This window comes from Mya arenaria, chromosome 3 (assembly GCF_026914265.1).
Source record: "Mya arenaria isolate MELC-2E11 chromosome 3, ASM2691426v1".
Classification (NCBI taxonomy): Eukaryota; Metazoa; Mollusca; class Bivalvia; order Myida; family Myidae; genus Mya; species Mya arenaria.
Window position 1 is genome coordinate 27,579,883 of NC_069124.1, and position 72,089 is coordinate 27,651,971.

General features: G+C 34.7%; 3 protein-coding genes across 5 annotated transcripts; 2 read left to right on the top strand and 1 right to left on the bottom strand.

Annotated features, from left to right (window-relative positions):
- The first annotated feature begins 341 nt into the window (after positions 1–341).
- Positions 342–2,569, top strand: LOC128229354 (actin-5-like). The gene is made up of 2 exons (XM_052941227.1): positions 342–407; positions 848–2,569. Exon 2 carries the CDS (start codon positions 863–865, stop codon positions 2,000–2,002), a length of 1,140 nt encoding a protein of 379 aa, XP_052797187.1. The 5' UTR covers positions 342–407; positions 848–862; the 3' UTR covers positions 2,003–2,569.
- A 1,908-nt stretch (positions 2,570–4,477) lies between these two features.
- On the top strand, positions 4,478–8,576 carry LOC128227971 (E3 ubiquitin-protein ligase TRIM71-like). 3 transcript variants are annotated; one of them, XM_052938963.1, is made up of 4 exons: positions 4,478–4,503; positions 4,735–5,242; positions 6,230–6,416; positions 6,704–8,576. In XM_052938963.1, exons 2-4 carry the CDS (start codon positions 5,009–5,011, stop codon positions 8,233–8,235), a joined length of 1,953 nt encoding a protein of 650 aa, XP_052794923.1. In that variant the 5' UTR covers positions 4,478–4,503; positions 4,735–5,008; the 3' UTR covers positions 8,236–8,576. The 3 variants fall into 3 exon arrangements, with proteins under 3 accessions (XP_052794923.1, XP_052794924.1, XP_052794925.1); XM_052938964.1 differs by having other exon boundaries at positions 4,479–4,503; positions 4,807–5,242; XM_052938965.1 differs by lacking the exons at positions 4,478–4,503; positions 4,735–5,242 and adding an exon at positions 5,820–5,870.
- Positions 8,577–12,383: 3,807 nt separating this feature from the next.
- Positions 12,384–29,651, bottom strand: LOC128227599 (ubiquitin-conjugating enzyme E2-22 kDa-like). Its single transcript, XM_052938289.1, has 6 exons — positions 29,517–29,651; positions 23,885–24,037; positions 23,121–23,203; positions 22,318–22,481; positions 18,854–18,918; positions 12,384–17,385 (listed from the first exon to the last, which is right to left on the bottom strand). Exons 1-6 carry the CDS (start codon positions 29,577–29,579, stop codon positions 17,311–17,313), a joined length of 603 nt encoding a protein of 200 aa, XP_052794249.1. The 5' UTR covers positions 29,580–29,651; the 3' UTR covers positions 12,384–17,310.
- Positions 29,652–72,089: the final 42,438 nt, after the last annotated feature.

Genomic DNA, 72,089 nt, shown 5'->3' on the forward strand with positions numbered 1-72,089 from the left:
ACGCATCGATATTCGATATGACTATAAATACTTCATGTATCGCACTATTAATTTACTATCGTTAGCTTTCTTTTTCCACTAGTATACTTTAAATCGACCCAGTTGAGATAAAAATAGCAATGATTTAGGCCGATTTTTAGCTTAAGCAACTCCATTAAAGGTGAGTAACTGCGCTAAAGGTATCACAAGTAAAAATAGCGCCATGACAAGGGTCCGTTTACCTTTTAAGGCACAATTTCGTGGAAATGGGCGTGATTTGTCATTTGTTTAGCTTATTGGTTGCGCAAACTTTTAGTATATATACCCGTTTACTGCAATGTTAAATCATTTAAATCATTCAACAGCAAGTGTATAGCATCAATACAAAATTCAATTTTGGATACGTTTATATCTGCGCTTGATAAACGGTAAGTAGCCTCATTTATTTACTTATTATTTTAGAATTAAGTTTAAACAATTTGCAAGCAATAATCATTATTTTAAATCTGAATTTTATTTAAGAATTAATTTTAAATTATTTGAATGCAATTATCATTAGTTGTATAATTTATGTGTTTTATGCATTTTAAATTTAACAACCTTGAAGGTTGTCATGCTTCTTTAAACACTTGATATGTAATTTGTCTATTTGTCTTAAGCCTTTTTCGAACTATTTCAAATTAATATAATTACCATTGGTTATCTACATTAAAATATCTTTTTTATTGTTTAGAAATGTTTGTAATGTAAGCGTTTGCTTGCACCTATTTGACGTCACATTGGCTATTTCACATTTTTGGTCTGAACTTATTTTCGAACGTTGCGAGTGTTGGGGTTATAATTTAAATGCAATGTTTTATTTTTGCAGAAATATAAAATCAAAATGAGTCAAATCAATGACGAGGAAATTGCCAGCGTTGTCATTGACAACGGCTCCGGAATGTGCAAGGCGGGGTTCGCAGGCGATGACGCTCCCCGGGCGGTGTTTCCGGCTCTCACCGGGCGCCCAAGGTTCGACATCGTGATGGCGGGAATGGGCGGGAAAGACACGTACATCGGAGACGAGGCACAAAGCAAACGCGGAATTCTGTCGCTTCGTTACCCAGTTGAGCACGGCATTGTCACCAACTGGGACGATATGGAGAAGATCTGGCATCACACATTCTACAACGAGCTCCGGGTGGCACCCGAGGACCAACCCGTGCTGCTGACAGAGGCGCCTCTTAACCCCAAGGCCAATAGGGAACGTATGACTCAGATCATGTTTGAGACATTCAACACGCCGGCATTCTACGTCGCTATTCAAGCTGTCTTGTCACTGTATGCGTCTGGGCGGACGACGGGGGTTGTATTTGACGCTGGTGACGGTGTATCACATGTGGTTCCGATCTACGAGGGATACGCGCTGCCCCATGCTATTGAGCGCATGAATCTTGCCGGAAGGGACCTCACACACTATCTTAAGAAAATCCTGACTGAGAGGGCATACAACTTTTCATCTTCGTCTGAAACGGAAATAGTGAGGGACATAAAGGAGAAACTGTGTTTCGCGGCCCTGGACTTTGAAAGTGAAATGGACTCAGCAGCGAAATCTTCAGTCGTTGAAAAGAGCTACGAGCTCCCTGACGGTCAGGTGATCACCATTGGTAACGAGCGTTTCCGGTGCGTGGAGGCTCTGTTCCAGCCATCCTTCCTGGGCATGGAGAACGGTGGCGTCCATGAGCTGCTGCACAACTCAGTCCAAAAGAGCGACATCGACATCCGGCGGGACCTTTGGAACAACGTGGTCCTCTCCGGTGGCTCAACGATGTTTCCCGGCATCGCCGACCGGATGAAGAAGGAGCTTGATGCGCTGGTTCCCGCCAACATGAAAGTGAAGGTCATCGCGCCGCCCGAGCGGAAGTACTCGGTGTGGATCGGCGGCTCCATCCTGTCCTCACTCACCTCCTTCAGCCAGATGTGGATCTCCAAGCAGGAATACGAAGAGTGCGGACCAGGCATCGTCCATAGGAAGTGCTTCTAAACTCAAACAGTACATATGGAACAAACGCTGTGTACTGTGAAAAGATAATTGATTTGTATATATTCTTTTACATAAGGTTTTACTTCTTACATCGTGCAATATTTGCCTGTATATAGACTATTAGTTTATTTGAGCATGCATTTATAATTATGCTTTAAATTGACTGTTAGTTTATACTAATGTATTTATGCTCGACTGTGACGAAAGCTATTAGCTTATAGAACCACGCTCAAGTACATTTTATGGGTGGAAACCAGAACTGTCGTCCATTTCGAGAGGTCATGAGAATGTACGTTTGGTGGGGTTCGAACCCAAAACCTCTTGGGTGAGAGGCGGACACCAATACCACTAGACATCTCTGACCGTCAAACTCATGGTTGATTGTCGTCCTCATTATTGTGTACATAATAACTATCAAACGCATTCACTTTGCATATTTATCAGACATTTATCAGATTTAAAATCATCAGTTATAATCATTTTTGCCTCAGAGTATATCATCTTTGTTTGATTTATTTTATAAAAATGCATTACTTTGTGATATTTCATTCATGAATTACTGGATAATAAAATGTAAATACAAGCAGAATTGTAGTTGTTCACTGTATAATAAGGTATTTTAACAACGAGTAGAAATGGTGAATCAAATTCGTTGAATAATATTTTTGTTCGTCCAAAAATATACAGTCACTAAAAAGATTGAAAACATCGAATGAAGGATATAAACTGACTGCTGATTTCTTTTGACAAGTGTCCGTTTCAACAAAAATCTAGGTCTGTTTTAGCCGTTAAATGAAATTATCTTACTTTCATAGACTGATTTTGCTACCAAGTTGAGTGATTTGGGTAATATTAAACGGTAGCACTAAGTTGAGGAAATGAAAACATCAATCAATTTGTTGCCATGATCTGTGACGTTTATACTTATTTCAATTTTAGAGATAACGACTAAAATCATTTATTGGAAGGGACCTAGTATCCGACAATCGTGATTCTTCCTAGAAAAAAAAGATACATTAAATCGTCAAGACAAATTGAAAGAAACATATCAAAATTGCATACACATTGCCCATTTTCACGTGCTGCATGTATATGCATATCAGAGGCAATGAGAAAGTACCTCTGATGGGGTGATCATATCCGTTATGAATATTTATTAATGCAAGAGGCTGAAAATATATATGATTCAATGCGATGCAGCACCGGTTGCCTTTCATATACTAGCAGGCGCGTAGCTGCCTATACACGAGTACGCGGCTGAATTCACATGACTCTGACAAAAAAATCAGTAAAAGTTGCGGTATGCGTACTTAAAAACATGGTCCTAAAACTGTCCATTTTCCAGTAAAAAAGCACCTCAGAATGCCCAGAATGCACCAGATTGCACCATGGTTTTCATTTTGTTCTGAGGAGGAATGTCACCGAACCGCCCTAGCACAATAAAGAATCCACGTGATTAGAGAGCTAGCTACGCCCCTGACTAGCATTAATGTAAATATCGTATAAGTCTGTGAACATGAAACATTTTATATACAGAAAACAAATGGTCAAAGGTTAACCATTTTATCTTTATTTAAATTAAGAATTTCGAAAAAATGGCACAAGTGTTCACAACATGGAGCGCCCATGGTGTTGTCACGAACGTTCAAGGTCAGGGCCAGATATAGGTGACAACGGTTATATGTATTGTTATGCCTCATCCTTACATTTTTCCCACTCGAAGGATTTCAAAATAAATGTTGCCAGCCTGAATAGTTTAACAATAAGTATATGTAACTCTATTTCTGCAAGTATAGAGGCTGACCCCCTACACCCCATTTGTACGCGGTATTCAGGTGTTTTAAGTAGTATCTGTGAAATAAAATAATGATGTGCAGTAACTAATTTTTTAGCATTATTTTTATTCGGTACACAGTTACTTTAAGTCTTACAGTATTTAAATAACAAATAAGGATTTCTCGGTATGCAGGGGGACCCATTTGTACGCGGTATTCAGGTGTTTTAAGTAGTATCTGTGAAATAAAATAATGATGTGCAGTAACTAATTTTTTAGCATTATTTTTATTCGGTACACAGTTACTTAAGGTCTTACAGTATTTAAATAACAAATAAGGATTTCTCAGTTTGCAAGGGTGTGGGGGGGGGGGGGGGGAGTCTTCACGCTCGATAACATGCGAGACAGTATTTATTTTAAATACGCTTTTCTTCCATCCTAATAAACTTCGGGGAGCATAATTTATATCGTTTCATATGATCGCTTTTTTCACTCATTAAAGACCCCAAATCGTTTGAACATGCTTCGTTGAAATTCAAACGTCTTAAATAAATTAGTAAATCTACAATCAGTGTTTCCTTTCATGCCCGGATTGTTATCGAAAACAAAAGAAAGTTACACGGCCAATAATTACATTATAAAGTACCGAAATTAGTACTTCAATAACTGATTTTACGAAAATGTCTCAAAAGACTCGAATAATACAGGACACCATTGTCTTTAAAGGGTATGTAAAATTTCAAGCATATAATGATAATAATATCAGTGTTTTTTTCATTTTGAAATATTTATTTTTAAAATAAAATAATAATTTCGAAATAAATTACAATTCGTTTTAAATCAAATGGATTTCAAATTTATTGTTTTTATATTTGCTCATTAAATTGTACACGTGATTATAATTTGGAGATGAATACAGTTAAACGTTGAGCATTTATGCATTTCCTTACTTGTTTAGAAGAGAATCACCTAGTAAGAAAACTGAAAAGGCGTACCTAGTTAAAGTACGCGTGGTTTCTCCCTCCAGCAGACGAGCGGAACGCGCGCGCCAAAGATCGCCCCGCACTCAGGGCGCACGGAACCCGAAAGACACAGCAAATAATAAGTACAGACAGAACATCCATAACGAAGCCAGTAATAAAGTGCCAGTTAGTTTAAGAGATAACGGAACCGGAAACACCAAGAGCGGCGCACCTGACAGTTCCAAAGACGCCAAAGACTCAAAATCTGATATGTCAAAGGCGTCGTCGACAACAAAGAACGGCGGGAAGCTTGCTGTAGCGAAGAAGGAACTAAAATGCGGGCTGTGTACCGACAAGTTTCACGAGCCAAAACTTCTCTCGTGCCTTCACTCATTTTGTCAGAACTGTCTAAGGCGATATGTAGAAAAGGGAAAATATAAGAAAAGCTTCCCGTGTCCCCTCTGTTCCAGGAGCATTGATATACCGAAGAACGGCGGTGTCCGGGTAAGCTTAAAAATAGTGATATATCGTTCATTCCATTCAAATGAATTTCTTTTTGAAAACAAAGATAATAAGTTGCACGGTTTATATATTATAAATAGTACTACCTGGAAATGGTAAGGCAAACTTATGTGAGTTGTATGCAAACATGTACCTGTTAATAAGCAAACGTTTACATATGTGACACGTGTGCCCATTCCGTACCTGGTAGACCGTTGTCTAGTCGGGGTAGTTGGAAAAAGGAAAAAAAAACTTCGTTTTAGGAACACACCAAACTATTATAGGGCGTCGGCCCCAGTGAGAGTATATGATTGTAAGGATACCCTGACTAGAGCTTTGCTGCTTCTCTTACGTTCGACAGTTAAACCTAGCTTAACACCTGTCCCGAAAAAACAGTTTTTTAGTGATTAGGCGGGTGATCAAACCTGAGACCCCTGCGATGAACCCTCATTTTGCTATCCTCATTTTCTACAGGTAAACATAGTACTTGGTGGCCAGTAAGAGTTCGGATGAAGCGCCCCCTTAAGACATCGGTGACTGACACAGGCGCTGTGGACAGATGTCTTGAATGTCAATAGGCTTTAAAACTAAATAAATGTATTAATTATCTTCATCCCCTTCGCTCCTACAGGTAAATATGTACTTCAACGAGAATAACACCCACGCACAAAGGCACTCCCTTGCGACATTTATGACACGTGCGCCGGGATGAATCGACGTCGATAAATAAAACAAAAATGTACCCAGTTTCTACAGGTACCCCGTATCGAGTAAAGAACATGGCTTAAAGCGCCCCATTGTAACGCGTGATAAGTTTAAAACTTAAGTACTTTTTCATTCCCAATTTCTGCAAGCGAACATGTACCTGGTAGCTAGCAAAAGCACGGACATGGCGACCCCCTTGCGAAATCTGCGACACTATCGCCCTTGACGTGGACCGGTGTCTGAAATGACTCAAGTTATTCAATAGTTTTTGTTTTATTTCTCCAGTCCCTCCCGGCAAACATGTACCTAGTTGCTAGCGAGAGCACGGACAAGGCGCCTCCATGCGACATTTGTGACACGGGCGCCCGTGCCGCGGACCGCTGTCTAGACTGTGAAGAAAACATGTGTACCAACTGTCTCTCTTACCATAACAAGATGAAGGCTACAAGAGTGCACAGGACCGCGCCTATAGGTACACTTACTATTTAACTAAATTACTATCTTCTTAACTTCTTAACTGACTGACTGACTGACTTTTCAGTAACGTGTGGGTTTTTTTAATTACTTAGTCTAATAATTGAAAATTGTTCGAAATTTTACCATATAGGCAAGTTTGAAGATGCTCAGCTAGAATTTAAGTTCTAAATTATCTTTATTTTTTTTTTTTAAATATGCTGTTAAGTCATTTGCAAATGTTGCAACATTATATGTTGTTTTTCACTCTTAAATCACGAGTACCAACTTTTTTGTTTATTCCAGGCGACAACACAAAGTCCAAGGCGAAGATCCAGCAGAAGCAGTATTGTGACCAGCACGAGCAGGAGGAGCTGCGATTCTACTGCGTTCCCTGTGCCAAGATTGTGTGCCGCGACTGCAAAACCATCAACCACACCGTCCATCAGACGCTTGAACTCAATGACGTGGCGGAGGGCCGGAAACGCGATATAGGAAAATCCCTCCGCCATACTAAAGAGTTTCTGCCAAAAATCCAAGGGCATATTAAAACACTGACTGCGATGGCCAAAAGTTTGGAAAAGAACACACAGGAAACGACCAAAGAGATTAAAGGTCAAGCTAAAAAGCTTCATGAAGAGATAGATCGTATGGCGGCGGAAATGATTTCGGAGATAAAACAGAAGAATAAAGAAATGGAGAACACCCTACAGAGGAACATCCGGTCAGCGGAGGTCGTCTACGCCTCCATGGAGTCCATCATACTGGCAGCTGAATCATTTATGAATGTTGGTAGCGACCATGACGTCATTGAGAATTCAGTGAATATTAAGAATAGAGTGGAAAACCTGCCGAAAGAGGTTCCCGGCGAATCAGTTGATTTTGTAGAATTCAAATTCAGACCGGGTCCCATTCCATCCACGGATCTTTGGATCTGTTTCGGAAATTGGACCTCCGACGTTGCTGCCAGTGTGGCTATCTCGATTCCCCGCCAGATAGGACCGGCCATGGCTCTAATGGTTCGGGAGCTGAGCTCTTTTGCCGTCCTTGGAGGCAAGGCTATAATATCCATCGCCCCCTCCAAAGACGGGAATGCGTGGTTGTGTAACAGCTTGTCGGAACATATATTCCTTTACACAAAGAGTGGCCAATGCAGAACGCACGTCAAGGCTGGTTTTGAAGTCGGTGACATCTACGTCGCCTCCGATGATACCCTTATGATGTCATTTCCGTCGCAGAGGAAAATACGTCGAATGACCGGAAACGGACAAATCACTGATTTTGCCAACCTGCCAATGTATCCTGCAGGCCTTACACAGATGGAAAGCGGGGATATCCTAGTATGCGCTATGGAGAAGCTTGGTGAATCCGTTCGTGGCCCGGATTCGAAAGGTGCCGTTTTGAGGGTGAACAACTTCGGCCGCGTTGAGAAATTTGACAAGGAACGTAGAACAAATTTGTTCACGCGCCCTATACGAGTCACCGTCAACGCAAACAAGGATATTATCGTCTCCGAATGGGCGAAAGGAAACGACCACGTGGTTGCGCTCACAGCCGACGGTAAAATGAAATGGCAGTACCACGGACCGACGACGGTGGAACTAGCGCACACGTTTGTCCCCAACGCCCTGGCCACTGACAAATATTGTCAGATTCTAATCGCCGATTCCCACAACCGCGCCGTGCACCTGGTCGACAAGGATGGCCACTTCATCAAGCTTCTACTGACGGAGAAGGACGGACTCGGGGAGCCGTGGTCGGTGGCTGTGGACAGCGAGGGCTTCCTTTGGGTCGGTGACACCGAGGGAAACGTCCGTGTCTACAAATACATGTCGTAAACTGCATACACTCTGAGTTCTATTTTAAATATACATGTACTACGTATGGAATTGAAAATAGTTTATTTATTGTACATAACTTATGAAATGCCTTGTTTAAATTGTCTGACATTTGGTTTTTGCAACATGTACAACTATAATTATCGTAGATAAAAACATTTCCGTTAAACACATTTTCGTTCTGTCTTTCGGTTTTAAGTACTTTTTTCTATTCTACGCTTCACAATTTAAAGAATGCGCACCTACAAATGTTTTACCCGTTTATTATTAAAAAATCGGCATTTTAACCATCATACACCATATTTACATATAGTTAAAAGAGCAGTGGTGTAGCTATAAATAGGCCTTGTAGGCCTGGGCCTACAACCTTTTTTTGAAAATGACAAAATTTAAATAGCCAAAATAATGCAATAAAAACTAATAGCTACTCGAACACTTTGAACAACTCAAAAGTTTGTTGTTTATTTAAACCAAGTGCAGGGTATTGCTTGATTTTATTGTTATAATTGCAAATATTATTAAGTGAGTGTAATGCACATATAAAAGTCCCCAAACTCACATAGAACCATCGGGCCTACAATTTTTTTAGGACTAGCTACGCCCCTGAAAGAATGTGCCTTTTTGACACTTTTGATCTTTTTTCATTCGAGTTCCGAACGTATTCAACGCTTAAGTAGCTGCGAAACAGTTTTCTCCATGTTTGACTACTGGGCGTGTTCCCGTACATTTCATTGAATCATTTCCTCAACTGATTTCTTGGCCATATCTTAATCCATAAAACCATCGAAACTAAGTTTAGGAACTAGCCAAGCAGGCACGGAAAATAATAAACATCTGGTTTGGATGAACGCGCTGCATAGCGTTTCAATCAATAAGAGACACAAAACGCCCCGAAATGCATTATGCCATCGTTTAGTTAATGAACGACATGTAAAACAAAATAACAGCGTTTTTTTTTTTTAAATTGCATACCCTCAGGCTGTCAGTTGTTTTAATGTGTGACACTTACACAGGTTAACACAAATCATCTCGTCACTTGGCCACTTGGATAACTTCTGTTCCCCTTTTTATCAAGTTGTAGAAAAGAGTTGGGGGGGGGGGGGGGGTAAGTTTAATTTTAGAACATGTTGGAAGTAGCCAACAGTCTTTCCGAAGTGTTATCATCGTATCGATCAACTAGTCACCAGATTTGTCTTTACAAATCGTTTGCACTCGTCTGCAAGTCTGTGTATATGTGTACAATTCATGTTTTATCCAACGAACAAAGTGTCATTGTGACTGGCAACTATTGATCAGCAACAATATTTGCGAAATGAACGTATGAAATGAGGTTCTACTTCCGTCCGCTCGATAATTTGCATCCCATGGTCTACATTCGAATTGTTTCTTCACACTCTCCACAGCAGTACATGCAGTATGTGCAGCACACTCTAATTCACAACTATCAGCACACGTTTCTTCACACTCTCCACAGCAGTACATGCAGTATGTGCAGCAGACTTTAATTCACAACTATCAGCACACGTTTCTTCACACTCTCCACAGCAGTACATGCAGTATGTGCAGCAGACTTTAATTCACAACTATCAGCACACGTTTCTTCACACTCTCCACAGCAGTACATGCAGTATGTGCAGCAGACTTTAATTCACAACTATCGGCACACGTTTCTTCACACTCTCCACAGCAGTACATGCAGTATGTGCAGCACACTTTAATTCACAACTATCGGCACACGTTTCTTCACACTCTCCACAGCAGTACATGCAGTATGTGCAGCACACTCTAATTCACAACTATCGGCACACGTTTCTTCACACTCTCCACAGCAGTACATGCAGTATGTGCAGCAGACTTTAATTCACAACTATCAGCACACGTTTCTTCACACTCTCCACAGCAGTACATGCAGTATGTGCAGCAGACTTTAATTCACAACTATCGGCACACGTTTCTTCACACTCTCCACAGCAGTACATGCAGTATGTGCAGCACACTCTAATTCACAACTATCGGCACACGTTTCTTCACACTCTCCACAGCAGTACATGCAGTATGTGCAGCAGACTTTAATTCACAACTATCGGCACACGTTTCTTCACACTCTCCACAGCAGTACATGCAGTATGTGCAGCACACTCTAATTCACAACTATCGGCACACGTTTCTTCACACTCTCCACAGCAGTACATGCAGTATGTGCAGCAGACTTTAATTCACAACTATCGGCACACGTTTCTTCACACTCTCCACAGCAGTACATGCAGTATGTGCAGCACACTCTAATTCACAACTATCGGCACACGTTTCTTCACACTCTCCACAGCAGTACATGCAGTATGTGCAGCACACTCTAATTCACAACTATCGGCACACGTTTCTTCACACTCTCCACAGCAGTACATGCAGTATGTGCAGCACACTCTAATTCACAACTATCAGCACACGTTTCTTCACACTCTCCACAGCAGTACATGCAGTATGTGCAGCAGACTTTAATTCACAACTATCAGCACACGTTTCTTCACACTCTCCACAGCAGTACATGCAGTATGTGCAGCACACTCTAATTCACAACTATCGGCACACGTTTCTTCACACTCTCCACAGCAGTACATGCAGTATGTGCAGCACACTTTAATTCACAACTATCGGCACACGTTTCTTCACACTCTCCACAGCAGTACATGCAGTATGTGCAGCACACTCTAATTCACAACTATCGGCACACGTTTCTTCACACTCTCCACAGCAGTACATGCAGTATGTGCAGCAGACTTTAATTCACAACTATCAGCACACGTTTCTTCACACTCTCCACAGCAGTACATGCAGTATGTGCAGCACACTCTAATTCACAACTATCAGCACACGTTTCTTCACACTCTCCACAGCAGTACATGCAGTATGTGCAGCAGACTTTAATTCACAACTATCAGCACACGTTTCTTCACACTTTTAGTAGTAACAATGTCGCCACACGGTAGCTCGCCAAGTCCCGAGATACCGTTAGTACACTCATCCGCGTCGGCGGAACCCTTAGCTTGTTCAACATAAAGTAATCGTTACGATTGGTGGTTTTACAACTTCACAGACTAGTCTACTTCACAGACATGAGGTCTGTCTGACGTCTTAGTCATCTATCTTACTTTATTAACAACCTCATTGGCTAACACATTGTCAACGCAAAATCTGACACAGTGAGTGTGTATCGGATGAGTGGCAAAAACACCCGCGAAAATTGAAATTCTTAATGATAGAGCCTAGTACTTAACGATTGCCTATCTGCAATCTCATTGGCTGTAAATGTAGGCTGTATTCTTATTTCAGTTATGTTTCTCCATATATCAACAGCAAATCACTTTAAACTCAGACATCAAATATAATGTATGTTGTTCGTGGAGTATATTTACGTATATGAACACATATTAATAGGACCTTGAACGAATTGCTATTAAACACACTGGTAATGAAATTAGTGAGATGTGACCATTAAATGGAGCGTCGACACGTCAGGACAAGGATGGCAATTTTTTACGGACTATCCAATGGTCAACAAAATGGTAGGCACATAGAACAAGGTCGTGTGAAATAAGACGATTGCCCCACACATTTATTTCAAAATGCTTGGACAAACATGCTTTACAGCAGACACATTCGTTATGACCAGATATTGTCAGGCCAATGGTGACATACCCATAAACATTGTTTTCTAGCCTCAATATCATTTAGTGTTCAAGAACAATAGGATCCCCGGACAGACTTACATGTAATCATTTAGACGAGTGCGACGACCATATATGCAATTAGCACATAAAAACGCCTCTTTTCCATTTAGTCATTCATTGGTTTAATAAGGCCGGTTATTTAGAAGCTCACGCATGTGCGCTGGCTAATAGGGAGGCATTCCGCGCCAAACACTAAGTAAGATTTACAATTTATAAATCATTAAACAATTTAATCGGCGCCGGATGCACTTTTTATATTGACTTGTTTGGAAGATCAAAAACAAACACGAACAATTACTTTAATTTGCTTAAATTAATGCCATTACATTATCGGTATATACCTGTAGGTTGTTATGTGCTTGGTGCAAATCCGAAAGCCAACAAAGCTCATCAATGTTAAAAGAAAGGAAAGACAAACAATGTCATATATTTCAATTTAATAGCATACAGATTAATCAAAATGGTCATGTATCACACAATAGGAAGGTTCATGTGCGAAACGTTCTTATTGTACAAGTAATAAGAATGTTCCATCACTAAAAATACATGACATTGTGTGAAACCAAGAAAAGGATGGACTCATGCATTTACATTTGTGAAAACCATTTTCTTTGAAATAATTTCAGCATATATTACCTTAAAAAACCCATAGTCATCACCATCAAAATTAGCAGGGTTTAGCTACAAATTCACTGCTATAGTATGCTAATTGACATTAACAATATGTATCAGGTACTATTCAGATTGTTCTGGAATTATTCTGACCCTTGATGGTTACTGGATCTTTCATGTTATGCTATGTCAGTAAAATTAAATCATCAAAATGATTTGTGCTTTGTGAATACATGAAATATGACATCTGAAAAAATGGAGCAATTTTTTTAGGCTTATGCTTATACAAAAACATGCAAAAAATATCCACACTGAAACAAGAGCGCTGCAGAGAGAATGCAAACAAGAGTCTGTTTTTTGTTTGTTTGTTTTTCCTCCATAAGATGATTTACTGGTCAATTACTAATGCCCTTGTCATACCCTGGCTAGGAATGAGCATTTTGTCACTAAAAAATTGTGAATACAATTTCATGTGAATATTTTTAACAACTATTATTTTAAGTCAAGTTACAGATTTTCCATTACTTTTTTTCAATTTTTCAAGGGGCATTATGAACTCGATAATTAATTCAGTCAGAGTAGTAGTTAGCCTTTATACAATTGTGCATATTGTTACAAATCACAAGTATTAAATGTTTCATAAGATTATCATTAACAGTTATTAAGTTATGGTATAGTTCAAGTTTCTGTATGCCATTTCAAACTATCAAGGGTCATTACTTGATATTACTTGATATTTATTAAAGAAAGATTTATGGGCCTTGCTCCACATATACATAATGTCTCTAGTAGCATATGTACAAACTTCCATGTGAACTGAACATAACAGTTTTTGGTTATAATAGCCAAGGTTTAAGTTTTCTGCACTAGACAGGTGATGACTCAGATACCAATTCCATGACAATAACTAGACCTTTTTTCTCCCAAAACAACCTAGACAAGCTAAAAATGATGCCATGATTCTTAGAAAAGTGGGGATGACTCATGAATGTAGGCAACTGAAAACGGTGACAAAACTGGCCATGTGTAAAACAAGGATAGGAGGAAATTAACACCAAAATTCTTTTTACCAGGGAAGATGACTGACCGAAAATCCAAGTCCTGAAAATTTAATTTTAGTATGAAGGATATGGTGTCCAAAACCAGGGTTTAGGGGCTTCAACTCCTGTTAAAATTTGTTTTTAAGGTCATTAATATAATTATTTGTTTTAAGTTTCTTCTTATTATTCTTAATGGAACTGCTCAGCAAGAAAAAATCTTTACAACTGTACCGTAGTGTGAGATTGAAACTTTTTTCCACTTTCAAAGTGAAGGACTGATAATCTTTATAACATTGTACATAAACCTTGAGATCCTCTTTTTTACATCGAAATATTGGCTGGGTTACAGAATTTTCCTATTTATATCAAGAAAAAAATAGAAATCTGACGCCTTAACCTATCAACCTCAAGGATTTGTACAAAATCTTATGTATGTTTTAACCTTTATCATATACATTGGAAACATCACATGATAATATCCATTGACCAATCACGATACAATAATTAGCTGAATTGTGTTACAAACGGTATTCAAAATTGTGGTGATCAAAGAAAAAATTTGAAGGAAATTCAACATTTGTTGAAGGGTTCCAGCTGTCAGTATCTTAGTTTTGGCAATACAAATGATTTGCCACACTTTATTGATTTTAGAGTGTGTAAAAAGTGCATTTTACAAACCATGAGCTAGTCCCTTCGAAGTGTTTAAAGACCTTTACAGGAAATCATTTATTGAAAATCATAATAAACAATAGTTTGGATAATAAAATCAAATTTAAGCAAGCACAATGTATTTAGGCTACACTGAATGATGACATGTGATGTTTAATCAATCAAATTCATGATAAAAATATATCGATACCTCTGCAATTTCTTAATACTAACGTGCATCAAAATCAATCATGAGTGCATTCAATTCAATATTTACAAACTTGATACATGTGTTACTCAGACAGCAGATGATCTGAAAGTACTCAAACTAGGACAAAGCTTTAAAATCATAGATTCCAGAGAATTTCTAAAATGTGTATTGGAATCCTTATTTGCACATTATGTTTTACTGATAGCAATAAAAAAATTGAAAGCAAACTTATTATATATTTAAAAAGAATAAATGAATGCATTTTCACAATGCAAATTTCAAGAACATTTAAAACTGCAAAAAAATACATCATTCTAATTATGTTTGTATGATAATTGTAAAAAGGAATCTTGAATTGTGTAAACTTTAATTTAAAACAAAAAACACAGCCTATGTGTTCAAACAGGCTCAAGTTTAGAGCAGAATCTTTGCGATAAATGTCCTTACAATATTTTTTTGGAAACACAGCTTATGCCAAAACCAGTGTTAAGGCAAGAAATTTACAACCTTAAGCCTTTCTATCTTTATTGAAATGGGGCCCAGGTGACAAATAAAAACTAGGGTTAATAATTATTTACTTCCATAAAAATGTTTACATGTACATAAATATCTATTGGTTCAATCTTTGCATACAACAATCTCTTAAATATAAAGCACTAAAATTGCACCAAGATAGTAAACAGGGTTTACATATCAAATGTTAGCAGTCTCGAAATAATCAGAAGTCCAAACATACGAAAATATCTCAAGGACATCTGGGGTTCTAGCATCTGAAAATTGACAATCCAGAAAAATAGCCGGGGTTCTGTTGGAGAACCAGGGATTCATGCCAATAGGCAGGGTGAAGGGGCTTAGAAACCTTTTGAAAAAGTTTCCAGTACAGGCACGACTGCTTCCTTCTTTTTTTTATGCATATAAGCAAGCCCAAAAACAATATTTTCAACTGTACAATAGTTTTAAGTTAAAAGCTATCAATACTGATTTGCAGATAAATCCAAAACTGAAGAATCCCTGGACACGTCATTTTTATGCTTGCTCGCCTGGCATCAGGATTCAAGGCAACACTAATAAAATAATTTGGCATGCAGAATTTTTTAACAAGGCCGATATTAATAAATAGTTTGTTTGGCATTTCCCGAACCACTTTAAAACTTTCCTATTCTGTTCCTAACCCATTCATTTCATATTGCAATTTATTATTGCAACATATTCTTATGGCCACCGGATAAAATTTTGAGGCGCCGATAGTTTTGCAAGTCAGTTTGGGAGGAGCCAAACAAACAATTTTTTAATAAGGCTTAATGTAGACATTCTTTAAGGCATATTTCTCACAAAATACGTTTATTTTTCTTGCAGAATGCATGTAAGCCATGTACAGTTTTGCAAAATGGCTGACAATCACGAACACTATTTAACATAGCAATGTAAACTGCAAATCTGAGATGCATATCACATGACTGCTTAAAAGCTATTATGTTTACATTTTTTACATTTAAACACACATAATAACTGATTTGTTTTACATGTAAGAAAAGTTAGATAAGATCATAATTTATATACATGTGTGCTTATATTCTTTACAAAAAAATAACATACAGTCCAATGAAAAGAGTGTGTTACGGAACATTTTAAACCGCTGAAGAAGAAATATTTTTTTGGCAGATAAAGAAGTAAAAAGATTTATACTTTACCCAATTCATGCTTTAAATTTTCATTCACAACATATGTACCCTAATATTTTTTGCTGAAGTGAGATGAAGTTCAACCACACTGATATGAATATTCATAGCTATCAAACCAATGGAAAGATTTAACAGTCAAATGATGATGACAAGCAAATCAGACTTGGATTTAATGTATTGTTTTGTTAAACAAAGAAATTTATTATCGTGGGCAATCGAAATGCAGTTTTAAGCATCATATCAGTTATGACCAGCTTTGGTGAGCTCAGTTCCATCCATAGTTGGTGTATGAAATCAATAGCTGCTTAGGCCACACTAAATAGTTTGTTTGACATTTCCCTGTAGGTAGGTAGGTTTTCTTGAGTTTCTTCTTTACATCCTAACCGTGAAATCCGTGAAAAAACGGAGAGGCTAAAAACACGTTGGTGTCGTGAGTCCTTTGGTCAGTTGATCAGGAAATGCCAAAACAAGCTAATAATTCATTGTGGACTTATATATTAACACTATATTATAATATAATTCAGGTTACTGTGTACCAATGTCACCGATAACTGGACACAAGCTGTTGCAAAAACAAAGACATCCTACTCCGAAATATGAATGAAACTGATTGAATACAGCTGTAGCTCATTGTTGTGAGGCAGGAGACTCCAAGAGCCTAAAATGGCCTAATGATAGCTTTGATACAACCAAATTCCACTTCATGATACAATGGGTGTTATAATGCTTATCTTTCAACAATACATGTATGTGCTCCATAGACCATATTAAAATTACAAAAATGTATATCCATCATCAGTAAAACATTCCATTTAACAGTGTAAAATGTTTTTCAGTCATCGAAATTAACATTTTTGGACAAAAAAATGCCAGAAGTCTTACAAAATCACTACTGCTTAAAAAATTGTTACAATCCCAACAAAAATTACTAGTGCAAATACTAGTGTAAGTCTTTCAGTATAATGCTTATTTCGACCACTTATTTCATAATGTTCATGACAAGCTTTTATCATTAAAGTTTGGACTACTAACATTAGTTAACACATGGCCAAATGTCTGATTATGGACCTCTCCACTTAGAAAGGTTTGTGAGCACATGAAGAGGGTTATAATCGTCCAAGTACACAATTTGAAGAAGCTAGAACTATCACAGGTTATGAACTTAGTAAAGATTCTGTTGCCCTCTCTGCATCCCAGTTGCACGATGAAAGAGCTACTCGTGCTTTATGCTGAAAGGAGCAAACAACAATGTATTGATTTCAGTACTGATTTAACAATGATCATACAAAAATAAACATGTATGCACATACATTTAAGGAATGACTTGTGTGATTAGTGTCATTTTCGGGGTATGAATGCAGTTGGGCTGGTTCAAGTGCAGGCCTCCACAAATACACTCGCCCGCTCGCATTTGCGAGTTTATATCGAGATCGATTAAGAAGAAATTTAATCACTCTCATCTGCACGCGCCAGTTAGATTAGATTCTCCAGATTCAGTGTATAATCCATTTTTTTCAAAACAAAATGATTGCAAAAAAAAATATAACAATAAACATAGTTAAATAGTTTATATACCTGATGTTAAGTCAAATCGAAACCTTTTTTTTTTTTAATCTGACCTCGTTTTTTTATCGAATGCACATGGTTGAACTTGAATGCAGAACTGTTTAATCAATTCTATGTTGTATGTTGCAGATAATTCCTCAGGAAATCAAGGAAAACAAATGAATAATTGTTAAATTATTTCATGACTATTAGATTAATTACTAATATATTTTTTATTATTTATAATCAATTATAAGCTGGTTATAAACGATCTAGTTCCTGACTTATTAATAAATAAATCGAGCAGCAGTTAGTGACGGGATAAGGTGAAAGAACACTGTAACATTAATCGAGCCGATCAAAGTTTTAAGTCTTTGAAAATATATTTGATTGGCTGCAAAACTAGCTTATGTTTAATCAGTGTTACCTGATTTTGTTTGAAAATATTTTTTGAAAATGTAGGGCAAATAATGATAATGTAGGTCGAGTAGAAGTTGAGGTTCACTCCCCCTGCAGAGCAAGTGACCCAAAACAATTTTTTTGAGGCCTGAAGTGTGTGGTGTTCAAGGGACAACACACATATTTTAACCAGCCCAATCATTTCCCTGATTATAACATCATTCACACAATTCATAACTTATATTTACACCAATAGTTTATTATTTCCAGAATTGTTCAAAAAAAAAATATTTAAGAAAACCTTACAGAACTTCTTTCTCAACAATCCTGTAAAAAGAACAACCTGACCATAACCAAAAACGGTTTATCATATAATGTAACAATAATGTGGGAATAATCTAATCACTACAAAACACTTTTTAATGTGAATTGAAATGCTAATGACAACAAAACATGCTAATGACAACAAAACATAAATTTTAATAAATCAAAAATCGCATAACAATATTAAATATGTTTATTAAAGTTTTTCAAAGCCTTTTGACACAAACAATAACAAGAAAAACAATTTTCAATTAATGCAATAACACGATAATTCGCGCGTACTCAGAGATGTTGGCTTCATCGGCAAATATGATAAGATACGCAAAAAGGGACAACACGCAGGCTATCACAATAAATCAACTATTCTCTTCAAAATGCAGACACTGTTTAAAGAATTTACACTGCTTTTACAATCATATATTACTATACCTCGTCAAAGCCCATATTTTTTACTTGTTCTACTTTTTGTTCCAGCTCTTTTTCTTTATTTGGACCTGAAAACAAACACAAGTTAACTCAATTGAAACACAATAATTTTAACAACAGACTTAATTTAGGTCTCATAATTATATTCTGAGGTTTTCAGCTCAAGCCATCTAGCACAAAAAAAGCATTTCTATTCTATATTCATACAAAATTTAGGACTCATTATAATGTTCCAATTAGCGCAGTTGTAAGTGCACTCGCTTCTCACCAAGGCGACCTGGGTTCAATTCCCGGCCTGAGTGCATGTGTGTTTGGTTGGTGGTCACCGAGCCGGACAAGTGGGTTTTCTCCAGATTCTCCCACAACACAAAACCACACTCTCACACATCATCATGACGTGCAAACGAGGGTGACTTTGTATAAGTTAGTGTAACCTACAAGTTTCAATTGTTGTTGATATAAATCAAGTTTTGAGTAATGTTGCAATTTTTTTAATGATTTTTTCAAATACCTAGTCATTATTAAGAATTCTCTTGAAACAGCTACCCAAAATAATGATTTTCAAAAAAAAAATCAATACAAAACTGAAATATCCAATTACATATAATTACACTGTAGTTTATATGTACTACATAATTTATGTACATGACACTTGCAGGAAACCTTAACAAGAGGCACATCAGTGCCTGTGCTCCACTGGCCAAAAGGTTCAAGCAAAGACCACCTAACGAACATTTTCGTCAAGTTTCATAGAAATACAATCATCAATTTTTGAGGAGAAGTTATTTAATTTTTTTTTTTACTTTAATAGCTCTGGCTGCCATGTTGTGCTGTGGACCAAAATGATTTGGGCAATTTGAGTAAAGGAGCACCAAACAAACATTTCTGTCAAGTTTAATCGAAAAAAGTTCATCGGTTTCGACGACAAGTCTTATAAGGTTTTTTTTATTTTTTAGCTCTGGCAGCCATGGTGTGCAGTGGACTGGAACCATTTAACAAATTTTGGTTAATGACCACCCAAGGAACATTTCTGTCAAGTTTCATCAAAATCTGATCATCGGTTAACATTTAATCTGAATAGATTATGAAGCAAATATCTAACCTGAACAAGAACTGACGAGATAGAATCGACTTGGTGTTTCACTTACACTTTTCGGCCATTTAAGTTACTAAAAATAGCTGTTTCATAAACTTTCAGAATGTCACTTAAACGAAAATTAATGTTCAGTCTATATATACTTTCCTATGTATAAATGTAAGGTTTTTAAATTGATCTTTTTGTGAGAACTTTATGCTTATATGTTTACTCATAAATTATTATTGTTTAAAAATTATTTAAAGATGCTATACGTGAAAAATTAAGACATTAATTTTTTTCTATTAAAGGGAGGTAATTCAGTAGTAAAATGTAATCAAAGCTATTAAAGCATGGCATTTCTTTTCTAACCATGTTGATATTATTACAGTCTATTCAAGCAAGATGCCTTTTGTTTTTACATAGTACCCATAGGTTCTGAAAAACAAGGAGCACTATTCCCAACAGAAGGATGTCACTCCCTATCACTGCATGAGCATCATAATAAAGAAATGTTTACTCAAACTGCAAGCTGCTCAATTGAAATAGGTATTTACCTCAAGCATACAGTTTTATAATGTGGCAAAATAGTCGGACTACTAGATTGTCATTCGGACTAGTAAAATATGCCATTATGCTAGTCCAACTGGCTAGTAGGTTAAAATGTTTTTCGTGAAGACTGCGGACGAGAAGTCCTTAAAGGTTTTTCTATTTTTAACTCTCGCAGCCATATTGTGCAGCGGACCGGAACCATTTGGGCAATTTTGGTTAAAGGGCATCCCGATGAACATTTATGTAAAGTTTCATCAAAATCTGATAATCGGTTTCTGAGAAGATGTAGTTTAACGTTTTTTTCTATTCTTAGCTCTGGTGCCCATGTTGTGCAGCAGACCAGAACTGTTTGGGCTATTTTGGTTAAGGACTACCCAAGTAACATTTCTGTCAAGTTTCATTGCAATACGATCATCGGTTTCTGAGGAGAAGTCGTTTAAAGGTTTTTCTATTTTTACCTCTGGGGGCCATCTTGTGCAGTGGACCGAAACCATTGAAGCAAATTTGATAAAGGACCATCCAAGGAACATTTCTGTTAAGTTTCATCAAAATCTGATCATCGGTTTCTGAGAAGATGTTCTTTAAAGATTTTTCTATTTTTTTGCCCTGGCAGCCATGTTGTGCAGCGGACCGGAACCATTTGAGCAATTTTGGTTAAGGACCACCCAAGGAACAATTCTGTCAAGTTTCATCAAAATCTGCCTATCCGTTTCAGAGGAGATGTCGTTTAAAGATTTTGCTATTTTTAGCTGTGGCGGCCATATTGTGCAATGGACCAGAACCATTTGAGCAATTTTAATAAAGGACCACCCAAGGAACATTACTGTCAAGTTTCATCAAAATCTGCCGAACCGTTTCAGAGGAGATGTCGTTTAAAGATTTTGCTATTTTTAGCTCTGGCGGCCATATTGTGCAATGGACCGGAACCATTTGAGCAATTTTGGTAAAGGACCACCAAAGGAACATTCCTGTGAAGTTTTGTCAAAATCCGCTTATCAGTTTCAGAGGAGATGTCGTTTAAAGTAAAAGTTTACGCACGCACGCACGCACTCACGACGGACAATCTGTGACGACATAAGCTCCATGGCCTTCGGCCAGTGGAGCTAAAAACCAAGTTGAAGGGTTTGGAGTTCTTAAAAAGGTATATTTACATGGCTTCAATAATCAGCTATTGTAACATAGTCTGAGCAAAAATAATTTCGTCAAACAAAAAATAACTAAGCAAAATGTACATTTCTTGAAATGCATTTTATCGGACTTGATTTAATTGTGCAGTTATAAGCAGTAATTGTTGGTACTAACATGACAAATTTTGTCCTATGCATGCACTGTGAACAGCTTGATGATGAATTATGAAGTCACTTTTTTGTGTGTAATCTCAGTGACGTGAAGTATTAACTCAAAGGGTGATCTTATTTCTATAAATTCAGTTAAAGTATCATAACACAGCAATGTAATTTAACCAATAAAATTCACCATTTTGAATTAACAAACAATCTCACATTAGTTTCTTTCTCTTAAATAAATTGCTATGTATGCGGTTATCATATACATGTAACTATGCATTAAGACAATTGGGTCACTAATAAGGAAGCTTACTTAATAGCTCTAAGTACTAAGTTATTAAGACATAATGGTTGATGATGAAGTGATCATTTAAATTTCTCGCATGATTTTATTCAAAATTTAAAACGAAATGATCATAAAGCAAATTTAAAACCTAGCAAAATAATCAATCGATGGTGCTTTCAGATTGACGGTGTAGTGAATCATTAACCTCATAAAATTGGCTTAGGCAAAGAAAAAGAGAACATCATAATGTGTGGTATACAAAATTTACCTCCAGCATATGCACTAGTCCAGTGTCTGGCAGTCTGTTGGAATATGGGTAGGTTTTCCTTGTACTGTTTAGCTACAACAGCGTCCTGTGGATCATCAGGTTCTGCCGCTGCCAAAAGAGCTTGCAATGACAGCAGTACAGTTCTAAGAGTCATTGCTGCAGCCCTGTAACATCAAACACCAAAATCCTCATTTTTGAAGTCAAAGATCTAGGATTGCATATAATTAAGTACATGATGCCTCTAGATAAGAATATTCAACATGAAATAATCAATTTCAACAGTTAATATCTGTAAATTGAAAGCTTGTGTACCCATATTAGGGGTTTAGCCATGTTCGGAAAAGGACAGTGTGCTGCAAATAAAGGGACTGTGATGGAGCTAAGGGAGAAATTATTAGGTTTGCAATATATTACATACATTATACACAAGTTGTATGCATTAATTATCATATTTTAAATTTAAATCAAAACAAAACAATTATTTCATAAGCTAAAGAAAGTGCCTATTACAAAGACTGTAAATGAGTTTATTTTTGATGAAATATAGTGTTCTACAAGTGCATCTTATTTGCATATATATGATATATACTCATTATACAACTCATTAGTTGGTCTATATATATATAAAGAAGTAGAAATAAAATACTTCTCAATGTAGAAAAATGGTAAAATGATAAGCTCAAAAGAGATAAATGTTAAATTGATAAAAATTCTCTGATCTTATGTCAAAATCCCCTGGAAAGGTGTCCACAAATATAGCATACAATATGGAAATACAAAAAAGAAAAAACCTAGTTTCTTACCACTGATCCTTTAAAATGTCTAGACAAATTGCTCCAGTAACGCTGCTTATATTTGGATGCCATATTTTTGTTGAAAATTTTACCTGCAATAAAAAAAAATATCAGGACAAGTTTAAACAATGAAAAGACTCTCACATTAACTTTCTCAGTAGTATTCACTTAAATACAGTAATATTGTTTAGCCATGGAATATAAAATATTCAGTCAACTACAATTACACAAATCAATAACAAACAACTCTAAATACACAAAATGTCACTATATAGTGAGGCCATTTTCAGCGCTATTTATTAATGACGTAACCTCACTCATTTTGTATAGTTATTACACTAATTATAAATAAAAAAAATATATAAAAATGTTTTTTCATGATGGCATCATCATATATGATATTATTAATATACAGTCAAAACCCTTTGGGTGGATTTCCTCGTTGGCTCGAACTGGATGTAAAGGACCAAGTTTGTTTTACTCGGTGTAAGAATTCCTTCTTTGCTCGATATTGGAGAGGCTCGAAGAAGTATATTAGCCGGTCCCTGTGATATGGAGCCAACAGGTTTCGACAGTAGTTTTTCATATGTCCATTATTGCAGTCAATGCCTCACAATGTAGGTCACAATCGATATGTTGGAACCATTGGTCATATTGTCGTAATTTTAACATATAATTATGTTGTATTCATTTAAGTACTGAATAAAAGTCTTCATTTTTATCTCCTGCCAATTATTAAACACAACAAAAGAATTTTCAACTCCCTCACAAACCTTTGGTGGATTAAATGGGTATGTATCCGGGATTTTTATTTCCAGAATAAATGTGCCGCCCTCATATGCAGTATCAGGTGGGCCAATTATTTCGCCTCTCAACTCTGTGTAATTGTCATTAACTAGCTCTACTTTTATATGACATCTTGCTACCTGAAAAATGAATTGATAATAATTTTAACAAGGTATCAGTCATACAATATAATTTATACAATATTGTTCGCAATGATTTTTGACTGGAAAGTTACTCGATTTTCTCATATTTCATATCAAGTTTGGCATGGGATTTACTTGATTTCATACATGAATTTCTGATCTGTATCCCATGTGCATGATTACATGTATTTTTTATAATTGCAATATTTCATGAAGATTTATTGCATAATTTTTTTTTTCAATTAACCAAATAATGTGTGCAAACTGGTTTTTAGACATTATGATTTGCACCTTTATGAATCACATTTGCAATAAAAATCAGTTTTGCACCTGACTTTAATTTTACAATTGCCTGGGAATGAATGAATAAATACATAAATGTACTGTTTAAATGAATAAAATTGTGATGTAGGTGTCAGCATGAACTAACACATTAACTTTAAAATGTCTAGACTTTGATTTTACTGTCCAAAAAACTGGTAGCTTAGTTTGTGTTTTTTTTATCAATTAAAAATCCCATCCTAGCAACCATGTATTTCAGGCAGTAAAATTGGAAACAAACCTTTTCATTCTAAAATGCTAAATGTAATCCATAATTTAAAAACTTGTGTTCCAATGTAAATTAACCAAAGTGATGGCAAAGTGTGTGACTCATCTGGCATCTAGGACATGAAGTGGTAAATTCAACAAAATGTTGGCAACAAGCCACCAAAACTATTTGTAGGCTTAATTATGTAAATAAAACAATTAACATCTAAAACCCAACACCATATAATCCGAAAAGCACAAGATAAGTTATTTTGCAAAAGGCAAATTCCTGCAATGCGTTCAGTAAATATGTTTGCGGCGAACGTTTGGTGTTTGGTTCCCTGCTTGCAGTTTATGCGCTGCGTTGCAACAGGGACACAAAACAAAATGTTTGCAAGCGTTTTGTAAACACTCGCCTTACTGAACGCACTGCTGGTCTAAATATGTACATGAATTATATGAGAAAAGTTCCAAGGACTCTCAACTGTGAAAGCAGTCATCCAAATTAAGACTTTTGGATGAACAAGCCCGAATTCTTATACTATTGCTTGGAATCAAATTTTTAAACAAGCCCTGCTATATAAAATTCAGAATTTGAGCAAGCCCGGATGACATTTTACCAGTGCAGTCAAGCTTGCGGGCTTGCATTAATTTGAATCACTGAGAAAGGTAATTTGAATAAATGTAATTTAACTTATTCTATTATAAAAACATTTATAAATAAGTTTTAAATCATATTTTAATTATATAATAGAGAATCATAGTCAAATAAATGGGTTCGAACTAGTGATAGAATTCTGCAGAAGCCCTCTATCTTGGCTATTTTTTCAGATATTGGCCAACTTTTTTTTCTTTATGAATGTCAAGGCCACCCTTGGTATATTCAAAATTTAATGTAACTCCACTAGAATACCTTGGAAAATTTGGCTTCAAAAACCTGGTACCCATGAATAATTAATGAAGTAAAATCTGTATGTTGGATGGGACATATGAGACAAGGTTGCTCTCTCATTAGTCCACCTTAATGGCAGACTCGTGACATCCTCTATCCCAGCAGAAAGTAGCTAACAGTCCTTGCGCAGATAATCCTCGCGGCCACAATTTTGAAATCATCTCCGTTATAAATTCAAATTTCTACGAAAATATTATAGCCTACTATTAACACATCTATTTTTGTCATTTTGCCAAAAATCATGTTCAATTATCATAAAACACTTACATGTGTCAATTGTTTATCAAGTATCCAAATATCTGTAAATCTGGGACAAATCTGACAGGTTGTGTACATGTATACAAGGGTATTCGTGGCCCAGAATATATTTATGTAAAAATCTCAACTCTAATGTCAAATTCAATCCAGTTAAAATCACTGTCGGATATATATTGGACAATTTTGTCATTATTATTCAACTTCGATGCATAATATTACTATATATTCTTTCGCCTGGTGTTAATGGTAGAGAGTTGTAGTGTTACAGGGATACATAAGAAATTTCAAAAAATAAACTAGTTTCCTTGATTGCTCATTATTGTAGCTACTCTCTCATTGATGGCCATACATAAATGATAAAAACTTTGATCTTATATTTTATTGCCAGCATTATACCACTGGTTTCCAGATATTTATGCACAAAAAAAGAATAGTTGTCAAAATGGTCAATCTGTGAACATGCAGCTTTAAAGGAATTGAGCCTTATCAATCACTAGAAATAAAGCTTTTGCAGCATTTGAGTAGTAGAACCAATACTGGAGGCATTAAATTGATCCGGGCTGAATTGAAACAGGTTGTAATTTTAACTTGTTCAAAATGCCCTAGTCCAAATAATTGTACGCTGACGGATTTTTTTTAGATTTTTGATATGGCAAATCCTTCACTTACAAATTGTTTAGTATCAAAAGTGGGTAGTTCAGGGATGATAACAGGGCCAAGTTGCCAATCCTGAAAATGTCTGCGTGGGGTTCAGGGGGCCGCTAAAGGCCCCCGATGGGTCCAGGGCAAAGCCCTGGTGGGGGGACAAGGGGGGCAAAGCCCCCCTAAACTTTCAGTATTTCAGAGTTTCTAATACCCTTTTTTGTCTTAGAATAGTGTTCAAGGAGTTCACCTTTCCGTTTGGTAGATATAATTATGTCCAACAGGAGACTTCCGCAATCAGAACAATTATCAGGAATCTTAGCAGTGAAGTTTAACACCTTTGTCTTTGAACAAAGTTAAATTTACTTTTTTACCTTAAGTCACAGGCATAAGACATGTACCTGACATTTTGGTTCAGTTGTCCACTTCCCATAAAACTTAACTGGCTATGATCAAATGCCTGTGTATGAATAGTCTATACTGTGGGATGTTTGATAAATAATAATGAATAACATATCAAATATCAAGCTTGCAAATGTTTATTGTAAAGTGTTATTTATTCAAATTTTATATATCAGACATAAGAGTATTTATTCCATTATCTGCACATTTGATGAGAATATAAAATATTATTAATTATTATATATTATATTAATAACTATTTGGAATTCCAAGTAATATCCAAATGGGACTGTAAATGCTTTGGCAGGGTAACCGTTGTGGACATGTCGGGCTGTGTCACCATCAATGTCTATGAGGTGAGGGAGAAGTTGACGTATTCTGGTCTTCAAGCCGGATTTTTTCTCCTCATGATGTTACAGGTGTCCAGTAGCACACACCGAGTATCACTTAACTCCTCAACAAGTTTATCATTGAAATGGCTTGCCTCTCCGGAAGTCTTCTTATATGATGCTGTACACCTTTGAAGATTTAATTCGCTGAGAGCTTTTGTATCTTTGGCAAGTGTCTTAAGTAAGACTCACTACATGTGGTACCAGGGGTATGGAAGGTCATGTTCAGCCATAAATCCAAGAATCATGGCATCTGAATTGAATTGTCGGTCATTGACAGGAACAACCGGATGCACTGGCTGAGGTGTCTGTTCATCCCTGACTTTTGGAACCATCAACATACCTGGAAATACAAATTACAACTATAGAAATTAAATCTCACTCAAACTGGGTCCTCAAGAAGATTTGTTGAACTGTCTCAAATAGAAAATAAACTGATTGCTCTTACTTAATATATATTACTACTACAAAATATTAATTCATTTTTTCTTTAAATTTTAAACAACCAAATTTTATCTATCTATCTATCTCAGTTTAATGTCAACCCCTCTTCCGAGTGTTACTGACATGAACGGTGTCCACCAGCTTGTTAGTGAAAAAAATAAAACACTGATGAGGCAAATCACATCAGAAAAGTGAGAACTAGGTAGGGTATAAAAGAGAACACAATTTAGACAACATGATAAAAAGTGATTGGTGAACTGGTAAAAGGATAAAAACACTGCTCGCTTATCTAATGCTTAATGGTTGTTACAGCCACCTTGAATGTGTCAGGGTGGGGATAGTGATTTTTATTTGAACCTTCCATTATGGTCAACAGCCACTTATTATTGAGAACAATGCTTCAAACCTTATGAGAACAATAAAGAAACGGTTTACATCGTAAACTTCAATCGGCCAAATAAAATTTGTAAAATAAAAATCATTAATTATAACAAAATCCGAATCGGGATGTCCGAAATATTGCTACATCAGTACATGCGCAAAAAGCCATTCTCGGTTTTAACACATTCTATTAACTTTAAAAGTAACGTTTCGGCAATTTCTCTTAAAACTAAATAGCAAATATACCTTTTAATCGATGTTTTTAGAAGTTGGTGGTGGTCGTGTTTTTCCAATACTCGTTTATTAATCTTTGTCGTCTGTCATATCCGGATACGAACCATCCGGATACTGTTTTCTAGTCCCATCGGTAATTTCCGTAATCACCCGACGCTATCTTAACCAATCATATAGCTCGATTGGCAAGACGTAAATATGTTCGTTAATTTCCGGATTTACACTTCCGGAAAACTCACCTTTCCTACCCATAGTGTTCGAACATAGCTCGAATCGCTCCCTGTACCCCTCCCTCCCTAGAAAAAACTCAACGGATTTACATATATCTCAAAATCGATGCGTGAGGCCTTAAATCCGGAATTCCGGATTAATCCGGAATTTTATCATCCCTGGTAGTTGTTCCGATCAGGATTCCGGGTTAAAGCATATAGCGTCTATAAAATATCATAAAAACAAGAAATATTACCAGATAATGTTATTTTATATTAGTTCTGTACACAAAAAAATAAATATCCAACTTATAATTATGAGTTTGATGGCTTTTTTTCATTTCATTCTGTCAAAACATAACGATATATACATGAAGGGCACCTGCAAGGCTTTAGGGCACAGTTTTAAATCGCTCGGAACATTTCGGCCACGGCCGAGTTGTTACGATTGTAAAACGAGGTCTATCTCGAAGCTTTGACGGAGGAGGCCGAGCTATTACGATTGTATCGAGTTGTTCCCCTTCACATAATTGTTGTCTGTGTCAGTCAACTTTCGTTTTATTGGAAAGGTAAACAACTTGTTTTAATGCATTAAATGCTTGTTTAGTGCAAAATAACATTTCACTTACATAGTAAAATATGAATATAACTCTTTATGATCAATTTCAACCATAAAATACTTCACTTAAAACAATTTCAATATTTTTAAAACACCCCCGTTTTTTGCACATTCCCGTTTAGACGTTAGGGATTGGAAGAATCCCGTATAACACGTCTATTATTTTAGACTAAAAATGCCCCTGTTGGAGTATTAAAGGTTTGAGAGCTATAGAGAGAGTAAGATATAATATGCCTTGCAAAACATTTCAAACTCAATTTAAATTAGACAAGGTTCTATCTATAAATTTCTCCATGCAGTTACGAACAACAATCATATCTTTAACAAAAATCATGAAATGCAATGATTCATCACAACAGCTTAGTGATATGATGGGCAACTGGGTGATTAAGAGTGAGTGGCATTGGTTAAGACATACTTCTTCACTTTTAACAACTTCTTTGAATTCCCGACGAATTCGTTGTTCGGCAATATTAGCCATTTTACGTCTTTTTCCTTGAATATTTGGAAAATGTTACAGATAACCGGAAGTCATACTAACGCTTGCGCAAAAGTAAAAATTTCCGGTGTGTGATAAAACAGGATCACTGTGTATCCAACCGAAAAGTAAAATCCACTAAAAACTCATTTATTTTTGACAACGTTTTTTATCACTTGATCAATTTCATTGAAGTTTGAAATATAAACCACTTATGATTTTTTTCCAATATGCATACAATTAAAACATGTCGAACATAAATAAGTTTTAGTGGATTTTACTGTTAAGATTTCCCTTCCTTCTAAAAGTAAAATTCACTGGCATCCTGTTTTACTACGCACCCAAAACATCTACCGAAATGGTTTTGGTTAGATTCTACCAATAGTAACAACAGCTCGCGTCTGTCTCCCCAATAGTATCTGAGAGCTAAAGAAACATACACGAACAAGCAATTAAAAACCAAATTGGGCTCAACCTGATTTTTCAGATTTACAAGCCAGTCTGTTGTTGTTGTTTTTTATTTCGATCACAGGTTAATTTACATTTCCATAAAATACTTCTCATTAAATGTTTACATTTAAAATTGTAATAAAAATATATTAAACAATCTGAAATGTAAGTCAACTAAATAAATTAATCATCCATTGCAGGAAAATTACTATAGTCACACTATACCTTTTTACGAAGGTTTTGGCTAAATATGTGAGGCCTGACATTTTTTTACTTATGTGGGCACAAAACTGCACTTATAAATGTATTGAAACATGTAACCGGACAGACACTTTTGAGATAGCACGAGTTATTATTGGATGCAATGAACGGTACATTTAACATTACCATGGTAAACTGTTTGGATTTCTGCAAACCCGTTTAATATGTTAAACTCTGTTTCCGTAGGTGTGTTTGTGGATCAAAGCTTTTCAATGCCCAGGCAGGCAGGCAGGCAGCCTGCCAGGAGGGCAGGCAGGCAGGGGGGGGGGGGGGGGGGGGGGGGGCAGGCAGGAGGGCAGGCAGAAAGACAGAAAGGAAATCATTATTAATATCGTTTACTTTTAACAACAATTCACAAGTCATTCATATCGTAAGTTATAATATTATGGCAAATGTAATAGAACATGAAGTTCATCTTTTACGTTATCGTGGCAGTTAAAACAAGCATGTTTTCCAGGTAAAATCGACTGGCTCTATGCTGGCCGGCGGGCCAAGGGCTGGTGTAGCTGACGGGGCAACGTATTTTTTATCACGGTGATGTCATAATCGAGTGTGTTATTTAGTAAGAATTCAAGGCAGCTAAATTTATCTACGCATTCCATTTCATTGTTAGTACATAAGAACTTTATTAAAAACTTCTCTTAATTGCTCTTCAATGTTGACGGCCATATCATTTGTGCTGCACCATCGGTATATAATATCCAACATATTGTGTCGATCCTTTTCATTTTCGGCAATTAGTACTAAATATCACGCATAAAACAGGTGACTTATTATTTTGCCATTTATTTAAGCACCCTTGTTTGCCTTCCAATTTAGCGTATAGCTTACTACTGTCAACCCGATCATACGCTTTTGAAAATTATGCAACAAAACTGTCTTTCTTGGTATTTTTCCTTGCACCGATTATTTAAGATAAAGTTGATAGCTGCATGGTCGATCGGCACTTTTTTCTGAAATCCACTCTGATGGTTCGATAACTTATGGTTTAATTCGATTCATATCGAAAGCCTTTCATCTAACAAAGAACAATTATATCTTTTGTAAAATGCCAATGTGACTGTTATTCCACGGCAGGCAATTTAGTCCGGATTAATCGAGGTCTTCAGTTTCACAATTCGGGGTATTAAGACCGTATTCCCATGATCAAGGGCATTTTGGGCGTATTGCATTACTTTTTTTTCTCCTATATTGAAATAAAAAGTAAACTTGGACGATTTTAGGGGGGGGGGGGCGCCGGATGAGACCCCCCCCCCCCTCCCTGAATCCGCTAGTGATAACGTCTCAGGTTCGCACAAAACTCAAATCCTTCCTCCATTTAGGTTTGTTAACTCGCTTATTCTTAACATTTTCATTACTTTGAGATTTACCTCCCTTAGATTAAAATGCGTCTTTATCTGCGATAGAGTACCCCAGGAATTCGGAATATGAATTGTCAATATTACTTTTGTCGGTCCTTTACCAGGGTTAATTTTTCCTTTATAAGTTCATACGCATTATGATTGTTCATGTAAACGTCTGGTATATTCTGTCCGTCGTATTTCAGCGTGCCTTTGTTTAAATGCTCAACACATGCTAATACGATATTTATTCTTAAAATTAGTCAAAGGCAATGTCCCTTGCAATACTAAATGATCGGGAATCGTAATTTAATTAAGCATTTTATACTAGTGCTTTTTATATAAGATCTTCTGCTCATATTACAGGAAAATTTGGTAGGTGTAATTTATGAAAAAAAATCAAGATGATACAGACTTATCAATTCTATATATAATATAATAATAATGTCGCCCTACGCACGTTCCATAGAGAGTGTCTCATGTATTGTTTTCATAACAAGTTACAATACTCAATCGTTTCCAAAACGTTTGTATTTCTTACGCTGAGAATCATTTATTACTCTCTGTCAGATATTTTCCCTAAAATGAACGCTACACAACAAACAGTTTGATAGTTGCACATTTAAGGCCTTGAGCGAGATCATCATATCGATGTTGCCAAGTGATGTTTTACCAAGCCGGGCAACTATGAGACCGTCACGTGATCGTTTGGAATCGAATTCAAATAACGACTTAACAGTTTAAAAACAATTCGTTGGTCTTTCTGAGGAAGGAGCACTAGTCAGCTTCGTTTAGATGGGGACATACCAGGCTCTGTTAGTGTCATATTGGTTCGAATGCTTTGCATGAATTTTATCATATTCGCTGGTAATCAGAACATTGATTTGTGTGATTCTTAAACACAGTTTCCACTCAATTCATTTTCAGTTTGATTGACAGTGTTACACTTATAATTTCCCTTGGTGAACAGTCTTAATTAGACCCAGACCGCTTTACATGTTTGTTGGAATTATCTCGATGATTTTCCAGGGGCAAAAAGATTATTCTTTGTTTTAGCTCAATTATGACGAAGCTGATAATTAATAGAATCACGATCGTTTCCGTTTCCTGTTTAGTGACCAGTACTGGTTTCCATTTTGAGAGTCCATAAGAGGTACCCCTAGTTGACATCGAACAGACAACCTCGTTGGCGAGAGGCGGGCACCTTTGCCACTTCTTCTTCGGTCAACTAACATGAAAACTGCTTCTGCAAAGCTTAATTTTACTAAATTTATTCAAACTTTTTGGCCACCAGACAAGGAAAAACACACAGAACAGTTTCAATCCAATGAAGCTGAGATATTCCGTTATTCTTTTCCCTGCTATATATGCCATACGATTCATTACATCGGTCCATTATTTTGTAAATCTCGGGTCTTATGTTTCAGGTAATATTTTCTTTTGTTGTGTAAAATATGACTTACTTTACAAACATTCACAGACGACTTCCAATAACCCAACCTCCCTTGTGATTTCCGTGCGTTGACAGAAAAAAGAAAACTCTCTCAATTCTCTACAAAACTATGTTTGTCTAAAAAGGTTATTCCGTGGAGAAAATGCAGAATGTACAGAGAGTTTTAAGAAATAAGAATATATCTTGCCACCGGTTTAAGAGTTTTAATAAATAAATAAAATCAGACCATACAGTGGCATAAAAGACGACGTACGATCAGTTGTTGTAATCAGATTCCGAAATAATTATTCTTTGTTTATACTAATTTGCGAGTGTAAAGACATCTGATACGAGTCACCCTCGAGTCCATTTCCTTGACTAAAACCAGTATTGTGCCCTTTTTGATAGGTCGAAGGAACGTTCCCCAGATTGGAATCAACCCGCGACCTATATTTTGGCAGGCATATACTAAACACACACTTACCTAATTTTAAGAAAGATCCCTTGGAAGCCCACATACATCGAATTATGTAAATAGCAGGATCTTTTTCAGTGAGACTGTCATAAGCTGTACTGTTAAATAATGGCAAGGCCATATAGCACTACGTACACTTTATTTCATTTCAAAGAACAAGAATTCTATCCGTCTATATCTTGTTCTAAATAGTACAGAGAAAGCAAATTCTGACGTTTCTCCATTGTTATTATGTTAAAACCGAATTATTTGATAAAACCTGTAGACCAAACGTACCTTATTCATGGCGTTCTTTTTGCGATTAGCATTCGCCATTTTTTTTATCTTATGTCCCTGTATTTTCTTTTATGTATATACCAGTCGTTTACTAATACGAGGTTGCCTGCAACCTGAATTTATCAGCTTAGTAATATTAGTTATAATTTAAAATCGCACACTTTTTTTATCTAATTATTATGTTTAGTAATTTGTTAAAATTATCACCAAAACTCTAACAACAACATAAATATACCTTGATATCATGATAAAACTCTTTTTTTAAATTGAAACGTTAAAGGGACTGTACTCCGTATGATAAAACAGCGAGAAAAAAAGAGAAAACTGTCGAAAACTGACATAAACTTGGTATCGATGTGTTCAATGCATTGGAACTTACTAACTAAAGTACCACATAGTTTGCAATTAATTTATTATCGCAGTTTTTTTGTATTTTCATTAAAAGATATTACTAGGTATGTCTACCTTGTAGAATTCATTCCTTATGCGTGATTGGCTAGTCGATGTTATCACGTGATATGGCCACGTTACGTATATAGCTTAAATATTCCAACTGTTTAAAGTAAGCCTTCGTAGCACAGTGGATACAGCACTGGACTGCAATTTTGGCGACACCGGTTCGAACCCGGACTCCGACTCAAGTATTTTTTTTACATTTTGTTATGTTTTTTTTACAATAACGATATCAAAGAGTAAAACATTTTATTAAATATTTGTCCTGAGATTCGTTCCAGAAAAAAACAATTTTTGGTGCCAATCTGGTGTACAGTCCCTTTAAAGCGAGTTGTTGACAGTAACACACAAAACTATGCGTTTGTTGTTCGTAGCAATATCACCATGCATGTACTCTACAGATGCTGCAGAACAAATCCTCTAAACGTTTTTTTCCAGAATCAGCAGATACCTTATCTCATTTAAATGGACTTGTATTGCAAATTAACGGCATGGAAATGTTTCACAAGAGTACAATAAACAAGTGGGGATTATGAAAAAACAGGCGCACGCGTTAAATAAAGTCGTTTGGGATTTCAGAGACGCTGTTTCCCAATTTTTTCTTGTCCAGTTCAATTAGGTACGATTTGAGGTATTGGCTTTTATGACAAAGAAACTCAAATAATTTTACTAAGATATTTCCAAGTAATTGTAACATTGTTATTTATAACATGAAACTTAATTAAAAAAATCGGTCTGAACCAGTATTCGAATATGATTAATGTTATTATATTTATAGCATAGCATGTACTTACAAAATAGCCGAAATGTTCAAAGCTGGCAAATATATCAGCTATTTCGTTTTGATTCTTAAAAGGGAAAAACGTCAAGGCGTTGTATTTGAATTGTTTCTACTCTTAACTTGATGCGTCTAATGGTTTTTATTGTAGTAATACACCAACTTGGTAACACATTAAAAATGTTTGTAATTAAGAATTAATTAAGTGTTTTAAATGTAATCGTATTAAATAATACATATAGTTCATTTACAAAACCACACAAATAAGGCAAGAGGAACAACACTCTTAAAACAACGTTACATCTAAACTAGGAATATTGTACAATTTTAATATTTTACCCTCTATATACCATTTCTTTTAAGATAGAAGTTAAAAAATGAACCACACACTGTTTTATCACATACAGTGGATAGTGTTTAAACACAATTGATTGTTGTGGGAGTGTTTCATATATTTGCCAAACGTTGCTTTACTTACATTACAGGAAATAATGCCAACAGTATGGGCTTTGCAATAAATCCGGAGTATTAATGGCGAAGAAGACATTTTACATAATTCATAAAATAAATCCCACAGACAAAAGTGATTCCACTAAAAGCATTAAGCGGGCATGAGAAGGATTTATCATCTGATAAATATTTTCTTTCAACAAATCTGTAAACAATATAATTTTGCTGTTGTGTTGCACTCAATTTTTCGTATTAATGCCTCTCAATTCCCACTTGCTTCAAATGACTGATATTTATTCACCATTCACACAAAAATATACACCATTCAGGCAGAAAAAGCATCAAATGTCAAAGTAAACCTTGCCATAAAACAGTGTGGTTTGACAGTTTGGTTCATAATAATTGCACATCCAAAAGGTTGTGTTCTATGTATTTGGCTTTATGCCGGAATTCAAAAGAAGATGCAATAGCTTAATGTTTTATGGATCCGTCTACGATTTAAAAATGAAACTTCTTAAACTATTTTTTCATGAAATAATACAACAACTGAAACCTAGTTGGCTGTGTAAGGTCAACTGTGTACGCAGAGTTACGCAAAACACCAATATGTGACCCGTCGTGCCAACCGGTTTTCATTGAGGACTTATATTAACTTTGGATGATAATTGTTAATATATCAATGTATTCTTAACTGCTCATGGCTGTTTTTCGAGTGCTGCGTCGGAGGGAAATTTCGTGTCCTCAGGCTTCATAAAAAGACTTATATCAACATAATAATTAAAATGTCAGTGTATAATTATTTGCGGATGGCGTTTCTACAAGAATTGCACCAGAGGGACATTGACTACCCACAGACCGTCATGGCAGTCAATAGGAGGCCCAGCATGCCTCTAACCGGCGAACCTTGAGGACAGATTTCAACTTTCATAATTTTATAGTTATTTATCCTTGTTGGTGAGATGGTATACATAAATATACAGCGTTCAAGCCGGCTTAGTCCTTATTTCATTTCTTTCGTTCTTATTAAAAATAAGTCCCATCAACTGAAATCCAATTAAAAACCTTCGAAAGTTAACGACACATTTGTTGGAATGTGTCGGCTGCAGATCAAACGGTACTATTAGTGACGTCAGTACACGAGCGGTGATAATATCAGGCGCGTGGCTATGGTTTGTATTTAATTCGGTCAGTCGGATACCGTACGATCCCATTTGATTGCCAAGATTTCGCCTAGGCTGGTAAGAAAATACCATACGATCGAAAAAATAATAATCAATAATCGTCGTCTGGGAATCTTATAACAATGACCGAAATGTTTGAATTCACTATAAATATGAATGTCAAGTCAAAGTCAAACACCGTTTATTCGCTCATACCATACACATGGCAAATGAGGTCATATACAAAACATATATACATACATGGCGGCAGATACATTGTATTTTTTTAATTACAGTTTATATGATACCCAATACAAGTATCGGAGAGTCATTCACATGAGGTCAGAAAACATTTTAGACAATTCTCAATGAATAATAATGCATCAATAGTAGAAATATTACCTTTGAATCGCTTGTACATAAGAAAAAGATTATCTTACAAGTGTGTGCCTAATTGAAAATTGATATATTTAATCAAATTTGACGAACGAAATACTGTAAAAGAAGAGAAAGTCATACGAAAACTCCTTAATATATGAGAAAACCTATCCGAAACAAAATGATAGGAAGTCAAAGGGGTTTTTAATTCAATATTTTGTTTTTCTGACATGAGGCATGTTAATTATGAAACTTTGATTGTACGAAAATAAGATAAGTAAAATAAATCCATATCCGCGTTTACTTGTTCTATTTCTATTTCTACCTCCACTTGAAGGCCTAGTTTGAGGAGCTCACAGTTGACATGAAAATCGGCGATTTTCCTCATGCAAATTAACAAATTAGTTGATAATTGACTGTTTGGGTAGAACATTATCACAGATCTGTAGAAATTGAAGTGCTGGATTTGTTTTCTAAAAACCGATCGCGACTTATAAACGAGTATTGTATACAAAAAACACCAGATTTCATGGGCAAAATTGGCGGGAAAATACGGTAGTCGAAGGTGTTTTACTGTGACTTTTTGTAAATTATGAAACGCTTAGATATAACATAATTGTTATGATTCAACAGAAAATTGCATGATATGGAAACTGTAAAAAAAAAAATCCCGACCGACCGACCCTATTTTTTTTGCCATGTCACCGGAAACACAGGTATTTTTTTTGGCCTTACCGAAACAAACTTCTTTCGCACCAGTATCATAACCAAACCAATAAAAGCAACAACGATTTTTCGATATTCAGTGCGTAAAGCATTTGCAAAATATTACAGGTAGTTATAAATTAATTCTGGCATTCAAATTATGAATTCTGAGAGGTATAAATATTGTTTTTATTTTATAACCAAATGATCGATTCCACATCTCACTTGAGCTCGAATAATTCTAATATCAAGGGAAGTTTTTATGACTCGTTTCACTGTTTGTTTTCAATGGATGTTGTAAACACATTGAACAACATCACTTTAGATGTTTTTTCACCATTTCAAATTTAAATAAAAAAACATTTGAAATTTGAAACGTTTAAAACCAGGAATTAGCCACTAGTTAAGTTACTTTAGTAATTATCTAGATGCGTCCTGTCTAACGAATCCAAAATCACATTTCTTTAAAAGACTAGGCAACTGTTTTATTCGACCTTTTGTAAAGTAATGCGAAACTCGAAACACACCGATAAGACCACCAGCTATCATAGTTTTGTTGATTTTCGTATCAATACAATATACTTTTTTACAAAACATATTCATCAATTGAATGCCGTTTGGTAACCCCATCTTAACTTTTTGAAAATATTTTTGTAACATAATTTCAGCAATACAAAATAATACAATATGGGTTAAGTTATACCATGGGCAAGCAGTTGAGGAAGTATGTATGATATACCCGTCTTCCCGACCACGACTAACTGTGATACGCATTGATGACTCGTGGGGTTTTATGTTGCAATAATAGACTTAACGCTTGTTGTCAATATCTCACAATAATAAGATGGTGCGTTAGGAGTTTTTTGAGTTAAAAATGAAACGGAACAATATTGCCTTAATAAGTATTCATCGCTTCGCCTTCAAAATAATCTTTGAGATACATATTTGGTAAAATGTTAAATGCCAATATTAACGTCAGTAATTAAGTATTACTACTTTTAAATTGCAATTTATGGTACAAAATAAAGCCCACATTATATAATTGTTGGGTAAGAATGAATGGTTATTTGCAATAAGCCTTTGCATTCGATTAAATGATGTTATTGCTCTGGTTTATGGTATAAAACACTTAGTAAGGTATGGAGCCTTTCGATATTGCGGAGCACAGGAGCAATAATATCAAAGAGACATAATGTCATTTAAAGATAAAGAATGTGAATTCGATTCCATAAGTCTTAATAGAAGAAATAAATTGTGCAGTATTAAACTAGCATTTCCGTACACAAACAGATATTACTAGAATTAAAATTGCTACATTTTATTAGATATTTCGATTTATTATTCTGGAGTTTTTTTTGGTATTAAGTGAAGTTTGATAATAACGACTGATTCATCTTTACAGAAAAAAGGGCTGCTATATGGAAGAAATATCTATAAACGATTTAAGTACTATGTATTTTCGTGTTGAAATATTTATAAACTTAGCTGTGGGTTATTAAACATACCTGGGCAGACAATAATGCTAGGCGTAATAGTTTTAATACGTAGTGCATTAATTCGAACGCAGCCACCTTATTTGATAACGCCAAGCAACATCTAAATCAACAATTCAAAGATTTTTAGCATCAACATGTGATAAGCCGACAACTATTTTGTATGTTAATTGTTGTCGGAGTTCAGTGTCGGTTATTTTTAAGGTTATTTTTATCACCTTGTTATATAAAAAGAAACTCTGGTGAGGAATATGAAAACAAATCTTCAATATCATAATGCTTAATTGTGCCATAGCGTAACGCAGAACTGATTACTGGGAAATTTGTAATTTGTTAACAATTAAGATATTATTGTTGTGGATGAAGAAGTAGCAAAAAAAAACATAAGTAAAAAAAAAAAACCGACTGCATTTCCATTACTGGCATGGTAGACAACTGTTGATCAACTTTCGATCTTGAATGGAGGGAAAGAGGATTCGTAGAACTACGAGGAGGAGATCGTTGCAAACGAAGCTTATATTATGTATTGGAATACAAGAATAGATCACAATGTGTGGATTAGCATGGTTTTTAGAATGAGACTGAATCAAAATGGACAAGTTTCTGAGTAGTTCAGTAGAATACGGATGTGATAAAAATAAAGTCTTCTTCACAGGCAGAGCACAGAACCACACACATGTGAGAGGAGAATTTTCAAGAACAATACGTGTGTGTTGTGTATGGTTTAAGCTTAAATGTAACAATTCAAAATCTAATGGTTGCAACAGCAAAACATATGAGTTGCGAAAGGCGACGTAGCACTGGTCACATATCGCGTCATGAACAAGAACTTAAAAGAAAACAACATCGCATAAATACTCAAGAGTCAATGAGTAATTTTAGCGTAAATATGTAAGATAATTTCCGTTACAAGATAAATGTGTACTTTATCTGCCATGATATAATATTGTTTTAAAATCTAAATATTATCTTCATTATATCCCTTTTGGTTTAACATGTGAACAAATCAACCAGAACAAATGTGCATATTTTCTGTTTACAAAATCGAATGAGGTTTGCTGTATTTATCAAAATAGTTATATAGTATGAATTCTTTCCTGTTTCATCTATGCATTTTAGGGTATGATTTTTCTTTCATAGTTTGAATTGTAATGGTTTTGAAAGATCACATCATTACATTTTTTTTTTATTCCAAAATCATATGCAAGTATGAAATTTATGAACATTTTTGAGCGTTCTGTAATAAAACATTTATGTCTTGCAAACGACCAGCCATATTACACTACAATGTTGGTTTTGCTTATGGTCACGCGATCTGTTTGTATAATTGTTATTTATTTGTTATAAACTTTTAGTTACGCTGCCATACTAAATAGTATTTTATATACAGTTGGGTACACATATCATGCAAAAAAGAAGCGTATGTTATGCTTCGGATACCGAGGTATGACCAGTTCCGGAAGAAATGGTTGAAGCGTTTGGGCCCGAACGATGCTGTTTACATTACTGTACATAGTCATTATGTGGAATACAGTGCTATCATTACTGCCATGATGTAATTGTTTAGTCGAGATATATTGCTGTGTCAATATTGTGGTACAGTGTTTATAATAAGCAACTTTATTGGCAAGTTATAACGCTTGCTGCTTCTATGGTGCTATATTTGTTTTATAAAAAATCAAGTTAGTGTTTTAGGTACTTTCTTTCACAAAGTTGACCTCAGGTGTATGTTTAGATCAAACGCAACAGAATAATTTCTATTCTCATAGAAGTTTTACAAATTAAGGCTTGCCTCCCTCTCGCCTTGTTAATCTGTTTAACGAAACGGTGTAATCCGTAACAACTGTTCAATTTATCGCCCATAATTAAAATAGAAACCATGTATAAACCACCAGATTCACACGCGATCACATCCAGAAACAGGATGCTCTTTATAGCACTCAAAATTTAAAGAATACTCTTCTTGAACATAAATTTGGAAAGTTTGACTTGTTGGTATGTAATGCGGTCTTCTAAATTATATAATGCGTCATCACCATTGTATATTGGTAAAAAAATATTAAATGAACGCGAATCATTAAGGGCAGCAAGCATAAATACCGTAACTTGTTTATAGACAATATTAATTTAACCCAACCAAACGTAACAACTTGCAAAACATTACTTAATTTTGGACCTCCAGCATCATATTCTTCCTGGGAGATTGACAAAAATTGTAATAATTTTCATAACTTCATGATACATTTCAGGGCAGCCACATAGCACGCCATCTTAAGTTAGAATCTATGAAAGTGTGATCTAGCGGATCCAGGATGCAGTTTCACTTTGAGTAAGATGATAGATTGACTTTAATGACCACTACAACCCTGCCAATAACCCACTCCCTCATATGGCACTGTTGAAAGTGAGGAAATATGAAACATATTTTACATACCTTTCCCTTGTTTTGAGACCATTTCACTAACTAAACATTTACCTTTTTACTCGTTTATTAAATTTTGTTTAATTAAATGATGGTAAATTGATGGTGAATCAATACAAAAATCAGAAGGTATCTTGTTATATTTTTAACGGTTTGTATGTTTGAAATATTTGTGTATTTTGTAGAGACCGATCATTTTTCGAAAGTAGGAAACACGTTCTTGAAACAAGGGGTTGTTACCTGCATATTTCGTTGGAAGAAATTTCTTTGTTCTCATCAAGCCTTATATTCTATTCGGAAACCATTAAATAATTTTTATAAAACCTAAATCCAGATTTATTCATAGTTTTTTTTCTGGATTCATAATCATGAAATACAAATGTAAATATATATTTGTTTTCACATGACCTTTACACCAAAACACTGTGGACAGGCTTTATATATTTGTGTCTTAAGCAACAGTATACGTATTGCTTAAATACGATGCATGTTAAACAACCTGCTGATGGGTGTTTGTGTCACAGTAAATAATTAGAACATTTGGACGATTGTTCACATGTTGAGCCATGCTAAACATGTTTAAGTCATATTCAATCAATTTTCCGCTTACGTGCGTATACTAGAACAAACAAAATACGAAAAAAGCAATTGAAGCTGACATGAATAAATAGAAAGAATTTGTTCAAGAGCAAACACGTGTTTCGCGTCGGCATGTTTGTTTGGTCATTTCTTTGCCAATTTTACAGCTCGTCCCTGGAAGACTTAATAACATTATACAAAGGCAGACATGGTATTTACATATTTGTCTAATAACATATAGTCAAACATGAATCCATCTCGCCCCTAGACAATCACAGACCAGCGATGGTTTATGACCACTTTGGGTATATAAATGTCAAAAACCTGGTACTTGTGCGATCTTTATGGAAATCTTTCAGACGGAGTCCGGTAATCCCTAAGACGTGTTGTCCTCATTTATATAGAATTTACGATTTTATTGCGTTTCTTTTATGTAGGCTTTATAGTTTCGTACGATTTCTTCCATTATAGTCATTCGAATATTTACCAGTCCCCTATATTTATCTTATTCAATTGCCTGCACCGTAAACACAGGGCCAGACATAACGTTGTCAATCAGTATACATAAAGAGTATTCGTATGTAAATGTTCATTTAAACATATCTGTGTTGTTTTTGATATATATGTCAGCAGATTTTTTAGAAAGTGTAGAAAACAATTTTTGCATTTAAAGTACCTTCCAGGAAAGTACGTTTATTAAGATGGACATTTATTATTAAAGGGATTTTTCTTCAAACTGAAACCAATATCAAGACATCTAAATACTCGTATCTTAGTACACAAATAGTAAACTGTAATCATATGTTTTATTCGTTCTTGATACAAGTGGAAATCAGAACACCATAGATTCCAGTCCAAACCGTTACATGAATTATTATGCTTAACGATTCATTACCTCTGATCTGTGTAAAACCATATTATCAATCCAAAGTACTTGTACACCACTACGTACTTGCGATGTGTAGTTATAGCTTGCATACGGATTGAACATTATTATGAAAATCATTTTTCCGAACCTTGCTGTCTTTGGCTTATTTCTATCACAAATGAGTAAGTGTCCGATTGTAGGTGCCTTGAAAGAGCGAATTTGCAAAGAAAAAAAGCAGTGCCGCAAGGAGAAAACAATTGAGGGTCTTCCTTGTAGTGTACAGAAAACTTGTACCTACATTGAGGCAATGTGTTTGTCGATGTTTGTATAATCAGGGTGAGGAATCACGTGACTTAAAGAGGTTCTCACATGGGTCATTACGGGTCACGAACGGCAAACCAAACAAGTAAGTGACGTTAATTTCTAAATAACTTTTTTGATAGAAATATTTCTTAGCCTATAAAAGAGCAAATATAAAAGATTTTACACGTGTAAAAGCACAAAATAGTTTGTTATAGGCTAAGAAATATGTTCATATCGCTTCTCTTCTAAGATTAATCAGAAGTTAACGTCGTTTACTGGTTTGTTTACACGAGATTAAAGTTACTGGTCCCTGTATTTCTTCAGTTTATTGTACTGAAACAAAAGTCCCGTTCAACGTAAAAAAAATGTGAAGTTTTCTACTTCTTTAATTTCATTTGAACTTAATTTTCTTAAACAATCTGAATACAAATCTGTGATTAGCTAATTTGTGTCTGATTCAATCTTTCATTTCGGCCATTCTCCAAGATGTTTATTACTTGCTTAAGCAATAAAGGGTGATATATGTCGATTGCTTGAACATCAAGGTCATTGATCAATGTATTTTATAGTTTGAAGAGAAAAATTAAGAGCAATACCATTCTCATCGAGAGAGGAAGCAATATCGCACACCGTAATTAAAATGTACTATCTTCCTACAAACAAACACTGATTTAATGAGTTTTCCTTTATAAGAAAAAAAAATGTTTGATTCATTACATTTTGTGAGAAATTTCTTAATTTAAATGTTGCTGGTATTTGATATGAGTTTTACCTAAAATAAATGTTGAAATTACAAAAAGAAATTTTTTCTTACTTTCTTTAATAATTCAACATCCAATTAGTACAATACAACTAATAAAATGACAAGCTTATTTGTGCGTTTGATTCCTTAAATCGATTAACCGTTGTAGTAGACACTTGCGGATCCAGGGAGGCGCATCCGGCATCCCCACCCCTACAATCGTCCAAGGGTACATTTTATGTCTACAACGGAAAAAATGTAATTAAATACGCTCAAATGCACCCTTTCGGACTAAAAATTGTTTAAATGAAAACATTATAAACTCTCTTTAAATTTCTATTCTGAGGGAGTGGCAAATGTCAAAAGAGTGTGTCCCTAAGTTAGGCTACTCCCCCTCTGACGTCTTTTTCTGTATCCGACCCAGGTAGAATGATACGTTAGTCTTCATATTGGCCGAAACTCGCTATAAAAAGAAACACATACATTGCAGAACGTTACATGTGTTAATTGAAGCACATTTATAATACAGCGGACGGATCCCAGTGGTCTATACAGCAGTACTCCATGATCACAGAATGATACATGTGCAGCAAGGGCAAGAAGAACCAATCCCAAGTTAACATAGAACGGGAGGCATTACCCATTTACTTCTGCTCTTAAGCACATACAGTTTCTAAGGAAAAAATGCACCTAACGTGTGTGATAAATTACAATGACCAACATGTATTTTGATACTTTACCTCATCAACAGTTACCTGCTAAGCATATATACACAAGAAAACGACTGTTATAACAACTTACTCATTTTACCCATTTTACCTGCACATTTGTTATCGACGTTCCTTAAAATTGGCTTGTTTCTGCCCGAATTCGTTCTTTTCTGCAAATGAAATCGATTGACACAATTAAACTATAAATGATGAAAACCGACTACTTTTTATTTTATGTATATAAATGAAGTATATTGAAAAATAAACATGAACAACTCTATGTATTATAATTTTGTTTCCGCCATATTTAATCATTCATTTCAGTATTAAAACATAAGAATAGATCTTCTACTAACATAGGTAATTTCTCGTTTTTGTGGCAGAATAAATATAACAATAATAATATAAAATCCCCCGCATTGTCCGATAAGTTTTCTCCATCCACGGCACTAACCTAGTAGTCTCTATGTAATTACCCAATGAACTCCAGACTGTTTTAATAAACCGATCAAAGGAAGTGCCACTGAACATCTTTCAATATACAGCCTTGTACATTCAAATGCTTTTCCCGTTTCAATTCAGGATTTAAGTCGTAACTTCAGTACTCTTAAAACTGTATCAACGTTTAAAATGGAAACACATAGATTTTTCTAAATGCTTGTTCCCCCCAATTTGTGTTCACGTTAAATACAAGCTGAACTTCTTCTCACTCAAAGAGGTAGCAATATGATGAAACTATGACAATGAGATAATATTTACGTCTAACTAAGATCTTATTTGAAACGACCCCTAGGAGACGGGAAGTTGTGCACTCAAAATGTGGCTAAAGCACCTTATTAATTCATATTTCATTGACCGTTCGAAACGCAGCAACTTATATTAACAAAAATATTTGAATACTGTACATATGAAACATGTCTTACTTGTATTGTGGCGTTATGTGTCTTGCACATACACTTACTTTTTGGCTTTTACGTCGATAATACGTTTTCTATACAACGCATACTTAAAAACGAAGATAGAAAAGTAATCTCAGTATGCTTCATGTTTTATAGTTAACGCGTCTATAAAAAATCACTCTTGATTGCTTTCAAAATCAAGCGATAAAATTGAAATGTTTACGCTGTAATTTCATTTCAGGAAAGAGAAACATAATTCTCCTGTAGGAGGTATATGTGTAAGTGTATTAATGTTCTCAATAAAATGTAAATAATTCAATAGAGTGATTTTTTCCTTCAAATAGGTCGATTTAAACGCTGCTAAACTTATTTTTTACAAACCTAGAACTACAATGTTTTGATATGTTTATTATTTTAAAGATAAAAAATACAAAAGGATACAGAACAATTTTATAAAACCAGCAAAAATAATTCTCATCATTTAATTCTAATATTAATAATACTGTTGTTTATTAAAACAATTGATTGATTTAATACACTTAACAATAATTCTAGCTAGTCAGTTTCCTAATAAGAAAATATTTAACGATGTATATAGAAAATCACCTTTGCTTCGTTCATTTATACTGGGCTTATACTATTTAGGACTTGTTTCTATTGTTTGTATATAGTAGTATAGTTTTTAAGGCAAAATAATAGTTTATATTTGCGTATGTTCATCAACTTTACTGAGTTATTAACGTAAACTATTTGTTTGCATTAGTGTACGAAATGTTTATCTCTGGCTAAAATTATTATATTGCCAACACACAGAATCAACACAATGAAGGCGGTTGTTCTAAACTGTTAAATTACATCGCGCTCAAATGAACATGCAAGAACAATAATAACTTAAAATATTAATTATAATAGTATTAAACACTCACTCACTGAATTTTGTCACAAGAATACTGAAGACCAAAATTGTCATTTTGTTTAGTTATTCTTATATATCTTCCCAAGTAAACACAACTTATTTCATCACATATGATAAAAGTCAAGACATTCATTGGCAATATTTACATCAATCATAATACTTCTTTATGCAAACCCATATACATGCAAAGTGGTTTACTTAAATATAGCAGGTACTAACTTGTTTGTTAATTTTTACAGATGTTATATGTACATCTATAATTTTGATATCGTGTTATCATTTTCAGAACCCATGAAGATTAAAAATCATAAGTATTTTTTCAGGATGCAGACTGATTAAATTATATTTTATCTGAATAATACCCAATGCACTACATGAAAAATGCATAATATTCACAATTAATAAAATATACAAAAGTCTCTCATCTTGCAGACTAGTTTTATGTCTACCAAGTTCTCTGTTTATTTATGTTTCAGAATCTAAATTTGCCGAAACCAATCTTATAATTTAATTGAATGTCTAAATATAGTTTTTTTAGGGGTATAGGGGTACTTTGCACGTGGGGATATTCGGAATCCCTAGCTATTTTGTTTTTTAAAAACACAGTTTTTGTCGGAAGAGCCAACCTGTCTGAGTGTAAAGTTTTATCGTAATAGCTATCTTGTGACAAAAGTAACTTAGGAAAAACCTCCATTTCCGGCCGAAAAGGAGTCGCTAACCAGTAAGGCAAAGGAAGAAAAGAACTTCGTGAGAAAAAAGTAATATTTACATAAACGAAGATCTCACTCCAGCACGGCGAGAACTAGCATACGTCTGCTGAACGTTAAAAAAAGACAAACACTTATTCGACACCTGGACGTACGATGGCAAAATCTTTGTTAGAACGAAGCCATATGGAGCAGCCATGATTGTCAAATGTCTCAAGGACTTGTATCAGTACGGGTACTAGCCACGCTAGGGTGTGCAAATGGTATGAGTCACGCGTGTTTCATTATATTAGATCTATATAACGATATTGTGTTTACTTACCTTATCCAGCGTTGTAACTTCATACTATGATATTTACAATTTAAGATGTTCATTTCGAAAAAATCCGACTATTAAGATGAACGTGACTTTACATTATCGTCACTTACATTGACTTTTATTTAAACTTTTGCTGTATAGTCTATAACTACATAACAAAGTAATTGTATTGTGCTATGTTTTTTTAATGTTTTACGAGAACTTGATGTAATTAATTAGCTCATAAAATCCCCATTATATAGAACTTACTGCTCCAGATTGTTAAGCCCCTTTGTTTTATGAATTGTCAAATAGTTTATGAATATGCTTTGTGAATGAATGCATACAATTTGTAAGATAACACAATTTAAACGTTAAAGTTTTTTTAATGTGTTCAAATTACGCTATTAAATTTTAAGATAATAAATTGCTTCCAATTAAAAAACACAACTAACTTACCCTTTAACTTGCAAATTATCCACTATGACTGTTTACATTTTTTACTATGGAATTTCATTGACTGAAACAAATCGTAAATGGACCCATGTGCCTTGAAACTCACACTCCTCGCACTCCTCGGGGATGTCATTGTGCCAAGACCTGACAAGTGAAAACGTCCACTATAACAATTATACAATTATTGGGGTACATCTACTTACTAAAAGCACACTATGTTTTTCATAAAAACAGAATATCATTAATATTATTTGGCTTATAAAACAATATACCTGCTTGATTAGATGCTTTGTATGTCTAAACAATATTAACTATAACAATGTTTACAAAGTTTTTTGTTATTCTATACTTGTATTGCTATAAATATGCTGATTTCAAAACTACAAAATGATGATTATGTACTACAGTTTAAATGTGTAGCTGGTTGTTAGGTAACCTAGACGTTTGGTAGTCCACCTAGCTGTTACCGAACCTATTCGTTTTCAATGCATAAGTCTACTATGTTACGAATTTGTCATGATATGCATCTCTTTATTGAATATGTATCTTTGCCTTTTATGGCTCAACATGTTTAAAAAGCTCAATCTGTTACAAGCTATTTTTATGCAGTTCAGTATTGTATAGGTATCTTTGCCTTGTTATTGCTCAACACGTAGTGACCTATATTTTTCTACATGGATGATCGTCTGACAGGACTAGCTTAACAATTAATGTCAATGAAGCCCTTATACACCATAGTCCTATTGACTTTTTATACATTTTTGGTCTTCAGAAAACCTATTATTTATCTTTTTTCAACCACATCACTATGATTTGTAGGACAAATTCAAATACTACTTTGTATATCTTACCTTATCTATTACTCTCACTATTTCTTTTCTTTTTCTTCTGTAGGGCTGGTCAGTTTGTCTTCTGGGATTTCCCTTTATTATTCTACGTTGAAGGTATCACATGACTATTGACTTAGGCACATATAGAATACGAGTAGGCCTTTATTATACTTTACAGCTATCATACAAAGGTCTTTTTCTGTTTTAATTCATTTGAACTTCCCACTTGGTTGTCCATCATTCTATTGCGCTGTAGTGACATACATTCAAATCCTGGCCCGGCATATACAACTAATACTTCATTAAACACTGACGTCACGGGAACATTATTTTAGTAACCTTTCTCTCCGGCATTATAATGTACAGAGCTTTCTCAATAAAAAGACACCCTTTTTGCAGAGCTAAATGCATATGATGTTCTTTCCTTTACTGAAACTTGGTTAGGTCCCCATGTAGAGAACGAAGACCTCCTTTTTCATGATTTTTCTGTTCCTTTTACAAAATACAGGATGGATAATCATGGTGGCATTTTAGTTTATGTCTCTAGTAGCATCCCAGCAATACGCAGAATGGACCTTGAAGTTCCCTCTGTTGAAAGTTTATGGATTGAACTGCATGTCAAACGTCGAAAAATTCTCTTTGGAACTTTTTATAGGCCGCCAAACTCAGCAGCCTCAATTACTTCGGACATTGAGACATCTATTGGATTAGCCTTTGACACTGGAATTACAGACATACTTATAACTGGAGATTTCAATCTTGATGTACAAAAACCTCATCTTGGGACAAAGATTTCACATATAGCTTCCCAGTACGGACTGGAGCTACTTATCTCACAACCAACTCACTTCACTGAAACGTCATCGTCCATCATAGATCTTTTCCTAACATCGAATAGTAATCTTGTCACAGTATGTGGTGTTGGTGAATCCATCCTAGATCAACCAATTCGCTACCATTGCCCTGTGTTTTGCTCACTTAATCTATCAAAGCCTATTCAACCATCATTTAGACGCCTAATTTGGAAATTTGACCGTGATAACTACGAACTTCTTTGACTAAAAGTTAGAAACTTTGACTGGTCGTCTCTACAAGATGATAATATAGACACATATGTAGCTAATTTCACATCGTAACTTTTATCTTTAAGCAAGGAAACTATACCAAATAAAATTGTAACCATTAGAAAGTCTCAGCCTTTATGGATGCATAACAACATCAGAACACTCATCCGCAAACGCAAACGTGCATACGATAAAGCAAAAGTAACAAACACCCAAACTGACTGGAACTCATACAGACATCTTAGAAACCAAGTATTACAGACAATTCGAGCAGCACGTTCACAACACACAGAAAAGCTTGCAAATAAACTCAAAGAGCCAAACATCACAAGTACTGACTTTTGGAAATTATTTAAGAAATTTAGCACCACAAATACTGCATCAAACACTATACCGCCCCTCAAGCAAAAAGATACCTACATATCCGATGATACTATGAAGGCTAACCTCCTAAACAATTTCTTTCAGTCCCAAACCCATCTCGACAATGCCGACAAAGAACCTCCTCCAATAGACCATACCAGTATTTCACACCACTTATCCACAATTAACATAACTCAAGATGATGTCTTTACAGTTCTTAAGTCATTAGCTACAGGCAAAGCGACAGGACCTGACAAGGTAAATAGTAGGATTCTGAAGGAAATCTCGACTGAAATAAGTGGCCCACTTTCAAACTTGTTTAATTATTCACTCTCTACATGTCAAATTCCGACACAATGGAAGATTGCTAACGTATGTGCAATCTTTAAAAAGAATGATCCGCATGAGGTTAGTAATTATCGACCAAACTCATTGCTTTCCGTTATCAGTAAGTCCCTTGAAAAGATTTTTCACAAATACTTGTTCAACTTTCTTATTTCTACAAACGGGATTACCTCTCTCCAATCCGGTTTTGTACCTAACGATTCCGTAATCAATCAGCTGTCTTTTCTCTACCATACCTTCTGTCAAGCTCTCGACGAAGGAAAAGAGGTTAGAGTTATATTTTGTGACATTTCAAAGGCTCTTGACAGAGTATGGCACAAGGGACTTTTACATAAACTCGAATCAAAGGGCATTTCTGGTTCTCTACTTCGTTGGTTTTCAAATTACTTATATGATCGCTCCCAACGAGTTGTTATAAATGGCTCAGAATCAACTCTATTGAAACTCGAAGCAGGTGTTCCACAAGGATCCATCCTCGGTCCACTGTTATTTATTGTTTTAATTAACGACATTGTTAAACAGATTCAGTCAGCAATACGTCTCTTCGCGGACGACACAAGTTTATATGTCATAGTCGACGATCCTGTTACCGCCTCGGCATCTCTAAATATGGACATTCTCAAAATATCCCAATGGGCAGAAAAATGGTTAGTTTCTTTCAATCCACAAAAAACAGAGTCACTTAGTATGTCACGAAAACAGAACAAACCAATTCATCCTCCAGTTTTCATGAATAACACACAAATACAAGAGGTCACCTCACACAAACACCTTGGTCTCACCTTTTCAATGGACGGCACCTGGCACGAACATATTCGTAATATAACAGAAAAGGCATGGAAAAGAGTTCATGCCTTAAGATCACTGAAATTTACACTCGACAGAAAGTCACCAGAAATAATGTATAAGTCATACATCAGACCCACCTTTACAATACTGTGATGTTGTCTGGGGAAATCTTACCCAACGAGATGAGCATCTACTAGAACAAGTTCAACTCGAAGCACTCAGAATAATTACGGGAACTACAAAACTGGTCTCCCTCGAAAAACTTTATGAAGAATCAGGGTTTGAATCACTTAAGTTACGACGAGAACAGCATAGACTTATATTGTTTTACAAGATGGTAACATCATTGACACCTACATATCTTTCATCTCTTGTCACAGGACAAGTACGTAATGTTACTTCATATAACCTTCGGAACTCTTCTTCTACAAGGAACTACTTTTGCAATACACATCTATTTGCATCCTCTTTTATCCCTTCAACAATTGCTCGTTGGAACGAGCTACCTGTACACGTCAGGGAGGCCGATACACTTCCCATTTTCAAACGTAAACTTTCTTCTCTTTATAACAGACCAGATGTTCCGTCATTTTATTACGAAGGCACTCGCAAGGACACAATTAATCATTCACCAATTAGGAATTACTGTAGCAATCTTCGAGAGCATCTGTTTTCAAAGAATATTGTTCCAAATCCAACTTGTCAATGTGGCCAAATCGAATCAACAGAACATTATTTCTTTCATTGTCAACTCTACCACCAGCAGAGACAAGTCCTATTACAAAGTCTCCATCCTACCGAACATATTACTATCCAGACTCTTCTATTTGGAAACTCTCAATTAAACGAAAATTCAAATAGAACCATATTCAAACATGTTCATAAATTTATCTTCGACACGAAAAGATTTTCTTAGATACAAAAGGCCTACTCGGGATTTCCCCCTAAATTCGGACATGACCAGTCTAAACTTGATTCTTTCTTCCTCTTCTTTCTCTTCTTCCAATCCTCTTATCTAATTCGTTTCTAATACCTTTGTGCCAATTTAAAAAAGGAGAATGTTACTGAAAATATATTTTTCCTGCCTCAGATGCTTGCATTCATTAGTACATCAAACATATTGTTTTCGTTTACAACAGACGCAACTATTACAACCTCTGAACAACTTTGCATTGTATTTAATTTTGGTAAAATGTTGTCTACACGTTTACTTCTATAAATTGACAGATAAGGAGATAGTTATATATATTAGCTCTAAGCTATCTCCTCAATCCTTTATTATCATGTATGCAATGTACGTATTTGCTAAATGTACTTATATGGAATAAATACTGTTTAAACCAAGGGTTTGAGCAAATATTGGGAGTTATGGCATAATATCAATGGAGAAAAACGCCAACTTTGCTTCTTATTATTTTGTAGGGATGGTGTATGGAGGAAATGGAATAATACTTACGTAGGAGCTAGATGGCATTGCAATGCTTTATTAACAAGTACTTGCAGTGGCAGTCTCAATGCATTTGGAATCCCAAAGGATCATTCTTTTTATTCGTTAAGTGGCGATAGTGGTCTAGTGATATTAGTGTAGGTGGCAGCCTTTTATCCTAGAGTCGTTCGTGTGTTCGATCCCTTACATGGGATCGTAATCTTGGAATCTGTAAAATGTCATTTTTTTCTATGTCTATACCGGAAATCGAGAGTAATTTATATCTGCCTTTGGTTGCCTTCACAGTTGAGCTAAAATAAATAGTATGAAACAAGGATAGTTCTTCCAGAACCTGATCATAACGTCATTTTAATCGTCTTTAAACTGACAAGCATATAATAATGTTTCATAAAACTATCTGTTAACTTTGAATTTTAATCCATACATAAACCCACTTCTTAGACAAACAAAATTGTAAAGAGCGAATTGGTAGGGAGTTGCTGGCAAAGCGTGAAAGAAACAGTAATTGGAAGCTCTCTGTGTAACACTCAGCATGTCTCAAAGAGGTATTGTTGATTTAATTTGTAAAGTTAATTATATTCTTCAGGAGAAAGAAAATAATGCTTTGGTCTTTAGAACATGGATTATAAAATAATAATTTCTTCATTGTTAGAGTTGAACTTTCAACACAAAATATTTGTTATTCGGGAGAACTCCTCCTAATGTTCGCCGCATGACGTCCATCCTCAGATGCTGTTAAATGATTTGGACCGTTTTTAATTTAATATCCTATTGAATAGGAAACTTAACAGTTTCAAACAGTACTAATTAGACTAGACAAGACAAAATTCCGAAACAGACTCTTGGAAATCCCTAAAGAATTCCCCGTCTGTACTTTTAATACTCTCGACATAATAAGTGTTCGCTTGTGCAATATTTACGCGCCGTAAATTCGATTCTATCTGCTGATTGTGAGGAAAAGTTCTGCAACGGCTATAGATTAATTCGTGATGTTAAAAGAAAAACAAAAAAGCAGCAACTTTAATCAACATTATTTATTTACTGGAATTTTTACAACTTTATTGATGAAAAACAACAACATTTAGTGTAACTTTTTATAACTTGCTATAATTGATCGACTAAATGCAATAGAATAAGATTGACTAGTTGGAGGATGCCAGTAGGACTGTAATATGCCCTTTTACATTCCTTCTTTAAAACATGCAATATTTCATCAAATCATGTAAAAGCAAAATTCATTCGAAATGCAATTTAAGTGTTTACCCAAATCGTGTTACCATAACAACGAGTCAACACTTTTACAAACTAATTTGCTCTTTACTAAGGGTTTACTACTGTCTATAAATCACTTGAACGCTATCATTTCTAATATAAGGTCTTTTTATGATACCAAGCTTTATTTATATTTATAAATTACTAAAATTTAATATTTGATAATTTAAAAATAGTTGACTTTTAAAATTACTTAGCATATCAATTCAGAAAACAGGCACCCTCTTAATGATAAACAACGAGTGTATTCTTAATTTTGAACCACGGGGACATAAACTGGAGTTGGCGAAGGGTTATGACGCAAAACGCCAATAACGATGTTAGTAATTTTATGGTTGGCATACGAGTACTAATTTATGAGTTACCGACTGGGCATGGCAAGTTACTTTTAAGTCCCAGAAAACAATAACAACATGAATAATGAATTTATAGTTTAACAGGTATTACCAACTTTGTGAGTTAGATAACTTGTGAAATAAAAATACATAAACAAGGGCCATTCAAAAAAAGTAGACACTTTATGTCACACATTAAAGATTATATGTAAACAGAATCGTGCACTTCAGAAAACGTAAAAATCTTTTCTCTTTATGTGCCAAATTATATTCGGGTAATTGATTGTGCTTAATGTATTTATATTCTTTTGAAAATGGTATACATGATTTCTTTAGTTTGTACTTAATTTTTTGTCAAAAGATAAATAGATGACATTATAAAAAATGTCTTTTGAATTTAAAAACGTTACTTTGTTTCAAAATTGACAGTCCATCATTTCTACAAAGTTGAATACCGAATTCAAATTATACAGCATGACAGTTGTGATAGCAGTAGTTGTTGGTAACCCTCAGCAACTTTTAAGTGTTTCCTTGGTTCCAGAAAAAAATACATATATTAAGAAGGAGGCAGTATTTTACATTATATTGTATATCTTTCAACTTCCCTGGAGGATTTATGAGCAAACATGTAAAAGGTTGCCATATTCGTCTGGGGTGTCAGAAGAAGAAAATTAGGATTGTTCGGATGCCATTGTCATTTCATGTTCACATCATTCCATAAGGGAAAACCTTCGATTTCAAATCACAATAATGTGTTTACTTTCATATGAACCGTGTATTGTTTCCTAAGAATCACAGAAAATACTACGTTATGGCCATAACTTTGGTATTGCCCGAGCAATAAAACCTAGTTTGTTCAGATTTATCATTGACCAACAGGTTACTTCATACCCCTATCTTGTTAATAACTACTTTTTTACCAGTGAAACTTCCGATGATTACATTTAAACAATATCATTATGTTTTCAATATCTGTAAGAATTGGACCCTTTCAAAATACAACAATGTAGAAAAAACATTTATGACCAATGATTAGCGGGGATATACCTTTCGTTACAAAAATATGAACATCCGGTAAGGTCCAAATTCCTCCGACGTCGTCAAGATTTGTTACAGCGAGTGGCGGTATATGTCAATGCATTCGATGTTTCCTGAGTTGTATTGCATGGCTTAAACTTTCAGGCTTAACCGTGTGTTAAGTGTTCTTTTTCCCTTGTCGACATTGTGTGATGTAGAAGATAAGCTGTCTGTTGGAAAGGTATTAGAATAAAAGATTTAAATACTCGTTCAGTATTTCAAATTATTTCATTTTTATTAATACACGTTTGTTAAGGGTTTTGTTTCTATTGCACACTAAACAAAAATGTAACCTAGGTTACATGCTTGTTGGCAATATTTAACTGATAAAGTTAAATGCGATTTCTTTAAAATCATTTTAAACCATAAATGGTTTAAATTTGACACAAGATTGATATACTATTAAAATATCTTCCATAATACTCACATTAAATATATAAACACAAAACGCCTTATTTAAGTATTTACCTTTATTATATTAACTGATAAATTACCTTCTTTAAACATTTTAGAACGCTCAGTGATAAAAATTGCATTCAATACAAAATTCACACAAACGAATCTCTGATTCGGACCGTTGTTTTAATTTAGTATCCTAAAACCTAAAATAATACTGAATTAAGCAACAAGGACAAATTTCGGAAACAGCCTTTACAAATCCAAAAAAGATTTCCCCGCCTGTACTTTTCATAATCCCGACATATTAAGTGTTCGCTTGTGCAACATTTACGCACCGTAAATTCGTAATAACACTCCATTTAAATGAGATACGATACCTGCTGATTATGAAGAGATGTTCTGCAACGGCTATAGATTAATTCGTGATGTTAAAAAAACAAACAGCAGCAACTTTTATCAACAATATTTATTGATTGGCAGTTTTACAAACTTATTGATGAATAAAAAAAACATTTGTGTTAATGTAACTTTTTTAAACACGAATCTTATTCTTATTCAATCAATCATGTTATATCTTACTAAAATTGATTGACTAAATGCAAAAAATACAATTGATAAGTTGAAGGATGCCAGCAGGACTGTGATATGCCCTTTTACATTCCGTTCTTTATTTAGCATGAATAATTACATCATGTATAAGTTAAATTCTGTCGAAAACAATACAATTTAAATGTTTACCCAAATCGTGTTATCATAAGAACGAGTCAACACTTTTAAAACTAATTTGCTTTTTACTAAGGGGTGTGTCTGTATTCTACTGTCTCTTAATCACATGAACGCATTTCTAATATAAGGTCTTAACAATTTTACCAAGCTTTATTTCTATAATTAATTACTAAAATTGAATATTCGATAAAATGGTTGACTTTTAAATTTACTTTGCAAATCAATTCAGAACAACTAGTGTATCCTAATTTGGAACCACAGATACATAAAATGGAGTTGGCGAGGTTATGGCGCAAATAAACCAATAACGATGTGAGTAAAGATATGGTTAACATACGAGTACTAATTTATGAGAAATCGACTTGGCATGGCATGTTACTTTTAAGACACAGAAAACAATAACAACATGAAACTATAGTTATACGGGTTTTACCAAACTTTTGTGTTAGGTAACTTGCTTACAATGTAGACAATGTCAAATTTCGTGTTCTTTTTAAGTTTCAGAAAAAGCTACATACGAAAATAACCCGTGTTGTATAACAATGGAGTCACGCTTACGTAGGTGATGGATGGCGTGTTTTTTCACCAGCATTGTAAATGGCAGTCCAAATCTAAGCTAGCCTGTTGATGTGATACTTTGATAAAATTGGGCGTCCGAATGATCATTTCTATCATTTTTTAAGTAGTAAGAACGGTCTAGTTGTGTTCATGTTTGCGTCCGTCCCTGACTATATATTTAGAAGAATCGATCACCATTAGGGAGACGTACATTTGGCTTCTCAATAAGTACTAACTCCTGGATTCAGTCAAGGACACTGACGAGAGTGACTCACAGCAGCTTAAAGCTGTCTTTACAATCGATAAATTATTACAATCCAAGTATAAGTGTTTGAGAATCCGATCATACTTCGCCATGACTAACACTGCATGACCAAATCGTACAAAACTCTTAAACTTAATACAAAATTTACGATTCCACCTTGAAGATGTCTGTAAAATTTGACATTTAATCAACACAATAACCACTTTTTAGACAAACCTAATTTTGAAGAGCATATTGAGAAGACGGAGTTTTCTTTGCGCTTTGTACGCACGAAGGTCACAAGGGAGGTTGGGACCATGCAGAATCCACGTTCGTTCCACAGATTGTATAGGAGAACATTTTACAAAAGAGCGTAGCTTAGCTATTTATCAAAGCATCTTTCTCTTTTTTTTGAGTCTGATCGGAAATTATATATCATTTATGTTGTGAAAACAATATTGTCAGTCTTTCATTTGAGTATTCTATAGATATCATAATACATTCATTGTTGTTATGCATGTTCGTGTAAATATATAAATTGATTTTGAACTGCAGAACATATAATTAGGCAAACGACTTCCAAAATGCATCAATATACAAGACACCTTTCCCGTTCATTCCTGATATGTCTCTCTTGATTTCAATGTGGACTTGACCCATGATCAAATGCATTATTTGGCTTCTTCTTGTTGTTTCTATCGTTTGATTCGTTGAACAATTTGCTTCTATTTGGAATTGCCAAAACTGACAATCCGTGCATTTCTTTATTTACATTAAAAACCACAAATTCATTTAGTATGTACAAAACTAATTCATACAAATATTTACCGAGGACATATCATGGAAAATAAGGTTCTTTGTATACATTATGTTGTGAATACCGCCTACATAAATATCAATTTTCACGTAAAGCCAAATGTAAGGAACACTACCTTTGTCTAGGCAGTAATTATGAAACAATTGCTCAAACCAAACTTTCATTGCATAGTGTGTTTCGGGATTTGATTTCTGTTCTGTTTGAAACTGGTGTGTTGTTTTGTAAAATGTGTATACATATCAATCATTTGAATCATGTAGGACTTCAGGGACAATCAAATCAATGCGAGGCTGCTGCTCCTTCTCACGTCCGCTAAATGCTTTTAGCGGAATCACTTTTGTCTTTGTGATTTCTGCAATGAATTATGTAAAATGTTTTCTCCACAATTATTAGACGAGTTTTATTGCAAAACCCAATGTTTTGACATTAATTCTTGTGATGTAAGTAAAGTAACATTAGGAAAATATATGAAACACTCTCAAAACCATCTGTCTTGTCCTTTGAACATTTACCACTGTCTGCGATAAAACAGTGTGTGGTGTATATCTGCTTGTAAGGACTTGATACAAATAGGGTATACTATATTTTTCCTGTTGCAAATGTTTTGAACATTGTTTTGTTTTTCTTGCCTATTTTGTAATGGATAGTAGATAAACTATATTTTTGAAAAGAATCGATGCAAAAAGTTAAAACTAAAAATTAGTGTCAAGTGTCTTGTTTGTCTTGATAACTAAAATAGATACAGAGGTCTGTATTGGATATATGTTTGTAGTCAATATTTAACTCACATAATTTAAGACGTTTATCTTTTAATTAAAGCATTTAATTTCAAAACAATATATGCGCTAAATGTGTAATCACGTTGCTTTACAGGTTCAAAACATAATACTCGTGAATAATTAAATATTTAAAAACAGTTCAAACATATAAGAGAATTATAAAACCAGTATTAACCCGTTTTTATTCCAACTGAATTAACTAATATTACCTTTTTCAAAAATTAAGAAAGCTGCTCCTTGTACATTTTGCATTATCAATTAAATATAAGATACATATCATTATTCGAATCACTGATTCCGACCGTTTTTAATTTGACATTGTTTTATAAAATTTCACAGTGACTTCAAACTATCTTAGAACGTCAAAGCAAATACTTCAAATAATACTGAATTGAACAAGACAAGAACAAACCAATAAAGCCTTTCTGAAATCCCATATGACTTTTTTTCTAACGTGTGCTTTTTCTTTTCATAATCCACAATATTAATTGTACCCTTGTGCAACATTCACTCCCTGTAAAAAAGCGATAACACCCCGTTTAAATGAGATACGGTATCTGCTGATTCTAGAAGAATCTGTCATGGAGACATGTTCTGCTACGGTTATATAGATTAATTAGTGATCTTGATACGACCAAAAAACGCAACAGAGATGGAGAAAATAGCAACAACATTAAACAACAACATTTATCTACAGTTTTGCAACAATATTTGTACCTCGAATAAAGGTTATTGTCCATAATTTTACAAACAGTCTTTATTATAACTGATTCCGATATTTTTTGATGTCGTCAGAATTTAATCCACATGAAATATTGAACCCACTTCATAATCACTAAGCAAATCCCTTCTTTCTTCCAAAATTTTTAGGAACCTTCTCCCTAATTAATTATATTTCTTGTTTGAAATAAAACTACTATCAATAGATAAATACATTTACATAAACAATATAAACAATCAATACATGCGAACGTGTCATGGGTTGAAACGTGTTTTAGATAAATGAATAAGGGTAATCATGCAAATAAAATTATATTATTAAGCTAAGAAAAGCTGTAATTAAATTACATAATCGAGGGCCATTCAAAAAATAGAAGACACTATATTAAAGAATATACATGTAAATAGAAGTTGTGCACTACAGAAATCGTGAAAATCTGTTCTCTTAATGTGCCAAATTATATTCGGGTAATTGATTGTTCTTGATGTTGCTAATATTTTATTTAAATGGAATACATAATTCCTTTATTTTGTACTAAAATTTTGTCAATAGAGGAACAGATATCAATATAGAAAATGTGTTTTGAATTTGAAAACGTAGCCTTGTCTCAATATTGCTAGTCCATCATTTCTACAAAGTTGAATTTCGAATGCATATTTTATGAATATGACGGTTTTGAAAGTAGTAGACTTCGGTGACCCTTAACAATTTTTAAGTGTTTCCTTGGTACCAACAATAGCATGCATATCTTAAGAAGGAGTATTGTGCATTATATTTTACATATATCCACTCCCCTGGAGGATTAATGAGCATATATAAGGTTGCTATATTCGTCTGGGTGGTCAGAAGAAGAAACTTAGGAATGTTTAAATTCCTCTATCATTTCATTCTCATTTCAGGAATGTCCACTTATAAAAGGTAAAAAACTAAAAGGTCCACTCCGTTGTTTATAACTGTATCAATTTTCGCAAAAATGTTGCAGATAAATGCTTACACCGATAAATAATAAAACTGAACTAGGGTCATGTTGGTTAACACAGACACGGTTTCATTTCAATGGCATTATTATTAGAATTTTGATCTTTGATTTGTAAACAGGCTTTTGGAAGTTTGATAACAATGTTCTACATACTTATTGCACTCCAAATTACCCTGAATATTGCTAGGAAACTAGAACATACTTATCCATTTTCTTGTGTGAAAGTTGAAAATAAGGCAATCGTTTTCAGGGATAGAGTGTAATTGACATCAACTGTATGTTATCATAACATAGCCATACACCGTTTCATTATATATGCTGTATGCTGAAGTCATTTACTATTTTGAATAATAACGGGCTAAAGTTATGGTTTTATTAATTAAAACTATACTTAGTTTGTAGAGTTTCCCATTTCATATGTTTTGTCATGAAACAGAATGCTTGTATAATTTGTATTTATGAGGGAAATTGATTTTTCTTGAGCAAACACCTTTTCAACATGTTTTACAAGATCGACAAAAGCAATGTTCTCTATTACAGGACGATTTGATCCGAGAGGGGAACTCGCTTGACAAAACATTACTGTGCTAGTTTGCGTATAATTGAAAACCCCCCACAACATTCCAACAAATAATAGACTTGGGTTATTGGCAAAGTTATGTCATTTGTTTCGTTTGTTTCTCAGCAAAGCATTGGGCGTCAATAAATGCAAGAGGCATGCTGTTCATATTTCGCAATATTTCCCACTTGCACCATTCTCGAAGTTCTTAAAGCTCTGAGCTGAAAGGATTCTTTACTGGCAGTTACCAACCGCTGTGCGAGGGCGCTGACAGGAATGGTATCCAATACCAATTAATTAATTTATTTGAAATTGGTCGGTTTAATAACTCAGTCAAGGAGATAATTATTCCCGATATACGATTTAATAGAGCTTTGTACTTGTTGGACTATGGCAACATATAAAGAGGTAGGTGTGAAATACTACCTGTATTTAAAAGTGTACTTGTGCACATTATCTGCTCATATTTAGATTTTCATATCAGTTACAACATAAAATTCAATTCAATCGCTAATTTAACGTTAAGTAATCGGCAGTCCCTTTCAAACAGTCCCTTGAATACTTCGACATGTCGTGATTTTTTCGACTATGGGCGATCGCTATATTGAGCGTCGATAAGACTTTCCTTGATCATCTGGAAACCATGCTATTTTTTGTTTTCTAACATAGCATTATTTCCAAAGGCTTTAATAAACATATCCATTATTTTCCTTTTTGGATCTTTCATATCGCTCACAATTATTATTGATTTCTGTTTAACGTTTATTTGACTGTACCGTTAAAAAAGTAGGACGATTAATGCTGCAATATATTATAAACGTCTACACTATGAAGTTTTACCGCGTTCTGGTATATCTAAAAAAAGCAAAAGAGAATAGTTTTTTGAGGAATTTTTGAGCACACCCGTATATTATCGGCGAATTTTAAAATAAGTAATAACAAAAAAAGATAGCATTATGGCTCCAGAATTTGCATATCTACAACCCAGACCTGTCTGCTTTATTTGTATTTGTAATGTTGTTTAGGTATTGACACAAAAGTGAAACATATGTATTTTTACAGACAAAAATGCCATAACTGTACGGTGGTGAGTGATACAGTCTAATCTCCGTTAACGTCATTCAACAAATACTGAGACAGAAAACTGCATCATCATCTCATTTGTATAATCACAAAAAGAACTTCGAGACGAAAAGGTCACACAATTATTATTTCCACAAATTGAAGTCACGCAAAGTCTCAAACTTGAAGGATGCATTGTTTCGATTTGTAAATAAGAAAATATTGCAAGCTAGAAATAATCTTTAGTTCTTATAAGAATATTCGAATTGTATTAATCCCAAGAGTGTTGGGTTTCGATCTACCTGTAAACAATGTTTCAAAAGCTTTATCGTTTCTTAAAATAATTCAAAACAGTATCAAAGAGTCATAAAACAACAACACTCTAACCGTACATAATTTAACGTAATGTTAAGTTAGTACTAGTATATATGACATGGCCAGTCTGGTGAGAGCAGAGCAAAATACGTTTATCGATACTTTGTAAATGTATTTGTAATCGCATTTTAACATAGTCGCTTGAGTCGGCAAATGGTCTTGGAATGATTGTAGAAGGAAAGCTTCAACAAACACTGTCATTCTAATGGCATTTCGACATACAGAGCTTTATGAGTTACGGTTTAACTCCTGGACAGGAAAGGGTTACAGACGCGAGATAACCCATTTGCTGTTGCAACATGTTGGATCACAGTTTGATCTGTTTAACGAGGCAAAGGCTATGCGGATACCGATAGTTGAGCGAGCTATAAATCATCTGTAATTGTCAATGGCGTGTCAGAAATTCATACTGTTGTGTCAAGGAAATATCAGAGGCAGGCTGTTTTTCCGTAACGATGTCCGAATGTATAACATCAGAAGGCTTTCTTTCCATGGATACAGCTCTTTTGATTTCACGTATAAACAATAAAACAGCAATGTCAAGTGCTATTATAGAGATGACGGGATTATTGTTACCTAAATAATGATGTGTTGTACATAGCGACTAGTTTAACAATGGTTCGACTATCCAAATCAGCAAAACTTAAAAAATATTCTAATCCAATAACCAACTGATGCAAATGAGGTCAAGCATGCTGTAAAAGTGTACATACTGTCCAAAAAATCTAATCGTCCTTAAATACATAGACTTACTATAATATCAATGACTATCCGATGTTTTGTGGGGCTTCAAAGATCAAAACACCAATCTGGTTCCTGATCATCGAAACCATACGTGTTAGCAGTTCTATTGAAAATGCAATGAGAAAGATACTTGAAAGAAAAATACATCGCCATAAACACTGAACTGACCCTGAGTAGGTTTAATGACATTATGTCCTTAGTAGTCTGCAGTTTTTAAATCAATCCATGTTTTCGACTGTATCGAAAATATGATTATAAATTCGATATCAACATTAGAAACAAAACATGTGGACATGTATAACAATATGATGCAGTTGAACAATCAATCTCAGATCTAACAAGAGTTTTCATCCAACAGAACTAAAACTCATATGGAACACGACACACAGAAAATTTCCAATCAACGTTCAGTCAATTTTCAGTCACGCACGAATGACTATAAACGATTATTGTCATAATTATTGTCATAATGAAGACGGTCTACAAGAACTAAATGTAAATAAACACTTTTTCATACACAAGCCTAAGTTAATAACTAACAAGGGTACTCCATTGACAAACACTTAGACTCGAAGAAGACAGAAAAGGGAACACATTATACCCATCGAATTATTGAAATTTTATAAAAACAAACAGTAAGGGACAAAGACTAGTAAGACGGTCCACTATAATAAAGTTTGATCAATGATTATTAAACAAATGTTTTGGAATTACGCTTGAACTAAACATACTTCTCAAAACATTTTTTAACTGTCAAGGTCTTATTGATAACAGAACTGAACGTAGCTGATAACGTAAGTTAAGGTATTAATAATGCAATGAAAACATTATTGACTAGAATAGCAGACGAACTTAAGGAACACTTATTAAAAGACAATATCCAAACAGACGCGACTTTTTATCGTGTTTCGTGTTTCATTTACCGTTCCATGGCGGTAATACCATAATTGTGTGTAAAACTATTTAGTGGCGTATGTGGTACGTTTGTGATGTGTAATTTTGTATTAAGTGCCTATAACTTTCTGTCTTTAGCTCATAGCCGTTGTTGCTCTTACCTCACACCAGTGTTTATTCTTTGTTCCTTCTGGGATTGTCCCTGTAGACTTGTATTAATGTTTGCAATGATAAGGTCAAATTTCCACAGAATTATTTATTTCAATTTTTGTTATCCTAATAACATATTTGTTTTTATAATAACACGTATAACCTAATGATACCTCAACATCTAGAAACAGGAAAGCTTTTTTAAAGTTGCCTAAAAATATACCTCGTTGGGATAAGTACATTTGTTTTCACTAATTATACAATCTCGTCAGCAAAAATAATGTAATTGCAGCAGACGATGGCTGCACTGGGAATACACGGAACTGATTTTCTATGTAATTGAAATAGTTTATCTACATAACTGATATTTATTAATCTAAAGGGTCTATTTTTCTTCATTCTTGCTGTTTATTGTCTTCACATGTATGCTATAGGTACTGGTAAAGTAGAGTGTGGGTGACGTTCAATGTAGCCTCATACTTCGTCGAAAACTTAGAGTATAACAGTAAGATCCTTAGGATATTTGAATACATAAGTAAACAATGGAAATTTAAACACTTCTTCATAATAATATTGAGAAAATGGTAGGAGTGGCTTTGAAAGTATTGCTCATACCTTAACTGTCTTAAAACTGTCTAAAACAAACCGGTACACTGAACGTACCTGGTGTTTCTAAGGGTCGCTTTTAACATTTCCTGATTTTCATATTCTTAATCTAGCGGATATAATGCTAAAACAAAGTGAATATGCGCTCGACATATATGCAGTTAGTAACCTTTCCATCCAAGAATATGCCAATGAGATAAAGTGTATATCAGTATTTGTACTTTATCACTTAAAATATGGTTCAGCGACCACTTTAAGAACTGCTCAATAATATTTTATAAAGAAATAATCGACTAAGGTTTTGAAATAAAGTTTTGTCGTCTAGCTAAGCTTGCCTTGAAGTCACATGCTTTGATAAATTTAAATAAAAAAGAGCTGACTGCTGATTTACCAAAATATACGGCGAAAGAACAAATTGTTCCGCCATAAAATTTAAATAATATTTAATTTATTATGAGCAAGCTTTTCGGTAATCGTGTTGTTCTTTTGAACACATATTTGTTGTTGAAAAGTAAACAATTTGTCATTTGTTTTATAATAAACTTTTAGCGAACTACGCTTTGATCGAAATATGCGTTCATGTACTTCCATCGCAAGTTCAGAAAGAGTTTACCAAGGACACTTCTAAAATAATGTTATCAATTCGTACTGATAATATGAAAATGGATTATTAATCTGTATTATCTCTTGAACTCTTTACCCACAAATTATGGAACATATTTCATATAAAGTACGGCAAGGGGAGTCTCCATTTAATTAAAACTCTACATTTTCAGCATTGTAAGTATGTCAATACTTATATTGTAAACTTGCAATTGGAAAAAAATATCAACAAATAGAACATACTTTAATAAGTAAAAAGCAAGCAGTTTTTTGTAACAGACATTGTTATTGAGCTATGTGGAGTTGGCATTTTTGCCTTGGTCATTGTCATACAATTATGCCAACAATCATTTAAATGCTACGTTTGTTAACAAACTATGTCTTCTTGGCAACCAAAGACCAACGATGTGAACTATTTATATCAATACTTTTTCCATAAAATTAAGAGTTCGGTCTATTTTTGCATGAGAAAGTATGTTCAATATCTTTCAAACGTTGATCGACAATATAAAATCTTATCTTCGTTGCTTCTAAGGTATAAAACAAATGATATATGTCAAGTAGCAAGTTATTGGCTAGGTTCGTTGAAATGCATATGGTGCTAATGTTCTGCATTTCCGTATTTATGTCTGCTATTTGACCCGACTCATTAAAAAGCAGACATATATCATCCAATACTAAACAAGTTTTCATCATTTCTTTGGACGTTACCCAATGACATTATGAAAATTAAAGCGAGTGGTTTTGTGTAGGAATGGATGATATTTTCATGAGTTATATGCAATATGTGTTTTTTATGCAATCGGCTACCGTTGTAATAAGGTTGTTTACGACATAACACCGCCACATATTAGATTACTGTCGAAAAATCGTCTACATAATTCGTTGAAGAAATTGTCTCATGTGGTTTTGTCTAATTTAGACTAAAAAGCATGAACCAATATTTAGAAAACGTTATTTCATTGATCGTTTTACATTGCCAATTCTGTTGTTGGGCATAACAAATGATAGCTGCAACCTCACCATTTGTGGTATTATTAAAAAAAAAAACATTTAACGGCTAAATCTGTGGTCCAGTTAGCGCAGACATTAACGTACTCACCTAACACCTCAAAACCTAATGGAACCCAAATATGTAGATGTAAACAAAGAACAATTACACTTTTAACAGAGTCATTTTCCAGAAAGACGTTAAACACCGAGTCATACGTAACATACACATGCTTTTTAGATGCGAATACATACTGATATAGTTATCAAAATTACAAATCACACCGACACGTGTTAGAATTTTGTCTCATGTTTAATTCGTGATTTAGCCTGCGTCATTGTCATGAAATTATTATATTTCCGAAAACCCATCGTTTTTATTGCTTATATCGTTACAGATGTATATTGGACGAGTAGAAAAGAAAAGCCTATTCTAATGTAAGTCTTTGTTTGCATTGCGAGCTATGATCCTTAGGTTTAATATAATTATATATATTATTCCTCGTCGGAATTTGATAATAGTAAAATATTTGATATACCTAGAAGTGGGACTGTTGAATATTTCGTTTGCCTTGAATGGAAGTACGCAGATCCACCTTTATATCCCATCTCCTTCCAAATAACTGCCGCTTCTGCATCGTCAAAACCATTAGCTCAGATAAAGCCCAAATTATCAAAATGTCTAGTGGTAACTTTTCCAAATGTGTGGATCTTTAATTCATAATCTGTAAAGAAAAAAATGCTATATATGAAAATACTTTGTTTATGAAAAACGAGAAGAAATAAATACATTTTGAGTAAACTACACATCAAATAACTTAAAAAGCTGTATATCATTAGATCGCACTTCGAACAAACGCGATTAAGACTCAAGGGACTTATTTGACAAAAAGACATGCACTAGCGGATTCAGGTGTGGGGGCTTAGGGCTCAAACGAAACTGGCGAACGAAAGAGATGCACTAGTAGCCTTAGCTTTCGCATAATAACTTCCAGCTTACTCTATATACTCAAACAAATGCACATTTGACCGTACCGTTTTCTGTACAGAAAACATACTGCATGCAGTCATCATAGTAATGTTGATTCGTTGCATTAAAACGTCTCTGACAGGTTAATATAGACTGCTTTTCCCTAATGCATTCACTAGTGTACAACCACGAACGATTTAAAGAGGCACGAGTTTAAATCCACATATCAGATCAAACAATCATTAAAGATGTTAGTCAAAAACGTCATTTAAATATACTAACTGTTGAATTTGTTACTCATTGTTTCAGACACTATCGTTACATGTTATTTAACTTAAAAACAAAACTGATAAATTCAATAAAATACCCATGCCTGAACAATTAGATTTTTTTTTAAAAGTACCATACTGGTATTATTTTATATTTCCCTCATGATTCACGAATACAAACATCCAGTCAATTTGGCCAGTTACCAAACTAACCGGATATAAAGCTCATAACTATTGAGCTGTGAATAAGGTGGAATATATGTTTTGATAAACCTGAAAGTAAAAGGACGTTGACAATGTTGTACTTTTCGTAGCTGTAAATGAACAGTTCATTTAACTGTATGTATTACTTCATTTTGCACCATTCATAATTATCTTCACAAACACGCATTTTAAAATGCTTTGTCTATTTATATAGTTGATATGCATTTGTATCTGAATTATAAAATACCGCCTGTCACCCAAGTTCAATACATCATTCTGTTGTCCTTAACGTAATTTATTTGTTTATCAACATGTTTCAAAATATTGTTGTGTGATTCAATAATAATGAACAACAAAATATACCTGGAAAAGCCCAATAGCCTTAAAATAACCAATGATCTGTTTAACGCCCCACACCGAACACACACGAATAAATATAAACTTGACTGCAAGTTACAACCAGCATAACACTCCTTTAAAGATGACGTCATTGGGTAACTGCTATGATTAAACTTAGTTAGATCCCTCATCTTTATGCTTCCAATGACGTTTGCAACAATTGCTATTTGGTAAACGCTATGGTTAAACTTCGTTAAAAAACCCTGAGGGTTTCCTTATGTTTACAATGACGTATGCAAAATTTGCTATTTGTTAAACGTTATGATTAGATTTAGTTAGAACTAACTGAGGGCTTCCGTATGTTTCCAATGACGTATACAACAATTTCTATACCTGTTTCATTTTTACAATGCACTCCTGCCGCTTTGCGATCGGGTCGGTAACGGTTACGAGGTAACAGGGGAGATGTCTCATTAAATTTGCAATTTCCGATGTGTTTTTCTGTACCATTACATTGCACGTTTGACATCAAGTATGGATATGGATATCCTGTTTAAAATATAATGGTCATTAAGCAGTGGAAACTACATAGACAAGTCCAGTTGCCTAAATTGAAAACTAACAAGTTACATAACGCAACACGGCCACATAAAAGTGTTCTATTTTCAAGAGTCAATAAGCGATATTCAAGGGCCCCGAGGAAACAGAATACAAGGACTTCAATGACGAATATCAAACCTTGTCAACAGTTCCTCGTTTTCGACTTTTAACTACTCAAGTTCTGCCTTTAACTGATCGTTTGCTGTGAGTAACCGACTTGTTTTGTCGTTTTCATTCTCGAGTCGTTCCCGGAGGTCACACATTTTGTGACTTATCACATTGTACGCATCTGACGTCTCTTTTTCCGAAGCCATGTACTCTGGGGAGGCATTGTTATCAATAAATGCAGTATTCGGAAGTTCTGTTATTGCTACGTCCTGTCCAATATAAACGTAACCAGATTCAGACCACGTCTTGAAATGAGGTCAGAGATCTTTCTTGAAAATCTGGAGGAATCTGAAAAAGGGTAGTGAATCATACAAATAATATTACTTAATAACTACGAAATATATCATATCTGAAAATTAAAATTAGTTTCTATGTTATCATGGGCATGATGCGGAATTTGAAAACAAATCTGTAACGCGTGCATCATTGCCCTAACCAGATGATATCACTTTTACCTGGCCAAGAGTTTTGTAAATGGATGACTTTGATTAATAAGCATATTTTGAATCCAATGAATAAAGAACGCTTCTCTGTTTATTAGTTTGGGTTCATACGAGTAGCATGAGAACAGTCACAGTGAAGGAGGTCATTAGACGGAAGTAGTAACATTGGATAACATGAACGTTAGAACCTTTTTGATGTACGTTTTAAAGCTATGAACAGAACGTTAACATAACAAGCAAATATCTTTGTGTTTTCAAAGGCGCTGTGGGGCAGTAAACAATGACTTTTTCAGAGTACAAAATGGCATTGCGATCAATATTGATACTCATTTACTAGTACTTTTTTGTTTACAAACTGAAGTAACACTAAACGAATGACACCCAACGAACCAGTTTCAACAATACATGTTGGAACAGTCAATAAAAAACAACACTTGTTGGCTTTACTGGTTTAAAACAATCATGGATCCTCAGTCTCAGACACGTCTCCGAAACGTTCTTGATAAATTACAACTGTAAACACGTGCTAAACACTAGTACACCATAAAGTGATCATATGCATCAAGTTGTATTACGATCACTCTTAAGCTGTGTAATTAATGTGCTACAAAAACCTTCATATATTTATAAAGTTCTTAAACGAATGGCCCCAATTGACGAATTATGTGTTAAGACATTTGTACACTTCATGTTGGGTATCTGTACCTAGCTTCAGAACAATGCATCCAACACTATAGATGAAGGTCGCTCCGTAAGTTTTACAACATACCGCCTTTCCGACAAACCGTCAAACCAACCACCCCACATACCAACGGTATGGTGACTTAACACTATAAGCCTCTTACCACTGTTTGCACCATGTTAACTCGGTCCTCTCTCAAATCTGTGACACACTGTGCACCATCGGCAACTTCTGTCGCTGTTCCATGGTCGTATAGATAATCCATGGCTATGAATGTCCCCGTCCGCACTAACAAACACAATATGAATTTGTTTGAAGATACATTTAAACGTCTTTAATAAGAGCAGAACAAAACAACGACTCATACTTCAAGCTTCAAGCGTCTCCCATAAATAATACAACATCACAAATTAACGGAAGTCGATAAATGTTACTACACCCGTCATTAAACTTTAACGTGTATTTAAAAGTAGCGTTTTGAAAAAAAACATTAAATTCATTACGGTTTCTATAATGAAGCGTACTAAATGATTTATATATATTTTGCAATGATGAAAATGCTTGCATGTTTTGTATATTATATAATGTTAGCAATGCTATGGACCTGCAATGCACAAGCCAGGGATATTTCTTTTGGCCACCACGAAGTTTGACTTTTCTCCAGAAGTGTACAAGGCTTATAGGACTTTGTGGCACATCTTTGTCCGGCCAGAATGTGTAGTGAAACTGGGTCAGTTTACGACGTTCTGATGGATGTGTCTGAAATATTCATATCTATAGGATTATGGATTAAGTATTTAAAAAAATAGTTCAACGTCGACCTTTTACATCACTGACATTTACCAAGGTCAAACGTCATTAGCAAATTGACCTAAGAAATGACTTCCGTCTTTTAACATCAAATGCAAAAACGAAACATACTTGCTTGTATAGAATAGTAAATGTGTTAAACAGGTCATATTGTAATCACATAACGCTATACCGTTCTGTGAAATCCAACTGTTCTTATACATAAATCAGCAAACACTTCCTCCTGCATCTAAGTAACTTCAAAATTGCCATAAGTCGTCTGATGTTTGAGTCCTTCGCCCCAGTACTGTAGACGTTTCATCTAAAGAGGAACAAATATGAATAGAAAAAGGGCAAATACAACATGTTCAAATGCAAACATGTTTTCATATTTAAGTATGATTTTAGATTACGTTATGTTTTCAAATGTTTTCTATGATTCCAATCCAATTTTTTGTATTGTTGTTATAATACCTTGTATATGTAAATTTGAAACAAATACTGTTTAAACTAAATGTCTTCTTTCACCGATATGTGTTATGTTTTGATGAGAAATACAAACCTTTGTTTCTTCTACCAGATTGGTAACCATAACAACCGTTTGTACGTTTTGTTCCCAAATCATCTGCCAAAAATCCTCCATGTTAGATTCCATGGGACCTTTAAAAGCGATTTCAACGCAATAATCACATCGTTCCTAAGTTCATTGTAATATTAACATGGCTTCAATAGTAAGGTTTACATATACAGCCTCCAGTATTCGTGTTTAG

What these genes read in the sequence shown, in the direction of transcription:
- LOC128229354 (XM_052941227.1), top strand. Translation starts at nt 863, where the DNA reads ATGAGTCAAATCAATGACGAGGAAATTGCCAGCGTTGTCATTGACAAC.
- LOC128227971 (XM_052938963.1), top strand. Translation starts at nt 5,009, where the DNA reads ATGTCAAAGGCGTCGTCGACAACAAAGAACGGCGGGAAGCTTGCTGTA. An exon ending in CGAAGAACGGCGGTGTCCGG is followed by an intron (nt 5,243 to 6,229) that starts GTAAGCTTAAAA and finishes TTATTTCTCCAG; the next exon opens with TCCCTCCCGGCAAACATGTA. An exon ending in GCACAGGACCGCGCCTATAG is followed by an intron (nt 6,417 to 6,703) that starts GTACACTTACTA and finishes TGTTTATTCCAG; the next exon opens with GCGACAACACAAAGTCCAAG.
- LOC128227599 (XM_052938289.1), bottom strand. Translation starts at nt 29,579, where the DNA reads ATGGCTAATATTGCCGAACAACGAATTCGTCGGGAATTCAAAGAAGTT. An exon ending in GACTAGTGCATATGCTGGAG is followed by an intron (nt 18,919 to 22,317) that starts GTAAATTTTGTA and finishes GTTTGTTTTCAG; the next exon opens with GTCCAAATAAAGAAAAAGAG. An exon ending in AAAATATGGGCTTTGACGAG is followed by an intron (nt 17,386 to 18,853) that starts GTATAGTAATAT and finishes TGCTCCTTTCAG; the next exon opens with CATAAAGCACGAGTAGCTCT.